A 70,602-nucleotide genomic window follows, 5' to 3' on the forward strand; every position below is an offset into this window, starting at 1 on the left:
AGCCTATCTGTATAAGGGCCTGCATTTTTACATATTTGATAAAGGCTTAGCTGATAAAACGAATGAAGCAGGGTGGGGCGGATGTTAGTCGCTACAATGATGGTAAGCCTGCTTTGACTAGCAGTGAAACTGTTCCCTAAACTTGCTGAGGCTAGTTTTGGCAACAAAATGCCCAATGGCTAACAATCCGCCATGTGACCTTTAACCAAAACCATTATTCAAAAATCACATAGTTCCCTACACTATATCTGCTGAATGCTTTTGTGTGGCCTGGGGCCAATAGACTGACTGACCTTTGATCCTAACAATGAGTTCCACTGAAGGTTCATGTCCTAGCCACTAGAAGGCGTGTAAGGTTTGTCAAGCCCTACCCTGAGTCACCTGCTAAGCACATGGGTCCACAAACTTCCTTCCTGGGGGAGTTTGTTCTCTACTTCAATGAGAGATTCATTCTTTGGGTGGAATCTTGTGTGTCACAAGGTTCCGATAACTATCATGAAATATGAATGCTTGCAAGTCAATTTTGTCACAAATTACAGTCAGTTATTTTTATCTTAAAAAAGATGATGATTATAGGAAATGATGTTGAAATTTTATGGAACTGACCTGCATATAACATTTGAACTTTTCTTCAGGATGTTAAAATTGAGTGACAAATTAGAGTTATTAAGTAGCATACTTAATTTGTGTAGTCTGATACAATGAGATTGGTGTTATTTCATTTGATTGGTCTAATGGACCTCTGGTGATCTGATAGAATTGATACAATTCTTCATAAGATTTTGATAGGATTTTAACTATCAGATGGCCAATTGAAACTTCTGTAAGGACTGGACAAACACTGGCAATCCATTAGGTACACTGGAACAGGTAAATATGATGATGGGTCAAAATGTACTTTTGTAAGAATTGGTTACACCACAAAAGGTTGAAAATGAAAACAGAAATTCAGACTTTTTAAAATGGAATTTATTAAGCATTCTAAATGACGTCATAACTGAAGGCCTTTGTAAAAACCTGGAGCTTCAAATGAAAAGCAATAGCATGAAGAATCACAAACGAACTTTCCATCCTTTTCTGAACACGGACGTGACAATTGCGATAAAATGGCAATGAAATGTTAAAAATGTTATCATTATGAAATCTACAAAAGTGTTTAACCAATAATGAACATCTGTACCCATGCGTTTAAGGATATTTTTCTTTAACTTCTATACTATCACTGGTTGACTACACTCTCATTTATACTCATAAATATAGCCTACACCATATTATAGAATTCGCGCATTTCCGATCATTAAAATGAAATATTACAAGTCCACAGGTGTAGGGAAGAACGTTTTTTCATGCATTCGTGACAATCCAGTGATCGAATACAACGATCCCGACAACAAAGAAAACAACGACACATCTACAGCAAAGAGCACAGTGCGTTTACATTTAAAAAATAAAATTTTCAAAGAAATTTCGATGCGTTTTTCCTTCTCGCTTATTGAAAGCTCACTCCTGTCCCCGCCCAGTCGTGTTGGTAAGCTGAACTCTACTTTCACAGGGGAGGGGTCAGACGCTTCACGGTGGGACGACGAGCGAAGAGAGGAGTGAACAAGGGGAGCGAGATAGATTGGTGGGTTTTTGAAAAGAGTGCTTAAATTTGTTCGTCTCAAACAAATTATTTGTTTTATTTCTTTCGAGGAGGCACGTTACAGGCCGCACGACAGACGACGGACTCATAAAATAGGGCAAATGCGTCTGGTGTAGCGTGGGGCTGAAACGCCCAAATATAGAGCAGCAAACGTTTGGAATTACAATCACTTCCTACAGCTTGGAAAATCTGAAACTGGCCATAGAGAAGCCCGTTTCGATAGGCCACGACCTAACATCGGGACTCTTAACAAATCCAAAACCAAAGGTAGACTATGGAAACTATTCTGTTTGTTCTGATCGATCTTGACTTTCTTTGTTGTTCTCCGGTTTTCCCTGTTTGGCCTCGTAACAAAGTTAGCCAGCTCTCCATGTTAGCAGGCTAGTGGAGTTAGCAGTCGTGCTAAGCGGCACGAGCGTGAGTTTCGTTTGGTGCCGATGATCACAGGGGACGAAGGAAGCCCCATTTTCCCTTAAACTAAAAAAGTTACGCTTAAATTTACAGCACAGTCTTTTTTTCTCGATCTCGTTATAAATTCTTGCTAAATTGTATTCTGGCGGTGCGTCGTGTTCCTTGTTTTCCCTGTGTGGTTGCGGTCCTGTGATTTTTTTTTTTCATTCTCTTCTTTAAGTTACACGGATGATAAAGTTATCTGTTTACTTGCGTGTGATGTGTTGGTGTATGCATGCATGTCAGTGTTGTTGTTTTGTATTCATGATGCTGGCGTTGAAGACAGGATTCTACAAATGAATTTAGTTTACGTAGAAGATCGGCTTTTTCCCCTCACACAAATGCGACGAATTCGTTATTTTGTTATTCTCGTTGGAAATCAATTTTTCACCTTCCAGACGGTTTAGTGATGAGATATTTGGTATGCGTGTTGTCACAGTGACTTTGTATGTGGAATTGAAAGGACAGAAATGTAATGCAAGGAGGGAGGAATTTTCACTGCAGTAAGGTAATGCAGGTCAGGGCCAGGAACACACCTGAGTTTGCGGAAGTTAACCGTTTAGAGAGAACGGTTTCGGAAAAATAACACGACGTTTTTTCTTTTATTCTAATTATGAATACAACTTTTTTCTGATCTTTTTTTAAACACGTGGGTGTGTCTAAAGAAATGAAGACGAAAACTCACTTTGTGGAGATGATGTCATTTGGTTCAATGTGTTGCATGTGATATTTTACACTAAGAATCAGACCTTTATTCGCATTTTTAAGCGTATCCGTTTTACTTCATTGGGGTTTCCTGAACTGATCTCCCCTTCGCAGGTGCGTCTCTCGTACGTGACTTTGACACTCAAACCGGCGGGGTTTTTTCCAGAAGAGGGCGAAATTTGTTTGGATATCTCCCTGTATAGGCAATTATCTTCACTTAAAAAGTTTAGGGACCTGTTGAGTGGGTATTTTATTGGGAGGGTGTGAGTGTGGGGGAAGGGAAAGGCGCGGTTCAGTACGATTCTCATTTACACACAACCCGTGTGAAACAGCAGGTTAACGTTACATACACAGTGTACGATCTACCCCACGACCCGCATTGAATCGCATGAGACACGGCGTGAGTCATTGTCATTCGGGATCCGATGCTTATCAGGAAAAAAAGCATCAAAGCGAGAATGTTTGCGGATTTACACACTCGTCTACCTTGACCTGAGAAGGGGACATGTGTGCACTCGCCCGGTTTAAACCGCCTTAAATGATTAAATTCCCAGTTGATAGATCGAACTAGTAAAGAGTGACTGTAAACTGTAAGTTCAAGTGTGCCTTTCAAGATGACTCCTCAGTGGCGAGTAACCAAATCGCTTGACCGCAGTAATGACCGGCTATGATGTTAACAGCAGGGTGTGTCTTTCAAAGGCGGAAGGACGCAGCGCTGTTATTTAAAAAGCGCACGACGAGGCCTTTCCTCAGCGGTTAGCTCGCTGTACTTTGGATTTTCAAATCCCAGCTAGAGAATAGGGATTCGGTCCCTCCTTCTTACCTTTTACCTGGAGTAACGGCCTCTCAGGTTGACGTTTGAAACGTGTTACGTCATCGGCGCTCCCACTTCCGGGTGTGTGGCGCCCGCGGCCTGAATGAGCAATAATGGCTTTAATGTTCAGTGGTTGAGTGATGCGTCCAGGCAGAAAGGTCAATAAACGCTTTCTCCGAGCTTGATAGCTTTAACGACTGCCTATACTCTCTCTTTATATACGTGTTAGAGCTGTAGCAGCATATATTGGGCTAAAACGCATCAGGGATCTGTTGGCTGTGTGTACCAAAGTTCACAGAGCATTAGTTTGGAGGCAGGCCAGTGCTGATCGTGTAGTGCTTTGCTTTCAGCATGAACTGAGTCAGCAGTAACTGAGAAATGCATGCATGCATGCATGGGGAGTGATACAATACAAACAATATGAAGCAAATATTTTTTGAATGATCTAAAGGTGTACCTGTAATGACTTTCTCAATATAAATGCACATTATGGCCCCCTAATGTTTTTCTACTCATAACCTACATATTTGGAGCAGAAATCAGCAGCTGTTGTCTGTATTGCCTCCCACGTGCATTTGATGGTCATATCGTATGGTGTTCGGCTGCCAGCTGCACTCGGTTATATGCAAGCTTTATTTACTTGTCCTCAATAATGTGTTTAAACTATGTTAAGGCATTGTAGCACTTTGGTGATCTTGTCAGGATCTAGATGTAATTGTTAGCACTTGGAGTTTGGATGCTTTGTAGCTAAGCTGTCTAATGCTTGGGCTATCCCATTAGAGGACACACATGATTAAGCACCTGACAAATTGAATTACTTGGGTCTAGCGTGTCTTATGCATAATACTCCTGGTCCAATCTCTGATTTGTCAGTCATAAGAGTTCTTTGACATTTATGATGTCAAATGGCCTCGGTGATGCATTCATGATGTCAAGTAGGACATTTTTCTCTGTAATCCCGCCAGTGCTCGGGGAGGCCCCAGTGGGGTTTGGATACATGATGAATCATAGATTCTTAATATGGACTGGCATTTGACCAGATGTTGTTTTGTGCCAGGGATGCTAAAGGCAAACTGAGTTATGTCTGGTGTGTCGCATAGATCAGCAAGGTACGCTATGGAGATATAGTGTACGTGTGGTGTTAAATGATGTTTTTCCCCAAGTTTCAAGTTGTTCTAGGTCAGGCCTATATAGAGTCGCCCCATGACAGTTTTCTCCTTGGGAGAAGAGAACTCCTGCAGCTAGTTGTGTCCTGTTGATGCTTTTTTGCAACACACATACTGTCCGAATTCTGGAAATTATGATTCAGTTTTAATAGTCATTAAATATTTGCTTATCTCAAAGAAGAAAAGTAGTGCCTGTCAGTCTGAAACCGTAGGGCATATGCAAACAAAAACACAGTCTATTATATAAGACATTAGGAGACTGTGCAGCTGCCTTCAGGTATTGTGTGAACTGTTGGTAAACAGAAAACGCAGCCAACTAGACATCAGACTTATAATGCAACACTACCTTTTTCGTGTCGTGTTTGATGGTGTCACCTTGTAGTGTCATAAGTGTCGACATTTTGTGACGCTTTGGATTTGAATTAACCTGACTTTATTCTGCATTTACGTCAAGTATGCTTGTTGTTATAATGTGAATTTTTAATGGGCTTTATTTTGTAATATAACTATCCATTAAGCCGCTTTTTAGTGGGCTGCTTACTAAACAAATGGTTTTCAAATATTGATGAGATACTGTACAATAATGTAAGAATATCGATGTAAGTTAATTTCATTATGGAATGTAAGACGACGCTACAGCACATGAATCTAGAACAGCTACACTGTAAAAACTTAATTTTACTTGTTTTTTAATATGGCCAAAAAACATACAATTACTGAAAAGGACAGCAAATTTTCAGGAAAAACATGGACATTCTTTCCTGGTGTATTGTTTGGCAAAGATCTTTATACATGCCCGATTGCCAAATTGCGTCATTGACCAATCAGAATCAAGCATTCCCGAGAGGCCCAACCCTGTTTGGTTTTGCTTTGTGGAATTACTCTGGATAATAAGGGATGTTACACGCTTTTATGTCAAATGCTAAGAAAGAATGAGGACATGGGTAAGAGGACAAAGGAGGACCATATGAGGAAGAACGGAAGTGTGTGTTCCAGTTATTTTCAAGCAGATTGACCAATCATGATCGAGCAGTCCGGACAGAACCCTCCCTCCTTTGTTCCAAGTTTTGTTACAGTGAAACTCTTATCAGTAGTCTTTGTTGTCCAGATGATGCATGAGTCTGTGTAAAACAGTCTGAAATTTGAGCGAGTCATCAGTTACTCATTCATCAATCAGATGCTGAGGGAAGGAAGGAGGACATATGCATGTCACAGGCAATACAGAGAAAGAGCGACATATAAGGTAAAGGGAATGGAAGTGTTTTCCCACTTATTTTCCAGCTGCCAGAGGAGTCGAGGCAGGATCTGACATGCCACAATACAGGCTGGAATGTGTGTGTGTGTGTGCGCGCGCACGCGGTCATTCCTGAATTTCTGCGATAGTCTGTTTGCTTTACGGGGAGGGAAGTCAAAGAGAGGTGGAAAGCGGTTTCAGTCGTAGATGAAACTGACTGCTGTGTGTGTGTGTGTTTTCAAGGACAATGCAATCATCACACCCACCCCCCTTTACCAAAGTCACTACCACATATGCACACCCTGCTGTCCCGGTCTCAAGCGATTCTCTGTAGTGGTGGACACACTCTTCCTATTGTTCTGTTAACCACTAGGCAGACAGCTGCGAATATTTTCTCCCTCCCTCCCTCATATGCTGCGTTGTGGAGCAGTCATGTGTGTATTTGCGGGTCGAGTTAGTGGCCTGAATCATCATAGGTTACCGTGTTCTTTTACTAAAGGGTGGTGCTTCCCCATGCTGCTGTTTTGTACATTTGGCCTTGGCTCCCGCTTGGTTCCATTTGAAGCATGTTTTCTTGATAGGGAGCAACTGTTTGTTTTGGAGATTTTCTTTTTCGCATTTGGATCGTGCGGTCTTCTTAAAATAGTTTCGACATAGACTGTAGTTGTGCTGCGCTTGCACTTTGGGAGCGGAGAGGTCTAGAAATTCTCGGTCCAGATTGAGCTTTTTTTTTTGCTTAGGCTGTGTTGCAGATTTATTTTGTGATCTTCATAGCCAAGATAAATATATACAGTGGCATGGAGTCAGATCCCACTGTTTGGGTGTTTAATTTCTAAACATACATGGCAAAATTAAAAGGGTTTAACAGTATTTTTCACCCAATTGATAACTGTGAATAGAATATAATAGACATTTCTTGTCAGCGTGCAGGCAAAATGTTGTGAATTCTAAAGTTTAAATTGATTTCTCATACATATGTACCGTATAAGAAGAGCACATGCAATACAAAATATAAACTGAATAACATTAATAAACAGTATAATATAATAATAGCATTTGCAAGGGTGTCAGCAGCATAGATCTTTTGCGAATAAATCATATTGTGATTCTTGCCTGGATTGTAACTGCTTTGTAACACAAAGTTTAACAACTTGCATTTACACAGGGATGAGTTAAGTGTTGATCGAGCTTTTGCTTGTTTGCCTTTAAACAGCTATGTAGCCGTAATTGCATGCAAGTGATGATGTCCCCAATTTGGTTGCCAAAACCTTAAGTGGCTGTAGTAAGTTGCAGGTTTGGAATTTTATCATCTCTTTTCGTGCATAATAGTTATTTTATATAAACACTTGACAATCATTCACCTTAATATATTATGAATCTCGGCTGGTACAATATGCTTAGTTTCTCTTTCACTTAAGATTGACCATAATACAGTATAACTTTGTTTTCTACTAAAGACTGATTTCTCAATTTGTGTGTCTTCTTAATATCATCATGTCCTCTCTCGCCTAGTAGTTCTTCCAAAGAACTTTCACCCTACAGCATTCGATTGACTCAGCCTCCCATGCATGACATCAGTCTCGCTCAGATCAGCCTTTCATGGCGTTCAGTTTTTTTCACCTGCTGTTCACACACTCCGTTTGCACCCCACCCAGATAGCTGGTGATAATGAGCAAATGCTGCACGAAGTGGCAGAAGTGGTTATTTATACACTACACCACTGATACCATAAGTTTCACCAAGTCGAACATGTGCAATAGAGTTCTTTTTAACTATAAATTATAAAATGCCGCCTGAGATTTTTGGTAGTAGCTTCTTCAGCTGTTTTACAATAGTTTGTTGAAGTTGAGGTGTAGTGAGATGCCAGATGGCACCTGCAAAAAAAGTTAGGATTTTTGTACATTTGGATTCTTATCAAAATATCATAACTTGAACATGACAGTCATTCAGTACTGTGGCATTTAGGGTTGGGCGATGGCATCAGACGATGGCTACAGTGCAACATCGCGATGGACGATGATGTCACCCTGTGTCGTTGTAAAGGGGCATCTGGCACGAGCTGCAAAAGACACAACTTTATACAGCACAAGCCGGGCAGTTATTAATTCAGGCGTGTCACCTGTACACCTCACAGTTATAAAGTGAGGCTTGATTGTATTGTTATTCTAATGTTATATTCAATAAAAGTTATAAAGTGAGGAGCGCCTTTATACAACTAGAGCTGCGCAAACTGCGTGTCCTAATCAATCAATGCCTAAGGACACAATGACAAAAATCATAATCCCGATAACTTTGATCAATATTGAGATCATGATCATTTAATAAAGTATATTTATAATGTTCATGTTTGACGTGTTTTTTAAATGCAACTTGTAAGCGAAAAACTCACACTGCAACGTTTGTTGGAGTCACGGTGCCAACGTCATGTCTGTTTGGGGTCCAACCCGAGTGGCGTTTATATCGAAGTACCATAGTATGACTCAATACCATCATCGTACATCCTGCTATGGCACTTGGTATCCGTTTTCAAGCACAAAAACAATTGATCCTTTTTTTCGTGGTTGTCAGACAGTAAAATGGCTTTCAAATAGTCTATCACGGAGGAAAGGACAGGTTGTGGTTATTCTTAAGCTGCGATACGGTTGTGTGGAGCCTCTCGTTGAATAGACCATGGCTCATTCCTTGTTGTGTCTGCACTCGTTATTCCTGCCTCTACACGATCTTTTGACACACACACACACACACACACACACACACACACACACACACACACAGAATCTCTCTGTACGCTTGAAACCGGTCTGGTTTCCTCCGTGTGCTTCCACTCAGCAGTGACAGTGTGATCACGCCTGCGTCTGAAGAGCTTTGTTAGCACCTGTCTCACCGTCTCTTCACAGCTCAGGAGCCCTGGTTTTATTTTCTTTCTGTCATGTTCTCTCTCTCTCGTTTTCCCTTTTTTGTGTGTCTGATGCTTGATTTAGCATGGGTCATGTGGTGCCCACCGTCTTTAGCAGGGCTCAACAAGATGGTTTTTAGATTTTTACTCCGTTGACATTTAATTGGTTTTTAATTGTTGCCTTTCTAAAGAAAAGACTGAATTAAATTTAACATGGATAAAGTAATTTCTTGGCAGCTACTGGAAAACAATCGCACATGGTTCACAATAGTATTGATTTGTTTATACCGTTGTTTTTATGCCAACGGATGCTCCCAGACGTATTGCGCTATCAACAAAACCGTTCGCCTACTAGATAACATTACCATGGTGACATTCAACACTTCCAGAATTCCCAAAATGGCAATTTACATTGAAAAACAGTACAATTGCATTCAAACCCCCTCTTTCATCATCACTTTTGTTGAGCCCTGTTAGATTTATAATTCTCTATGTAAATTTCTACAGGATTGCCTTGAGCAAATCTTTCTGTTTTCAGGACACGTGTGCAGGCACTAGATCTCCTGAGGTGTGTGTGTGTGTGTGTGTGTGAGTGTAACCCTGTCCTCTTTCTCTCAGTGTGTATGGAGCAGTGTGAGAATGCCGCATCACTCCTGGCCTCCGTGCGAGAGCAGGAGATGCAGTTCGAGCGTCTGACTCGAGCTCTGGAGGAGGAGAGGAGGAGTGTGGGGCCCTCTGGTACCCTACCCCGCCCCCTCCCTACCCTGCAGGTAACGCCTTTCAAGCCAATCACCAAGCAGCAGGGTACCCCGCATCATCACCCTGCAATATCTCACTCATGTTCTACATCATCTCGCCCTTCTTTCCCAACCGCGTCATTCTGCGCCCTTCAAGGAGCATGCAGATTTACTCATACTTCAACGTTGCGTTCATTGTTGCCAAAAACCACCATTATGTTTCTTATGTTTCCATTTGCATCCTTTCCTCTGTCATTTTGATTATAATGTGTGACATCACAGTCCTGCAGTGTGCATTTTCCTTGCATGGTTCTCCGTTCCCCCAGTTCATGCTGCATTTGTTCTCTCTTAAATTCTAACGTTTATTTGTCTTGTAATTTTTCTGTCATCCGTTACAAACGCATGTCTGTATACGATACGAGTGTTTCTAACCCTCTGTTCATCGGAATGAAAGTGTTCAACGAAGAGGAATTTTGTTTATTTGTCGTTCCATCGCTGGCCTCATGGTCAATGTCTCACTTCTCACAGAAACTTTCTCAACACCCAAACCTCCTTCCGCTGATGTCTGTGACTAGAGATAACAAACCGGTTAAGCGAGTTGAGTCTCCCTTGGGTTTAGAAGCGGATTTCGGAAGGCACTGTCTTTTTGCTGGATGTTGCTCGAGATGAACGCATTAAGTCTTAATCTGAGTTTTCTCAACTTACTTCAATGTTCCCAATTTTGTGTCCCACATTCAGAAAGAGTTGACATTTGATTGGATATATGATCAACTCGGACATCCCAACCCTAAATCCCCCCCATTGACTGTGTGTGCATGTTTTTCTCTGGTCTCAAATGGATTAGATAAACCCTCATCTCCCAAACTTGAAGACAAACTGGAAGAACATTTCAGCCAGTTATAAAACTCATCCTTCCTTTACTCATGTATGACCTACTTACATGGACCTTACGAGGAAGTTCAGCTAAATGCTCTGTAGAATTCCTTTCGACAATATTAAGTAAAATCAACACTTGTCTTTTATAGGAAAGGTTCACCCAAATGTAAACCTTTTTAGTTTTAAACGAATGTCTTGTTATTTTTTGTATTTCTTTGCAGTCTAAATATCTTGTATCTTAAACATTTTATTCAGAGAAAACTAGGATTTACAATTATGAAAAAATCTAAATTAAGTGAGATTATGCCTAAATAGAGCAAAAAACTTGCCAATAGGGTAAGAAAAGTAAACCTCTTTATCAAGAATTTAATTGAAGGTTATTTTTCCTACCTTATAGACTGTTTCAACGTGACTACATAAACGAACTTAACTGCACATGTACACACGCCTGAAATTATTTCTGACGACAAGCAAAAGAAACCGAGAAAAACCGTAGGATGTCTAAACTTGTCTCTCCAATATTTTGAACCTAGACGCGTTACCAAGTTCGACCACTAGATGTACACACACAGTCTCTTTAAATGAATCAAAACTAAGTTGTTTACTTAATAAAATTAACATTCAACAAATCGCTTATTTATTAACAATTATACTGTAAAATAGTATATAAATTAATATGAACATAAATTTAATAAAATATTAAGTAATATTATAAGACACTAGCCAAATACAGACCGGAAGTTAACTGGTTTAAACTTATTAAATGTATTACATTAAATGAGCATAAACATGCTTGTTTTAAAAAAAAAACACTGAAGTCATCATGGTTCATCTTGATGTAAGCAAAGAGAAGAGTAGTAAGAAATTATGTGAGGATGAGTAAATGATGAAAGATTGTTTTAGGTAAATTAAGCCTTCAAGTAATACAATCTTTGTGTGTTGAAGGCAAAAATTGTAAGTAGTCTGCTGTTAAGCTGTCCCTACAAAATAGCTGTCAATGTTAAATACGTGCTTCTGTACGTTGTGAAGTCTGGTGAAGGAATACTACAGGGAGCCAAAAATGAAAATTATGCCACCATTTACTATCCCTTTGTTGTTTAATACCTGTATAAATGTCTTTGTTCTGCAGAACACAAAAGAAGATATTTGGAAGAGTGACAGTATTTATGGGGGATGAGATCTGTTTGGTTACTGACATTCTTGCAAATTTCAACCTGACGTTGAGCAAATGATGACAGAATGAAAATCTTTGGGTGAACTATCCCTTTAAAGCAATTCAATCCTTCACAGAACCTTTTGAACTCCCCAGTTGTCTCCAATCTCATCTTTTGTCTCTTTCTGGCACGAACCCACTTGCGCACGTAAAGATAAGAGTCCTGGTGTTGTTTGGTATGCCACGACCAATCGTATCTCCTCTCTGTTGACATAGTTGTGTGGATATTAACATGCAGAGCAGGCTCAGATCCTACCTGCTGACAGGTTCCCACATGCCTGCCTGTCAACTGAGATTACGGTCAACCGTCGCAGCTCTCTCTGTGGACCAGGAATAGTACAGCAGCCCTCGTTCTGTATGGTTTGCGTGAAGAGAATATGTGTTATAGGTTGTAAGTGCTGCTGCATGCCATTGTCATGTAGATGCATGAGTAAATTTCTCTGTTGCAGTCAACCCCCTTCTCTCATTCCTGGCGTTCATTCATTCGTTCGTCATTCTTTTTAAACGCAGTCATGTTCCTCTTTTGTGACTGTGTCATTAACTTCATTCACATTTTAAGTCAAGTCACCCTTTGCATGGACATTGTTTTATTTGATTTTGCACGTTATGGTGTTTACTTTGTGTCCTGCTGTAGCTGCTGATCGGTCTGAATTTGTGGCATGATCGCTGGCTTCTTGAACACAATCCGTGTCTGTTGTGTGTGTGTGGTTGTATTGTAACCATTCTCTCTCTCTCTCTCTGTCTCTCTCTCTCTGTCTAGAACGGGCGTGTCACTGGTGATGCAGAGTTAGAACGGCTCAAATTAATTGAGGGATATATAAACGGGACACAGGTAGTGCGTTTCTCACAATGTTTTGATTGAGACTTAGGGATTCACCCAAAAATGAAAATTCTGTCATCCTTTACTCACCCGCCAGTTGTTCCAAACGTGTTTCAATTTAATTGTTCTGCTGAGCTCAAAGAAAGTTATTCAGAAGAATGTTTGTAACTGGGACTATTGACTTCCACAGTAAGGTAAAAAAAATCTGTTTCAGTTAATGTTGCCTCAGAACGGTTTAGTTTCCCACATTCTTCAAAATATTTTTGTTAAACGGAACAAATATTTTAATACGCTTTTGGAACCTTACCTTACTTGGGGCTAAGAAAACGATGACAGAAATTTCATTTTGGGGAACTGTCCGGTTTTATAGTGTTTTTGGGTGCGTCTGTCAACCTTTTTATATCAGAAAAACATTAAATGAATGACATTTAAATAAGATTAATATTTGATGTTAAACTAGACTTATAAAATTATATATAAAATTATGTGTTAAAAATAATGTTAACATTAAAAACAAAACTTTTGCTTTGTATACAAAGGCACGTATAGCTGTCAAATATCGCCATAATCTAAATTGTAATAATTAAGGAGTGGTTTCTTTTATTTAAGTCTAGGACTAGTCTAATCCCTAATCAATGTAATTTAAACAGACATATCTTTGAATACATCAGTGCCTTTGTGTTGTCTCAAAATTTAGTAAGGCATGTTTGTTACATTTTCTTATTAAACTAAGGCCTAGTCCTGGTTTAAATTAAGCCCTGTCCTGGAAACCGGCCCTTGTGTATTAATTTATTTTTATATATGGCCCATTGTTATTGATCGTTTTCAAGACAGATTGACGCATCCTCAGCTTTTTGGTTAACTAATTTAACATACAACACTGTCACATATGTTTGTTGTGTTATGTTTTTTCAACAATGAAACACTCTCAACTAGTCATTCTCTAAAGCTGACTTCAGGCCATCCTAATTGTTGATTCACGCGTTTCCACATGTGAGACACTCTTCGCATACTTCTACACTTATCTATATAGCTCTATTTCTGCACTTGTTAGTGTCGTCATCGTACACCTGCGAATGCTCTGCAACCAGATGGTGTGTTTGTGTACGTGGTCGCACTTCCTGTTCTTGGCTGCTGTTCACTATTGTTCTTTGTTTGTGTGTCCACGCTACAGTACAGGATGTTGGACCCTGGTCATATTGTTGAGTCTGTTATGGTGGAGGAGGACCCTCATGAGTTGATGCCAGTTATTTCACTGGAAACGAGTGACGATGGAACCACGCGCCGCACTGAGACAACAGTAAGTTTGTGAACAATTAATTTTTGCAAACTTTCTTCACTTACTGTCTGCTTTTCCTGAGAAGCTGGATGGAGAATAAGAGCACTTCTTTCTCACATCAGGTTAAAAAGGTCACAAAAACAACCACCACACGAACCGTTATGCCTTCTGTCTCGGACACGCTCTCTCTGGACGGCACTGGTTCAGTTACCGGGATGAGTTATAACAGCCCGATGGATCGTGTGTATAGGCCACCGGCCGGCCCTATGGATTACCCTACTGCTACTGTACCACGGAACTACCACTACGGACCACCAGGTGGCTATGATGATTACCGCAGTGGCCCACCTTCAGAAGTCTATGCCAGCCTGAGCCGAGGAACTCGTATGGACGACCGCTACAGGTGTGTTTCTGCTTTAAAAATATGAAGGCTGAAATGTCAGTGTGACTGCTTGTCAGTATAAAACATTTTTGGCCATTGTCCTTTAGGCCGGTGGATGGCTACCGCACGCTAGACTCTGCCTACCGCACTCACAGCCGGCCGCAGTTGGACCCCTACGCAGCCCAGCCTCAGGTGGGCCGTTTGGGCAGCGCTCTAGAGATCTCTGGAGTTCTTCCACGGTTTGTTCCGGAGCCCTACGGCCTTGAAGATGACCAGAGGAGCCAGGGATACGACGAGCCTGATTACAACATGGGGTTGCACAACCATTACGGCACATTGCCCCTGTTAGTGCGTGGGCACCATGCCCCACCACCACGTAGGACAGGGTAAGTGTAATTATGCGTTATCAAGAAATGTTTTCTTTTTTGAGCAACGTCACTGAGCAGTTTTTTTTTTCAACTTTTGGGTTTTCTCCTCAGGTCATATGAGGGCACTCTGGATGGCGATATCTCTGCGGCTGGTGAAATGTTTTGGGGAGGAGGAGCCCCATTAGCTCAGGGAGAAAGAGGCAGCATGGCGTCATTGGACAGCACTCTGCGCAAGGGCCCCGCCCCTACCACATGGAGGCAGCCAGAACTTCCTGAAGTCATCGCTATGCTCAACTATCGTTTGGACCCTGTCAAAAGTAATGCTGCAGCTTACCTGCAGCATCTCACCTTTAAGAATGATAAGGTTGGCTGAATACAATTCCTTGCAGCTTATTGGATCCACTTAGAACATTTTGTCAAACTTAAATTGTCTTTGTTCAGGTAAAGTCAGATGTTAGACGGATGAAGGGAATCCCGGCTCTGGTATCGATGCTTGATAACCCAAAGAGGGAGGTGCATTACGCAGCATGCGGAGCTCTCAAGAACATCTCGTATGGACGAGATCCAGATAACAAGATCGCCATCAAGAACTGTGACGGAATCCCTGCTCTGGTGCGGCTACTGAGGAAGACGAGAGATCAGGACCTTACTGATACTATAACAGGTACACACTCCTTAAAGGAACAGTTCACCCAAAAATGAAAATTCATTTATTCACGCGCAAGTTGTTTCAAATCTGTTTGAATTTCTTTGTTCTAATGAACACAGAGAAAAATAGTTGGGAGAATACTTGTAACCACACCCATTGACTACCATTGTAGGAAACATTTCGTTGTTGAATATAGCAAAGAAAAATTTCTGGGGAACTTTTGACTACTATTGTCATTTCCCTGCTATGGTAGTCAATGAGTGGGTTTACATGCACAGTCTTACTCAGATTATGCTTAATAAACTGATTATGTGAACGGTCAGGCAACTGCGTAAAACTGTTTTCTTTTATTGGGGAAAGCTCATAAACGGCATAAGCAAAACCCGCTCGGCAAAGGTACTTTTTTGCCAATTACCTGATTTTGCGTTGTATGTAAACGCCTTTACTGGTTTTCTCTCCGTTTTGTTTATGTGCGTATGTCTGACAGCGCTATAGTAAAAGTCCCTAACGGAAGTAACATTAAAATAACGCTTAAAAGTCTCTCTAATCATGCAGTTGATGTAGAAAAATCTAAATAAATTTTTTTTTTTTGCATATGCTGGTTCTGCGGACATAAGAAGAGATATAAAAACCGTGCAAACACGATTTTCCGCTTAGCCGTTTTATTACCATGTGTGGAAACAGGTTAATTTTATAAGCTGATTTATTTTTATAGATATCCATTTATTTTGTGCATGTAAACGCACTCAATTGTTTATTATTAAGTAAATGGGGTCTGATCTAAGTTGCAATTATCACAACTGCCATGCTCATCTCCAGGCACACTATGGAACCTTTCCTCTCACGACTCTGTAAAAATGGAAATCGTTGACCACGCAATGCATGCTCTGTCCGATGAGGTCATGGTACCGCACTCGGGCTGGGAGAGGGGGAACCAGGGGGGCGAGGAGAGCTGCAAACCCAGACACCTGGAGTGGGAGACTGCACTCACCAACACCACCGGCTGCTTAAGGTACATTACATTCATGCTTTTTATCCGTATGTGTTTCCTGGGAATTCAAACCCACGGCGTTGCGAGTGGTTTGCTGTTCCAGGAGATGGACGGGCGGAAAGGATACATTTTTTAAATCATGGTTCAGATGGTGAAAGGCATTTAACGCTGGAGGGGTGTTGTTCCTTAGTACTGCTAAAGAATTCCTGTCAAGAAGTTTGTGTGTGCGTGTGGGTAAGGAAGCTGCGTTTTTATGTGGAAGAAAGGAGGGAAGTGCGAAGGAAATGCTTTTGTGTGTGTGACTGACCAAGAACCTTTCAGCCTGTGAAAGAAGCAGGACAAAGTTTGGACAAAAGAGAGAAATGTGATCTTTGAATCCACTTATTTCCCTTGAGTGCTTCTCTTTTAAAACCGTCCTTCTCATCTCTCTCTCACCAGTTAGGCTTGTCGAAAGCACTGCACTCAGAGGACTGATTTTACACTGTGATTAGATTTAAATGGAGCTAGTGCTGTCCTTCCTTCCTTCTAACCCTCACTTTCTCACTGAGCTCCCTTTACTGTTTTCCAGATGTCATTTAGTCACCTGTAGAAGCTCGGTTATGTGTTTTGGTTGTTGACCCAAGGCTAAAACTTTCTCTGCCCGTTTAATGTTTAGCGACCGTCGGCATGCGGCATACTAAATAGTTGCATGTCGTTTCTTTCTCAGGAATGTGAGCTCGGAGCGGAGCGAGGCCAGGAGGAAGCTGAGGGAGTGCTCCGGATTGGTCGATTCGCTCATGTACATCGTCCAATCGCAGATCAACTGTAAAGATGTGGACAACAAGGTAACCTAGCTAGCTTTTGAGCACAAAACCTGAACCTTTTTTTCCAGTTTCGTGAAACTGCAGTTTGAGGAACAGATGTGTTCCGTACAAACTCAATAAAAGAGAATTTACAATGAGAGCGAAGTGGGAAGAAAGTATTGTCTCAACATGCATTATGCATTGATAAAAATTGTTATTAAGACCCAGTTCCTTTTTTTTAACCAAGTAAATTATGTATTCCGCTCATATATGCTGACGTGGAAATTGTATTTTGATGAACTCATCAGTGTTAGTTGACCCGTTTCTGAAAAATGTTTATAGTTATGTTAAAGTTTATATTCTCTGTCTTTGCAGCTGATCGAGAACAGTGTGTGTCTGCTTAGAAATCTGTCCTACCAAGTGCATCGAGAGATACCGGGCTGCGAACGCTACCAGGAAAGCATGCCGGTCAATCAAGGCCCCGCCCCTCCTGCCCAAAAGGGGGGCTGCTTCAGCTCCCGAAAGGGCAAAGGTGCGTGTCCGATAAAGCTTAAGGAAAAATGCTTTGACTAATTAAAATGAGGAACTCTCAAATCCAGCGTTATCTCTGTTTTGTGTAAACAAAGCCAAGAGGCCACATGTGTTTTGTGTCTTTAACACTCACAAGTATGTTAGACCTGTGAGTTTGTGCCAGATTAAGTTTGTTTACTCAAAATGAACAAGCATGCATGTATTTCGTTTGCTGTGGATTTGATCATTTTATGGTGGCTGGGGCACTGTTGCATTCATTTTTATATACCTAAAATTGGTCCTGTCCTCTTATTCTTTTGTATTTTCTCATCTGACTTTATCTGCTCTTTTCTTGCTTTTCGTATGGTCACAGAAGAGTGGTTTTCCAAAGGTAAGCTCCTTTCTCTCTTTTTTTTTTTTACTTTGCTTGCTTTCATAGAAATCATTTCATTGCAATCCATTAACAATTTCATGGGTTCAAGTTTAGAAAATGGATCTGAAATGGGCAAATTGTAATACGTTTTAGGGGAAGATAACTTATTTCAATCTCATTTCTCATTCATTTTATGAGCTGCACTACTTGTGTAAAGTGAGGCGGCAGATGAGGGTCGCAGTCACACAAACAAGGTTTTTATTGATCTGAGGGAAATTGAAGTTGAACCAGTATTAAGTATCACTGACAACTGAAATCTGCCTACATGGACAGCATTTGAAGGCATCAAGAAGCTTCAAATAGTTTATATGCTGCACTCAAAATAATCTTTTAAATAGTCAATCCCAAAATGCATTGTGACAACTGAAAACAATGATAGAGACTCTGTAACATTCTAAGAACATTTTAAAATAAAACTGTCACTGTGGCCCTTAAAGCGATAGTTCACCCAAAAATGTAACTTAGTTTTCTTACTCGTGCTATGAGGAAATCGTATGAAAACTAGTCATCATGAGACACGCAAGAACCCAAAGATATGTGCTTTTACGAGCTTAAGCTTTTTCAAAAAGCCACGTATAATAAAATAAAATGTCAGCATCAATACACATTTGTTTGTTGCTTGTTTTGTTAAATTTAAGAAATCATTTTGGGGTGAGCTATAGCTGCAAGGGGACATTTTAACCCAAAATTGAAGAATCTCTCGTTATTTACTCTCTTATGTCCAGCCAAACCTGTATGACGACTTCAGATCATTTGAAGAATGTTGATAACCAAGCCACAGAGACACTTCTCAAAATATCTTCCTTTGTGTTCCACAGAGAAAGTGTCACATATACAGGTTTCGAGCAATACAGAGGGCGAATAAATGATGGCAGAATTGTTTTTGGGGTGAACTGTCGCTTTAAAAAGCTGTCAGCATTTACATGTTTTTCTAGTCGTAACCAGCAGAGTGCACCAGAGCACCTCACTTCAGATAAATCCATACACATCCACTTTCACGTTTTTAACCTAACAGACCTATTTAAAGGCATTTGTAGCCATGCTTGCACTTTGTTCGTATTCTATGATGTCATACGTCTGTACAAATTGGCATTAGTTCATTGGTCTAATCATCACCCGCTGCAGGGGATTTTCTCGTGGGGAATAAATGTGGCCTCTGTCTTAACTGTGTGTGAAGAAAACCTCTTTTGTCTGAAGAAAATCCATTTCTCTTATCTTGTAATGGTTTCCACGCACTTATTTGGTTGCCTGTGGAATTTAATAGCAATTTCTGCTCTGAAGTCAAGCAAATAAAGGACGTTTTCTTCAGACTACTGTTTCTAAACTGTATCACAACTTCACTCCCATTAAGTCACAAGAGTTTTATCCCTTACTGGTCCCTGTATCACTTTATTTCCCATGGCTCACCATTCCACTCGCTTATTCCTTCTGATGTGTTCAGGCAAGAAAGATGAGGATGGAACCTCAGACATGATTGACATTCCAAAGAGAACCACACCAGCCAAAGGTACATTAGACTTCCTGTTGTATTTTAATTCTTAGGGCAATAGTTGTCATGATTATGCATGACGATTATGCATTTTTTAAGGTTTTGAGTTGCTGTTCCAACCAGAAGTGGTGCGAGTATACACTTCTCTCCTTAAAGAAAGCAAGAACCCATCGGTTCTAGAAGCTGCTGCAGGAGCTGTGCAGAATCTTTGCGCAGGCCGTTGGAGTGTAAGTATACAGACGCAATATTTTGTATATTAAGTTAGCAGTAGATCAAGAGATCAGTATTTAATGTCAACTTTTCTACATCAGTATGGGCGGTACATCAGAGCAATGATGAGACAGGAGCACGGCCTGCCAATGATGACGGAGCTGTTGTCTCATGGAAATGACCGCGTGGTCAGAGCCATGTCTGGATCCCTGAGGAACCTGGCCATCGACGCTCGCAACCGTGAACTGTTAGGTTTGTATGTGAGAGAAATCTCTGCTTGTGAAAGACTTTAACCTGTTATCAATCGGCTGTGCCGTCGGCGGTACACTGCGTGTTTTGCTTGATAACATCGGGAAATACAACAACTTAGAAAAACAAAACCTAAACATATCACATATCTTTACAAAGCTGAGATTCTTGTGATTCGAACGTTTTAAACCATTTTAATATACAATCAACACAGCCAATGCAATCAGAGTCTTTGTCAGACAACCAACCACCAAATAAGCAGCAACAAAACTGAAGAAACTCTCCTATAAAGCCTCCTGGTAGTCCACTGATCCATAACATTCCAACAAAAATGGTATAGGTATACTCTAAATGATCCAGTAAATCTAACACATATATGTCTATAAACTTCAAGGAACACGGTAGTATAATTTTCAAGAAGCCGACAGAGCCATCAAATCTCCGACGCGTTTTGTGGTGTAGCGTCTCTTCACTTGTAAACATTGCAGATGTTTTTATGTCAATATGGCCACTGAACTCTGCCCTTTTGATTGACACCTCATTTGAGCGAATAGGTGCATCTAAGAGGTGACAACAGGCAGCAATAGCCAAGGAGCGCCCAGGATGAAGGATGAGACCCTCCTGTACTTGATTGACAATAGATCGATCCTGTCGCGTCAGAGTTTGCTAATTATGGGCGTATCTGATAGCCAATAGAATTCCGAAAAGATAAATATGCAGCTTCACGGGAAACATTCAAAGTGTAAGTAGAGAGGTCCGTGCGCAAACACGTGTGCGGCTGTGCGTAAATTCTAACAGGGATTCATGACCGTGCGCAAAAGCTGCTAGGAAAGAGTTTGAGCGTGTAAAGAGTTTTACATTTGGAAAAACTTCTCACTTGAAGAAGTTGTTGAACAATGTACCAGAAGGCATTCAGGGAGACACTCATTGAAGAGCTGGCAGCGGCTGCTGACATACCCGCTCCATCCCCCACTCCACACAGAGCACACCACAAGCCTGTGCATATCAGTGGAGACAGCACCACAGGCCGTCTGAGGCACTGTCATGCAAAGACTCCTGTAAAATGTTCTTCATGTGAGGTGCCTTCGTGCTTTTTGCCAAGCCGTGATTGTTATAACGAGTGGCATGTTGCCAATAACCTGTAATGTAATTATAACATTTGTAAATAGTTTGGGTTTTTATACATTTATTTAGAGTGTGTTTGTTCTAATATTACAAATGATTTTATTACACTAGCACTTAGTCTATAGTCTCTTTATTTGCACAAAGTATAGTTTCAGTTACTATGTGTCATCCAAATTCACTGTCAATAATTGCTAAGGAATAGAGTAGCCTTTCATTAGAGCCCAGAATTATGACTGTACATTAAAAGCATTCAAGAATAACAGCATTTTATGTGTCAATGGCAAAGGGCCATTTGGAGTCTCCAAGTGGCCATTCTAGAAGGCCACCTAGACATAAACTTAGATAAACATGTGAAAAACACACATTTTCTAAGGTATTGTAATCAAAGTAGCTTGGTAAGGCTTCATGCTGTGATCCCAATGTGTTTTCCAACTAATAGCTCCCAACTATAGTCATATGCAGGCAACTGTTTAAAATTAAAAAGTAGCCAGAATATTTTTTCCCCTCTTTCAGTGTGTTTAAAATTCTATTACTCAATAACAGTAAGATTTGCAGTGATTCTGACTCTTTAGAAACAAACTTCAGAGTCTCACCTTTCAAAAGATACCAAAACCATGCATATACTCAAAATGTTTCAAGTACAGTATGCACTTAACTTTGGGCATGTCTTTTTTAAGCATTTTTGCTAAATTTAACAGGATTGCTAAAGGGTTAATAGGACATCTGTTTTAGAATTTGTGTTTTTAATACCATGTTTGTTTTTATGTAGGGAAACACGCAGTGCCTAACCTAGTGGCTAATCTGCCTGGTGGTGGTCAGAGTCAACCAGCACGTGGGCTCTCGGAAGAAACCGTGGTGTCCGTTCTCAGCACTATGGCGGAGGTTATTGGGTCCAGCGTAGATTCTGCCAAAACCCTGCGAAACTCCCAGGGCATCGAGAGGCTGGTGCTCATTAACAAAGACAGGTGGGTTTATCTTTTTCAGTGAAGTAACTGACTGCTTGCACTGGTTTCTGTTATTTTTATGTATCTTATGTATTTGGAGTAAGTAGGTGTTTAAGCATATAAGATGGTATCCAAAAGTTTAAAGGGTGAAATGCCAGAGGGGTGTAATGCATTTATTAATTGTGCCTTTATATTGTCTGATACATAACTCATTTCATTTTCCTAAAGATTTTCAATTTAAGAAGCTGTTGTTTCATTACTGTCCTTGTCTTCAACATTTAGCAACCGCTCAGATCGGGAGGTACGTGGTGCCGGGCAGGTGCTGCAGATCGTGTGGGGCTTCAAGGAGCTCCGCCGCACACTGGAGAAAGACGGCTGGAAGAAAACTGACTTCATGGTCAACCTCAATCCACCTAACAACCCCCGCAGCAATGGGGGATACGAGGACAGCACCCTTCCGTTAATAGACAGGGGTGAGGACACACCCTAATTCCTTTAATGTGTTTACACAACAAATAGATAGCTGTTTAGAATATTTTCTTCAACTGTTGCTTGACATACAAATTGCACCTCAAAAACTGAATTTGTTTGGGTTTCTTTGTTAGGAGGTAAACAGGACAGAGATCGAGATATGATACCTATGAATGACATGGGACCAGGTAAAACATAATGTGTACACTTTGTCACACCTGCTATTGGCGAATAAAAAGATTTTTCTTTACTGACCATGAAATGAAGTGGTCTTTACAGAAGCTTGCATTCCTCTATATATTTATTTTGTAATATTATGGTCATTGTGCGTGACTCGGCAACACATGCTAGCCAGGGCACATATACTAAGAAAAAGTGCTGTTACGTAAAGATCTGATGATGTTATATTAAAAGAAAAATGCCTTTGCCTTTATGTATACTTGCAAGTTTTTGGGTGATTCACTTGAGAACAGCACAAAAATTTAAACTTTTTGGTAACACTTTGCAATGTTGTGTTAAGGTTGTGTTATTGTTGCATTTGCATTAGTTAATGCATTAACATGAACTAATGATGGGAAGAATAGTTTTCCTGCATTTATTGCATCTTTGTTAGTGCACAGTGAGCTAACATAAACAATTGTATTGGCGTTAACTAACATAAATCTTCAGTACAACTTTTGATTTGACAAAATATACGTCAATTCTAAAATGAATTAATAAATGCTATGTTTAAAGTATTAGATAACACGACCAATGTAAATAAATCCAACCTTATTGTAAAGTTTCACCCAATTTTCTTCATGCAAATTATAATTTTGGGTCGAAAAAGGATTCGCAAACAAGTTTGCACTTATAAAGACATGTCTAACGAAGTGTTTAGTTTTAGACCCAGTTCACACCCTGTGCTATTTCAGACATAAACCACTGTGCTAATGTAAAATGTGCGATCTGTATGAAGATGAATTGCCCTTTATTATGGTTATCTGTGGTACCAGATGCTTACTCGACGATAGACCAGAGAGGACGGAGGAACACTTTAGACGACACTTTGGATCGTTCGGACAGAGACGCACCTCAGGTGAATTTCCACCCTTCCTCACTAACACACAACAAACAACTTGTGTTCTCACTAAACTTCCTTAAAGCAGCCCAGCACAAATAAACCAATACCGACATCACATCCTGTTTTATTTCACTAATTGCACTTCAGAGGTGTTCGACTCCACTAACATTCTCAAACACTTTTCTTTTATTACTCACTTATTCTTCGATGGCCTTTCTCTTATTCTCTGCCAATCTTTCTCTTTCACTCTCAGGGAGGAATGTATGGGGAGAGGCGGGGCTCTATGCCTCTGTTGGACACTTATGATGGTTAGGCCACTCCCCCTCCCCCACTCAGTGCATGAGCACGCATGGTATGTGTGTCCACCTTCTGCATGGCCTTCATGTGTATATTTAAGTGTATGTGCACTGGTCTTTGTGGTTCTAACCTTCATTAATGGTATTATTTGTTGTTTTGCATTTTTGTGTATATAGATGCTGGGCTTTGTATTGCGTATAGTGTTGGAGAACCTACTTGTAATTTCTAGTATTTAAATGCAGTTAACTACAGGACAGTTGTTAAAGTTGAATGAAATAACTGAAGCCAAAACCCGTCTTTATAATATATTATGTATTTTTGATTAAATAAGATTTGCCACCATACTTAAGGGAGCACTAGCATTAAAAGGATATATTTACACTAGAGCTGCTCGATAAATCGGAAATAAAGCGTACGTGATTTGTTTTGTTGTTGCATGGTTTGTCAGTGAAGTACAGTTAAATGCTTCTGCATCTGAAAGCCAGAGGGCGGTCTCGTGCAGAACATACAAATGTCGTTCCAGGACCTATTTCACAGCGTGACCTGTACAAATCGGAAGTAGGGTAAACGCTTGTCTGGTCAATGCGCTAGCTCTGTTCACGTCAGAAGTGAGGCATGTAACGCTCCCTTTATACGGATATGTCTAACATATATCAGACCTTGATAATAAACAAATCGCTCAAAAACAATGTTTTCGTAATGTTTGTTTTCCCCTTTTTCTTTTACATCTCCCAGTATACCATGAACTAGTCGGACAACATATGCTACTCTTGCTTTTGGTAAATAAAATTAATGCCTGCGAGAAGCCTGAATGATTGAATGACTATGGCAGGAGTGCGACAGGAACCGTTTCCCTACTTCCGGTCACTGTCGCCATACTGTGAAATTGGCGAATGCCTATTGGTATCTTTGTATACTTATAATAATTATGTTTGATGAGTGTTACCTTTTTAAATGCACATTATAAGTTACTCAAACCCGTACTACTTTTAAATTAAGCAGCATTTCCTACCTATCACAGACACACTGCACATGAAACCTAATCACTCTATACAGGTCAATTTACGTGGCATTGTTTTAATCACGATTTATTGCTCAGTCCTAATTTACAGTTAATTAAAGCGTAAAAACTGAAAAGTTGCACAGACCAACTAGTAGCCCCACCCCAAACTCATGCCATTGGTTGAGGTAGTGTTATATCCTGCCCTGACAGATCGCATAAAAAATGATAGAGAAATGAAAATTTGTAAAAAGCTTCAAAAGGAAAGAAAATTTAGTATTGCTTCATTTTGCCCCATTTTAAAGCTATTGCGTTGAATTTATTTGTTCACAAAATGTCATTTTGTCAAAATATACCGCTGGGAATTAACATGGTTTACTAACAGCATTACTAATAAAAACTAATTTTTGTAATATTTCACTTAGTTACTCCCCAACACTGATTTCCTCCCCATGTGTCCGATTTGGTCACATGACCGATGTTTAATGGTTATATTAGTCATTGAAACAAGCATTTTGCGTTATGCACAAATGCTCATTGCAATGCCTTGATGACACGTCACGAAAAAACAATTTGTAATAAATTATGCAAGAAAACACGTAATACTTGACCTTAACGTTTCTCTCTTTCTCTCCGCAGAAAATCTGATAGTGTGCATCACCCGTCGTGAGTTTCCTACTCCTGCCTACTGTCCCTGCTGAGCCTCTGATCTCATCACTTCCGGGACCATAGCCACTAACTGCATTGACCCTTCTGTAGTTTCCAACCTTCTGTTGCCACTCTTACTCTTCAGATCAATGTGATTGAGAACAGCCACTAAAAATATGGACACTACAGAATGAAAAACCTTTCTTGATTTTGGTCCATACTACTATTTTGTGTGAAATGACGGACTAAGAAACACTAGAGACTTAAAGATCTATTAAGCTTCTCAAGCTTCTAACCGCTGTCCTTTTTTCTTGGATTGCATTTATCAGAACACTAGTGTAGAGTGACGTCTGTAGTCTTTTCGCTTCATCTTGCTTTACAAAATTACGTCACCCGCAGAAATTATTGTAAATAGAATGTCTAAGTTTATGCCTCGTTGATGCATTGTGACGGGCATAAGGCCTCATTTTTTGGTCGCTGTTTTCCAAAAGCATTAGATGACCACTCGACGGTCATTTTTCATTTAGGTTGTCTATCTGTGGATGGTCTTGTGAAGTGTCCTGTCTCTAGGGAGGGGTTGTTGTTTAAACTGTTGATGCAAGCATTACAATAGAGGCAGAGGGATCAAATGATTGGGAGATTTATATTAAACCGGTAGCATTCACGTGTTTAGCTGAGGACAGTTGTGATTTTAGGACAGCTGTGTGGTTCCGGATCTTCAAATTTTGTATCTGTTGTTCCCTAAAGTTAGTTGATAGATCGGTGGGATTATTCGCAAAGCATTCCAGAGTGGGAGAGCTTTTTAGCGTATAAATATATTTTCCATTGGGTTCGGTCTTTGTAACTGGCACTGACTATAATTAGTGTATAAAAACCAAGGACTATATGCATCAAGAGTAAAGTAATTTATGTAACTCTCTCCCTCTCCATAAAACAGCTGGTCTGAGGACAGCCTTTTACACCCAAGACGAATTCTAGCCCTGATCTTTGATCAGTTCTCGTACTTTTCCAAACGTTGTGATTCGAGGCCCCACTGGTGCACCCAGTGCTTTTCTTGCTTTGTCCGAATAATAATGAATGTGTAAATATGACTCTGCGTACATGGAGTGCCTCGCTTGCTGAATGGTCATACGAGTTGCACACGCGGTTGCGTTGAGCGGCTTTCAAGAACGCGTGTATGGGAATGTTCAGCCAACCTTCTGCCTCTTGGTTCTAGTGCCTGTCCATGTAAAGTGAATGAGTGTACATTTAATGATGTATATGCATTGTTTTTTTGTTTCTGCGATCCATAAGTACAGTGCTCGTTCCATAGACTGCATATTCAAAATGCACAGCAAGTCTGCTGTAGATATTTACTGAATGGAAACTCTAGCACTAGTGAATTTTTTAAAATGTTTTTCCCCAAGGCATTTTAATCCCCATCTGCCTATTTTCAATCTTTCGCAACACTACAATGAATACAGGAGAAGGTCGGCTGTTGAATAAGTGGATGCGAGACAAAAGTCAGAGCCCTGTTTGCTCAAAGGTTTGAGGAACCGATCAAATGTTCAGTGTTGAGGGCGGCGTCCTTTTAATTACAAACAAAAATGGATCTCTTTCAGGCAAGATTTAACCGGAGTTCAGATTTTGATTCTAGCTTGATAAGAAAATAAGATGAAAGCACATTTAACTATATATACCAGAGAATATTTGTTAATTTTAATTATTTTTTTTCTTGGTTGTCTTTTTGCTCTTCCTTTTCTATATTTTATGATTGGGGCTGATTTTGTCTGTTTTTCTGGGGTTGTTGTGGGTGAATGCATATGCAATCAGTTTTATTTTTTAAATAAATGCATTTACGGTTTATATCTTTTAATTAAAGACAAAAAGAAAAAATCTGTCGTGCTGTCAGTTGTCATGCTGTTTTTCTGCAACACTAACAAGTGGATCTTGATTTATTGTTCTATATTTCAACACTATACCTTTGGTCTTAAACATTGCACCTTTCTCTCATAGATTGAACATGTAACTTAGCAATACATTTTTTAATAAAACAATGATTTTTTTCAAGGTTCTGATAATGAATGTTTGTGTGATTTTTACATAAAAATTTCACTTAGTTTGTATTTGTAGCTCTGCTTTGAAAAGTAAAATCAATAAGTCATTCTATAATTTACTTTAGCAGCTTACACCAGCCAAGCTGTTTGCTGAGAAAAGTTGATACTCATTGTGTATTAAATAATATAGTGTTTACTTAAGTCCTTGTTATAGCCCTGGTGTCCAAAGACAAATCTTCCAGGTCATATGTGGATAATATGAGTTTGTTATAAACTATGTAATGCTCTTAACACATATTTGAATGGACTTTTAGCGTTTTTCAAGCTATGCAGAAAATCTTGTTTTTTGCATTAAAAGAAATTGTGTATGTTATTCTATTCTAACAGAAAACAATGATAGATTAAAGGTAAATGCATTTGAATGTTGCTTCGAAGTTTATAATGCTACTTCATGGCTGTTTCCTTTTGAGGCTATAGTGGTTTTTGCAGTGCCTGAATTCATGAAGAAAAGTTTCTAAATAACATACAATTAAACTGTATGTGAAAAGCATTTTATATTGCCACGTGGTAAATATTCCTAGATTGAAGGGGTGACACGTTTTTATCTGGTCCAACAGTTTTTCATCACAAAAGCAAATGTTTTGTGACCAACCATGAAGGCCAATGTTTTTTAGTTAGCACGTTCTTTAAAATATCTTCTTTTGTAAAGAAAGAAGAAAATCATCCAGTTTTGGAATTATAAGGGTGAGTAGAAGATAAAAGATTTGCATTGTTCCAAAGCAGCTTTACATAAAAAATTAAAATTGAAAAAAACAAAAAAGGTAAAGCACAGTACATGGTTTTTAAAGAACAAGCTAAATTATTCTAATAAATAAAGTCTCCTTGTGTTTTATTTTGCATTAAGTGAATTATTTGTTGAAAAGATGTGTATTTAATCTAGATTTAAATTGAGAGAGCTTGTCTGACACTCAAAAAGGTTCGGGAAGACTATTCCAGAGTTTAGGTGCTACGTATGAGAAAGCTCGACCCCCTTTGGTGGATTAAGTTATTCTAGGTGTTATCAAAAGTCTGCAGTTTTGAGATCTTAGAGAGCTTGGTGGGTTGTAGCGTGATAGATGTAGGTGGGGCTTAACCATTTAAGGCCTTATGAGTGATTAAAAGAACATTAAAGTCAATACGATACTTAATGGGTAGCCAGTGAAGGGTTGATAACATTGGGGTTTTGTGATTGTATTTTCTGGACCTGGTTAGAAGTCTGGCAGCTGCGTTCTAAACTAACTGTAGTTTGTTTATTAATGATGCAGGACAACCACTAAGTAGTGCATTACAATAGTCAAGTCTTGAGGTCACAAATGCATGAATAAGCTTCTCTGCGTCAGCAACACATAATTTCGTAATTTGGCGAAAGGTGGCATTTCTAAGGTGGAAGAAAGCTGTTTTTGTGACATTTGAGATGTGATTTCGAAATGACAGGTTGCTGTCTAAAATAATGTCTAGATCTTTTACTGTATTTATTGGAGTAACAGTACATCCTTCAACTTGCAGTTTATAATCTGAAATATTTGGTTTACGTGACTTTTGTCTTATAAGTAATATTTCTGTTTCATTAGAATTTAAAAGAAGGAAATTACAAGTCATCCTATGTTTAATATCTTTGATTCACTCTGCCAATTTGGATAGCTGGGAGGAATCATCTGGTCTTGATGAGATATATAGCTGAGTATCATCTGCATAACAGTGGAGGCTAATTCCATGTTTTCTAATAATGTTTACAAGGGCCAGCATGTAAATGGAGAACAGCAAGGGTCTTAAAACCGATCCCTGAGGTAATCCATAATTTACTTGCGTTAGATTTGATGATTCCCCATTTAAATGGACAAATTGATATCTGTCTGGTAAGTAAGATCTTAACCATTGTCGTGCCTGTCCCTCAATACCAGTATAATCGTGTAAGCGATCTAGAAGTATGTTATGGTCTACAGTATCGCAGCACTAAGGTCAAGCAGGACTAGGAGTGAGATGTTACCTTTATCTGATTCTATAAGCAGGTCGTTTGTAATTTTAACCAGCGCAGTTTCATTAGGCCTACTATGATGTGGTCTAAAGCCTGACTTAAATTTTTTGTTATGTCATTATTTTGTAAGAAAGAGCATAACTAAGAGGTCGCTACTTTTTCTCGTATTTTTGACAGGTAAGGGAGATTTGAAATTTGTCTATAGTTTCCTAGTTCATTGGGGTCTAAATTTGGTAATCTAAATTTGGTAATCTTGATAAGAGGCTTATTGAGGGCCATTTTAAAGGGTCCCGGGACATGGCCTAAAGTAATTGACGAATTGATAATGTTATAAATGGGCTCAATTGCAATGGTTAGTAACTCTCTTTTAATCATTTAGTTGCTATGGGGTCTAATAAGCAAGTTGTAGGTTTAGATGTTGCAATAGAGTTTCATTTACGAAGCAATGATATATATAGCGAAACAATAAATTCCTGTAATTGATGTAATTTGTAAACAAATAATCTATGATGTCTCCAGTTTCCGTTAATGTTGTTATTAAATTACTTCTATTCCTGCCGCTACGGCATTTCTGCGCTGTCTTGGATATGTTATGTGTCTAGAATCGGTCACAAACATGAACCCTGCACGATCTAGTGTGTTTGTGTCTTCTTAACTCTCTGTCGTTTAATTTTATTAATATCGCTTTAACAAATTGCATTGAACCAAAGCAGCTGTACAAGAAAACAAAACCAAGTTGAACACACAAAAAATGATAAAAAATCAGATTAACCTTAAAAGTAATATAGAAATTGTTTTGCATCGCAACACGTTTCTTTTCACTTTTCGTGTTTCGTTCATTTTCTCTGCTGGTAAAGAAACCCCCAAGCCCATTAAAGACCTCCACGCAACTCCTTTAACAATTTTGGACCTTGAGAGCTCTTGAACATTTAGCAGACGCTTTTATCCAAGGTGTCTTACAGAGAGTTCAGGGAGCAATAAAGCGATACGTCATACAGAAGCAATACTCGGGTAAATATGCTTTATGAATTACTTTTTCTTATGGGATCTTTTCTGTAACTTTAAGGGTAAACTCCCACATTTCTAAGAAGTTTCTTATAATTTTAGGAGCAACTCTTTGCACTAAGATTTTTCATGAATACGGGCCCAGTTCATCAACACGTAAAATATTGCTGCGTACGTGCGTGTAACGACAGCGCATGAATGGCTACGCTTGCACTACGTTTCGTACGTTGAACCTGCACGGGGGGTGTCAACATCTCAATCAGTATGACCAAAGTTGATGTGGATTGAATCTGTTAAATCTTTTGGACGCTTGGAAGTCACAGTAAAGTAAGTAGCATTTTGTATTATGAAAGAATATAGACTACGAATTGACTTTTATGATTTGATGTCTCTATAATTGGTTGAAACTGCTCATGAGATGCGGGCCTCGCGTGTCCTGCAGTCTTCGTTGTTGGCGTATTGTACAATTCTTTATTTTCACTGGATTTTAGAGTAACGTTATAATATGAACGATTTGAACGATGCACTTGTTGGATTAAAACGCCAATTTAAAAGTCATAATCTTCGTGATGTCAGGCTCTGTTTACAGACATCACATTTGGCATCGCTGGTGGTCTGTCTACTTACTTACCCACCCTAGATCGATCGACAGTAGGGATGAACCACTACATTTAGCCATTCAATTATAACTGAACTATCAGTCACAGTCTTCCTGTGTTTTCGTGTGTCTATCTGACATATTTTAAACAAAATAATCTGATTTGTGACCGTGTTTTAGTTTCAGCCTTAATTTTGCAGCATGTGGAAATATCAGCAGCCTGATTTTGCATTATTCCTGCTTGGTGAACTGCAGAAGCAGCAGCAGGGAAGCATTTTCTGTGACACGCTTCTACAAACAGAGGGTAAGAACTAAGATTTATAAAGACCCTACTTATAATAGTGGACATGACAGCCTTTGAGTATGTGTCGTTTTATAAAAAGAGAGTTTTGAAGAATAACTGCAGGCCAATTTTTTAAAGGGACATTTAACATGAAAATGTTGTCATCCTTTATTCACCATCACGTTATTCAAAAACCTGTATATGATTCCTTCTTTCAACCACAACAATTTTTGTTAAAGAAATGTCTTAGCGGTTCTGTATCCATACAATGGGTGTCAATGGAGGCCAGTGTTGTTTTGTCTTGCATGTTTGTAATGACACGAGGATGTGTGAAGGATGAAAAAAAAATTGTTTTGTAAACTATATCTTCAGTGTTTTTATTTTTTTAAAATAACAGACAAATGTTTGTTGTGCAACTGAACTAGTTGCTTTACATACACCTTTTATTTGACATGTTTTTCCTTACACACAGTTTTTAGATGCTTGAAAACCCTTTAATTTTCAATTCACATCTTCAGGTGTCTGTGTTCCAGCTCACAGCTGTGTGTTAGCCGCTTTAAGTCCCATCTTCTCGAGAATCCTGTCCACATCCCCTGCTCCACCTGCGGGGAAGAACAGGCTTCTAAGCCTTGAGGCTGTAGGATCCTATGCCTTACTGAAGCTGGTTGGGTTCCTATACACCGGGGAGATGGAAATAGAAAGTCAGAGAGAACACGAGGACGTAATGGCTGCTGCCCACAATCTTGGCCTTAAAAACCTCATTGAGAAAAAGCGAGTGTGGGTGGAACGAGGAGTTGAAGATCTTGGGAGATGCTTGAAGGAGGCTGCTGTACAGACCAATGAGAGCATGAAGGCCAAGGAAAGTGTGAGCGTACCTCTGCCTTCGGAGAGACAGAGTACTTTTTATAATGCAAATAATAGTGATACTCCAGGGACTTCTGTGTTGGAGGCTGATTTGTCATTTGATGAATCAAGTTCATCTAGAGGTTTTAACTGGATCAGTGATGTCACCGTTCCACCCCTCGCTTTCGTGACAGAAGCGTCAAACCAGAGTAAAGCAAATGCAAAGAAAAGGTGGAAAATGAGAGATGGACAAACTCAAAATTCAACTTGGCAGCAAAGCCAGGTAAAGCTCCTGAATGTTGAAAAAGCCAAATTGAACCAACCTGAAGTGATGGAAAGAAGTAAAAATGTTTCAGGCAAAGATTTCCGTAAACTTTTACAGGCTGTGAGTTTGCCCCAAAATCCCACAAGTGAACAAAAATTAGACGAGTTGAAAGTAAAAATCAAACTGAGAAGGAGAGGAGCCTGCTGGGAGAGCAACCTCATCATGTCCGTCCAGGAAGAGAGAGAATCGGATGAAGTAAAAGAATGTGGACCTCCAACTCCGGTAAGGACCTCATCAAAATTCTAAGTTTGAGTTGCCACATAAGAAGTATGATTTTTGTAATCACACCATAGTTTGGGTTTTCACAGGCAGGGTTACATATGTTTTCTGATATTCCTTCTCTAATCTTCTTTTCTCTTGATTTTTAATTAAAGACCTGCCCGTCCGGAGTACTTCATGCTCAAAGTCTTGGAACTCTCACCCCACCGACTGATCTGCCCATTTCACCGTCTGACTGTTCCACACACATGTCTTCAAAGAAACCCTGTCCTCATCTTCCAAATCGCAGTTCCATGCCTTCTGTTCTGGATCTCCCAGCGTTGTCTTCGAGCCCTCCCCATGCAGATGAATCCGATGAACAAATCGCAATGCTATTGGAGGATATGTTCATGATGGGATTAAACTTTCTGCCCTTGATGCCGTTAGACAAAAATTTTGAAGAACATGAGCTCAACCAGCTTGATCCTCTTCAGGAAGATAAAGGTGTGGCCTCCGCTCAAGGTTTTTGCCCTTATGTGCGTGGCTGTGAGGATGAGGTCAGGGAATCTGGTTTTACAGAGACGGTAACACCAATCAGGTCTCCACAACAGAGTTTTGAAGGTAAAACATTTTTCATTATGACTGCTTGCTACAACAGTATACAGTATTAGCCTATATTTTGGCTTAACTTGTCAGGCAAAATTTGTTATAGACATGATTGATACTTTTGTAAAAAAAATTATCTTGTGATATAGAGTGTGTTTGGATTTACACGAGGATGATAAATGATGAAAGAATTGTCATTTTGGGCAAAAAAAATGTTCCCTTGTCCTATTTATTTGAAATGCCCTGGCAACCACCACATCGTTCTGGTATCTTGCCAGTCTGTTTTGCACCACTCACATTTGTTTAGAGAATGAAAATATCAGATGTTCATTCTCACAATATCTCTTTCATTGTCACTGTTTGAGAGCTTTCATAATGCTCTGCACATGCTTGCTTCAAACAAACAGATCATGATAGGTTTGTCTTGGTTCTTTTCTCTGACTACAGTTGTGTTTTTCAGAGCTCGAGAACTCAAGGTTTCACAATCAGTTGAGACCTGAAACAGCTAATTCTTCGGCTAAGTCAGCCAGACAATCACTTCATGCTTCACGTTCCAACATGAACAAAGATACAAATCTGGATACAATGGAAATGGACTCTGTCGCCCCACTTGTAAAAGACCTTTTGTTAGCCACAAAAACAACAGTGGGTCCAGACGGCCCCATCTCTGAAACAGGTGAAATGTCAGACTTGAATATGTCCCCCATACCTGAAGACAGGCTGGATTTCAGACTGCGGAAATGTCTTTCCCCGCTTAAAACAGATGACGATGTTCCTACACAAGTGCCATCAGAACCCTCACAAAAAGAGCTCTCTGAGACACACAAGCAGGACCCAAAATCAAAAAACCTTCCTCTGTCTTCGAAATTAGACTTTTCTCTTGGTTCATTGATCGATTGCTCTTGTCCACATCCATGGCTTGACCCTTATGGTTCCCAAGATCAGTCAAACCCTGACAAACAGGAACTGAAGACACGCCATGATATATCAACCGAAAAGGGCTCAAGTGTGGATCAGGCAAATATTATTGGTGAGCTCCCAAAGCAGAGAATGACCAGAAGACATCTAGCATCTCAAAGGCTGAAAGAATCTCAGGATTTTTGGGCTCATGTGAGGCAATCCAAGTCTAAATCTGATGATAATATCAAAGATCCCAAGTGCGGAAATATTCAATTGAACACCGCCAACTCATGTGGAGTCGGCAAACAAATGTCCACACCTTTAAATACAAACAGTAAAACAGTTTCAGGAGGAAAGAGAAAACAAGATAATTGTTTACCTCACACTAAGAAAATGTGTCTGAACACAACTAGTAAACAACATGAACAAGAAGCCGATTTACCTAAAGTGCAGGTCTCTGTAGAAACCGTAAAAAGAGGTTGTGGCAGACCTCCCAAATCCAAAAAACATGCTGCAATAATCCAGCAAAAATGTAACAATGCAAAGAAAATGCGCCGAACTGTGCTCAAACAAGATGAATATTCTGGTCAAGCAAAGAGACCTAGTATTATTGATAAAAATGTTCATAAGACCGGTAATGCTTGTAGAAGTTCACTCAGTCGGCAGCTAAAAGCAAACCCGCAAGACACAACCTGTTCGCCTCAGAGGCTCCAAGGACCCTTGGAGAAAAGTGGAGAGTGTGGTAACTTAGTGAACGACAGTGAATATATCAGTGGTGGTGGTGTTTGTGGAGAGAACAAAATGGGGATGTCAGTGGTGGAAAATAGGGAAGAACTGGATGCATTGGATAACCAGATGAGGTTACAGATGTCACACAGCAACACGTCACAAATTGTGCATCGTACAGTTGAAAAGGGAGGAATACCTGCTGTTGAGGAGAACTCGGGTAGAAGAGCTACTGTTTTTCAGTGTGATTTCCAAAATGTGATGGAAATGTATTTCACCCCTTTGACATCTAAGGACTTAGCAAAGGATGTTACAGATGTTGATCATGTCATGTCGCCCACAGAGACAGGCAGCAACACTAATAAAAATAAACCAGAAGTGATGGAGAGAATTGACATGACAAGGGATATGCAAGAGATGCACACCAGTGTCTGTATAAATCCTGAAGCTGACAATATTGAGAACAAACCAGAAGCTGCGGTTTCTTATAAGCAAGATTTTCTTGAGAATAATGAGGAGGATTTAGTGAGATGCAAAGTGGTCCAACCAATAAAAGAAACTATTGAGAATGGTCATCTGAATTTCAGTTTCTTCGATGATAAAGCAGTTGAGGAAATTGCTCGATGTGCTTATGATGTAAAAAATAAGAAAAGTGGTGATACTGATTTGGACGGGGGCCAGTACAGTTCTGACACCCTTTTGGAAGAAGACGAGTTGAGTACAGGACACACTGCAGGTGGAAGGATGACAGATAATTTGTCAAATGCAGGTAAAATCCCTAAATTTACAATGATAAATTTACTTTTTTTGGCATTATTTAATAAAACAATCAATGTAGCCTCTGTTGAGCAATGTCTGTTTTGTCTTTATAGCCATGACACTGAGAGGCACACAAGTAATAGTAAGAAATGGCCCATCTAACCAGTCACATGTCACTGAAGACCATTCAACATTGCAGATCGCTGTGTCCAGCTCAGATGAAGAAGTGATTGAAGTTGATGTTCTTGAGCACTCTCTGTTCAATAACTCTCCATTATTGCTGTTGGCAGCTGCACAGACCATCACTCTGCCCATTGAGGATCTACAGGATCAAGATGTTGAGATGGATATTACGGAAGAGGAAGAGGTAGATGTCACAGGAGAGGACACTGACAAAGAGGATCTTTAACATGTAGATATTTAACCACTTTGAGGTTCCAACAATGAAGCAATAAGAATTGGTTTTGTCAGTCAGATATTTGTTTTGCTTGAATAGAAATGTTGAATATTTCTGTATATATGGAATCTATTATTATTAAAATAATGTAAATAATAAAGTTTGTGTATGTCTACACAAGTTCATACTGTACATGCATGTGTGCTTATTTTGGGTCGGACTATTATTCAATTTTGTTACATTATTGTAATTTATAATTGTAATACATTTTCAATTAAGTGTTAATTAAGCAATACTTATTTTGTGTTGCCTTTCGGAAAAAGACGTTATTTATAAATAAATAATGAAAAATACGGCAACAACTAAATCTTTAAAATGATTAATATATATTGAAATAATTTTGAAATAATTTAAAAATACGCAATTTTAGTTTAAAATTGTTGATTGTTGGGGTTGAATGTAATTTCATTTGTTTATAGTTGCATATGGGCGACTCGGTGTATTTGAATAGAAAACTTTATTGTCAGCGGAAGTGACAATTACAACACTGGATGGAAAGGATCCACGTGGGTTCTTCCTCCGGTCGGGACAGGCAGGCACAGACGCTGAAGGTTAAGCAAGGCTGTCAAGGGGTTTGTGTTGAACAGGACCCAAAGACTGATCGGCGGGAATCGAGTGTGGGTGAACGGAAAGGTCATTTAAAGATATGGACCCCATGAAAGCGCAGCAGCTCGCCGCCGAGCTTGAGGTTGAAATGATGGCTGATATGTATAACCGGTATGCAGAATATGATTATTTACCTTGTCGTATGTACGCATGCACCAGATCCATGGCATATGACGTAGAAAATGTTTATTTGGACATAGTCAAATATACTACGTTCATCATCATAGTGAAAGATTTGACTACAGTCAGTTTATAAAAGGAAGCTAGGCGTCTTAGCATCTCGTTGTATTCTTGAATAATCTGCATAGGCCTTGGTCAAACAAAATGTATTACGTCGTATTATAATGGAAATATATATTATTTGCTAGGTTGTTATCTTCGTGAGAGAAGCCATTTATTGTCAGTTGATCTTGTTTGACATATCAATGAAAATCCAGAAGGTAATAATATGTACTACAGCTACTGTACGTTTGCTTCCCTCAATTTTAGTGCATTTCTTTTAAAACGTCCTGTATATGGGCAAACAGTGTTCATATATAATTAATAATAATTCTGTCATGGCTACTGTCAGAGTAGGTAACTGAATAAAATAATTATTCAGAAGCAGCAACATTGTTTATTTCAAGTCCCATACATTTTACCGTAGTGCTGCCATAGTACTTTTTTAAAAGATTATATCTTAATCTAAAATGTTACTTTATGACAATCTCACATTAAAATAATTATAACAACTTTTACAACATTGCCCTAATCATGTAACTTGTTTTAAAGGGATGCTTAATGTGTCTTGCAATTATGAAAGTGCATGGTATTGTACAAAGTTATTTTGCTCTTATATAGTTTTATAAGTTATTTATTATTAAATACTTGAAAGAACAACATTGCAGCCTAAAAGCTATAAAAGCCCTGCATGTGTATTAAACCTTGTTGTATGTAGTGTTTAAAATTATACACTAACAAACTATCAAACTAATCTGTCACAATCTGTTTTTAAAGAAGAAATTAATATTTGACTTTTTTATTTTAAAATATAATGAAGATCATGAAATATAGATTTTAAATGTAAGGGGTATTTGTATATTTTTAGTTATAGGAAAGTAATTACACATTTATCATGTAACCTGTTTGCTTTTGCACCCCACAGGATGACCAATGCATGTCACAGAAAATGCGTTCCTCCTCACTACAAGGAAGCAGAACTCTCAAAGGGAGAGGCTGTATGTTTGGACCGCTGCGTCGCCAAGTACTTGGACTTGCATGAGAGACTTGGCCGGAAGCTTACCGAGCTCTCAGTGCAGGATGAGGAGGTGATGAGAAAGGCTGCCTCCAGCACCAGTTAGGCCCGGTATGGACTCCACCAGTGAATCTCGAAAACTGTGGATGGTTTGGGGGGAGGGACAATAATATTACAACAAATAATATTCTGTCAGGTGATTCACCAAGAGATACTGGTGAAAGGTTCAGACTTTCAGAGTCTGCAGTGGAATCTGCAGCATTGGCATAAACATTATTGACATCACAGGAAAAAAACCTTATCTGCGTGGGGCGATTTATGAAGTGTTGTTATATTGTGTATCCCTGTTATTATTGTAATTGTGGATGTTTTTTGTGTTGACATTGTATTTCTGATATCATTTTGCAAAAACATACCCATGTGTTCTACAATATTAAAACACGTATTGTGCTGTTTAATTACTGATTTGTATTGGTTTAATGTCTTATTCTAGAAAACAATCCTGCACAGGGATTAGTTTAAAACAGGGCTAGGCCTTAGCGAAATGAAGACATTTAAGTAGTTTTTAATGCCTTACAAAACAACATTACTTGTGTGCATTTTGAGTGGCACTGATGTATTTGAAGATGTTTCAGTGCAAGGTTAGCAGTTTTCAATTTAGACGGATCTAACATTTACTTTAGTCTAGGACTCGTCTTAAACCCTGTGCGGGAAACCACCCCATAGTAGATTAGAGAATAGGTTAGCCAAGTCAACAGTTCAGTCATTTGTTACCATTGCGTCCATTCTTGATGTTTTGCCTGTTTTGCAGTACTTGGTTCTATAAGATCCCATTAGTCACTGGAGTTATTTACGCTTTAAAATGCTCTGCTTAGAAATGCTTTTACTGAATTAGTGCAGAAAGTACATCAGAAGCGAAACAAAACTCAAAGGGTTGTCAAGATAAAAAATAGTTTGTTCTATTCTTTTGTGTTTTGTCCAGTTGCTTTTGAATACAGGAACATGTTAAGGAAACACACGGAAATGTGTCTGATTATTTCATGTCTGGTGGACACTAAACCCACCAGGCCCTCTTATTGTCCAACTTTCAAATTCTGTAGCTTGTCTGAATAAATGGTTTAAAGGGATAGATCCCCAAAAATTCTTTCATTATTTATTCACCCTTTTGTCATTTCAAAGCTGTGTTACCTACTTTCTTCTGCACTGCACAACATAGAAGAGGTATCTTGAAGACTATTCAGAACGATGGCAGTACCCATTGACTTTAATTCTATAGACACAAAACCAATGCATGTCACAGTTAGATTATCAACATTCTTCAAGATATCTTCTTTTGTGTTCTGCAGAAGAAAGTCACACAGCTTTGAAATGACAAGAGGGCGTTTTTTTGTTGATGGTGAACAACTCAAAACTCCTTTGACACTGGTGTCTTATAGTGTCCCACAAAAAATAAAGCAGTAACACTTCTGGGTGAACTATTCCTTTAAGGATATGCATGGTTACACGCCCCATTTTTTTCCATAGACTTTCGAGAGTCTCTCAAGAATACGAGGCATAAGTTCAAGAAGTCTTAGGATGTTTCATTTTTGCTTAGGATGTCAAAGGATGTTACACTTAATGTCACAAACACATTATGCATTCCAAGGCTTTTGTCATACAGTATGTAAATTAACCGCATTTCAATGCGATACACCTTTAAGAAAAACGGGAACTAGGAAATTTTCATTTCCTTCTCTGTGTTCTTAATAAAAACTACACGCGGCATTAGAAGAGGATATTTCTGTATTTGCACGAACTCGGATTAAGTTTTTCTACCTTGAGTTTTAACTTCAAACGTTATTTGCAGCGTTTGCGACGTTCGTCGTGTTCTCATCTGATCGGTGAGTTATATTTGTTCTTAGTAAATGTTTCATGTTGGCTTCATTCGTCACACGTTTCATTTCACGCACAACTTCAGTTAACGTTACGTCTATGTGTATTACAACGCTGACATTAAACCAATCTCAACAAATGCTGTAAATTAACCTTATCGACGAAACTTTTCTTGAGCAACATTATTATAATTCAATTGTTGTAACATTCATATTGCATGGACGTTACAGCCCCAACATCACCCCACGGCTAACTCTCTCTCTCTCTACTTTGCTGTCACTCGTGTTTCATGTAAGATATTTTTATTTTGTGTTAAATATTGACATTCATTTTGTAGGTAGTAAGTATCGCGGCCACCAGATGGCAGCTGTGATCGCCGACGATAACGTTTACAGGGAGGCCGAAATGAACGGCGCCCCCCTTGCTGGTAGAGAGAATGAGCTGCGGTTACCCGGACATGAAGGAAACATACAGGGACAGGTAGCAAAAAAACTTTTGTGACGTGTATTTATTTAGCTGAAATGTCATGTGTGATAGTTCAATGTTTTGTTACAACAAAAATCCCGTAGTTACTTTAGTTTATTATTCGTTTTCTAAAACATATTCTAATACATGTAATACGTTTACACGTTTCATGACAAATTATATATTGAGCGCAGCCATTTGGATTAGAAGGTTGCCACAAAAATATATTTCACAACTTTTAAATGTTTCACATTTATTTTAAGCCTTAAAGAAAAAATCTAAAATCCCAGATGTCAATGTGGTTTGAGATATTTGGATTAAACTACACTTTCTTCCTCTGGCAGGTGGAGGAGTTTCTCGGCCCACATCCTGACTATGATGAGGAGGAGGAGGAACGCAAGTACTACAGACGGAAGAGGCTGGGTGTAGTGAAGAATGTGGTGGGGGCCAGTTGCGGAGGAATGATAATTTACAGTGTTTACATGGGTCAGTGGCACTATTACGCATTACACGTCACAGGCTCCTCATATGATTCAGTCCCTCGATGACCTCATACTTAATCTGCGTGCTCTTTTCTAAAAAGATCCGCTGAATATGTGACATCTTATAAGAGTGTGACTACTTATGACGTACTGTCGTGATGAATGATTTCAATAGGTTTCAGTAACGTGATGTCTGCGTCTGTGCCGCGCCAAACAGCATGACATGTTTTTTGAATGGCATTCTTGACTGGTGCTGGTAATTTTAGCAAGTTCATTGGCAGACACAAACATGTCTCATCTGCCAATACCAAACAGATGACAAATGTGGGACATCTCGCAACTTGCCAGAAACAAAAGGAGGTTTGTATAGTGTTGTGTCTGTTTCTTCATGGAGTGTTATGTTCTGCAGGTCTGTTGCAGATGCAGTTGATTCTGCATTATGATGAGACCTACAGAGAGGTGAAGTATGGTACGTTGGGGCTGGAGGATATCGATAATAAAATGCTTATGGGAATCAACGTCACACCTATCATCGGCCTGCTTTACACACCTGTACTTATCAGGTAACATTGATGATTTCTGTTTTTCAATCCGACAGATTGTCAGAAATTTCATGATTTCCTTTTGCTTATTTAACATGTCTATTTATTTATTTGAAAGCAATATCAGCACGCTTCACTTTTGTCAACTTTATGCTAGATTAGAGTAGTAGAGTAGTTGTGGCATCAGAGGTCATTTCACACTAATGGTGTTAAATACTGGAGATAGATGTTTAAAAAAAGCTCTTTTGTATTTCTTGACTTCCTGCTCAGATTTCTGGGTACCAAATGGATGATGTTCCTTGCATCCGGAATCTACGCACTCTTTGTTTCAACTAATTACTGGGAGAGATACTACACTTTGGTACCATCCGCTGTGGCCATTGGTGTCGTCATAGTTCCGCTGTGGGCATCCTTAGGAAACTACATCACTAGGTGAGGATGTTTCAGTGTACAACAAATTAAATGTTTCATTCAATAAAACATAGATTTACTATTTATAATTAAAGTCCCAGTGAAATGAAAATAACGATGCCTATTTTTTCATAAAATAATATTGCAGCGTTTATTGTAAATAGTTTATCAATGTGAGTCATTCTCTTTTTAAAATTTTGCCTGCCATAATAATCTTCAGTTAAAATCTGAAAATGCATTTCCGTCCTGTAGTGACTCTCTCTCTTGAATGACGTATGTTAGACGGCTTTGGCGGATTATGCTTAAACTCCTCCCCTTCAAGTGTCAGCCTGCTGCTGGTTACATTTCTAAGTGCAAGGGCTGTTTTTATACATCCAATCAAATCGCAAAAAAAAGATGCACAATTTCTTTATTTGAACTTCCGTTTATGTCAAAATATGGAAGTAAAAACTATCGCAACTTCCAGTTCACAGGGACTTTAACACTCCTTAACTTAAAAAAGACACAAACAATGTTTAAGGATATTTAGCGAGTGATTCATATGTTTTTATTGTTGGTTTCAACATCCTATATAAACATGTTAACATTGCTGTATTAAAACACAAATTTTAGCTGTGGCTGCATAGCTGAGACATATTTCTAATTAGCATAATTTGTCATCTGTACAACAAGTCTTGACAATAAACAAATATATTATGAGTTTGCAAAACAGCATGAGGCGGAGCTCCAAACAGGCTGATTTGTTTTTGGCAATACGCAGAAGAGTCAGTAGCAAAATTCTACCAAATAGCAACAAGAACATTTTTACAAAACATTTCACAATTACAAACTGTTCCGGTTGTCTCCAAAAGCAGGAATACACCAGAAACACACCAAATGCTCTTTTATGGCCAATACTTAAAATAATTATAAAAATGTAATAACCAAAAGTGTTTTTCTGTACAATCTGATGAATTTTGCTCATGCCTTTAAACATTTGAGGTAACTAACTCCAACTGATTTGCAAATACTGCTGTACATATTCACGGTTGCATTGCAAAATGGCATCTGTGGCATCTCAGGTCCTCCAGAGGGTTTTCAATTTTGTGCACTGACGAACTGTGCAATATCCTGCATTTTGAGGAAAACTAGCTGTTCTGAAAGAAGAGGGTCATTCTGTGACATTTTAGTTCCTTGGTGTCATTATGCTCAATTTGAATCATCATGTAGCAGCACGTGTTGTGTAAATATATTGCTGTGTTGTTTGGGAATATTTTATTCTGCTGCCGGCAACCTTTTCGTCCAAAATAAAATAAGTGGAAAGTTTGGTGAAACCTCACTTATCACTTATACAGCTGTTAACACTAACGTTTTGACTGATTCTGCTTAACTATGCCCACCTCCTTCTATGTGTGTCAGAATGGCCCAGCAGTACTATGAGTATTCGAACTATAAGGAGGAACATGTCCAGGAGCAGAAGAAGCCCCCCAAAGGAGCCTTCCATACTTACATTATCGTTTTCCATTCTGTCTTCTACATCTTCTTTCATGTGAGTTGACAAGTTCAGGCCTTTTCTTAAGGGTGACAATGTAACAGCATCGATAAATAAATTACTAATTTAATCAAATTATAGTTTGATTAAATGTGTGATTTGGTTGTTTTTGTTGTTGTCATCAGATCTGGATAATTTATATGGATTCAAAGCCTCGTATGTGTTTGTGTCAAATGCAGCCTGCATATGTGGGTTTGTACATTGACACAGTTATTTATAGAATTTTCACAATTCTCTCTCTTTGCTCTTCTCTCTCTCTCTCTCTCTCTCTCTCTCTCTCTCTCTCTCTCTCTCTCTCTCTCTCTCCGCAGCTGAGTTTCGTGTTTGCCGAGTTCCCCATGATTCTGTTTCTCAATAACTATCTGAGTGAATACCAACACACACTGTCCAAAGTCACAGAGTGTGGTAAAAGACTTTCTCATTCTCATTTTAACTTTCTACTCTTGATATTTTATTGGTTTATGAGTAGGGGGCCAGGTGACAGGTGCACAGTATAATATTTCCATAGTGTCGGTTTTCATATCCCCTTTCTTTCCGATTTGGTACGTGTAAAATCAGTAACAAAGTAAAAACAGTCAATTTTTTTTCAACATCTTTCAATACAGATGTGATGCACATTTGTTTCAATCTCCTTATAGTTTAGAGAAATGTATGCATAACTCAATTCATCCATAATATATGCAGTACCAGGTAATGTTTAACAAAAATATTACATTTTATATTTATTATATTTATTTTTATAAATATATATATATTTTTCAATGGATAAAAATATTTCAAAACTTCATTTTTGTGAGTGGATGCAACAAGATCACCAACAAAAATGGCCGGATACGCACCTACAAACTTCACTCGCTGCTGCTCTTTGGGAATTACCTACTCAAATTTGGTATCTATGTATAACTAGGTAAGCCAATATAGAGCGTTTAAACAAACCTGTTTCTTGTTAGGCATAGAAAGCCATAGATATCAAAACCAGATGCCGCATTCAAGCTCTCCACGCACGTAGATGCTTCCCCCATCTTGGAACGGTCCACTGATGTCACTCACAGTTTTCTAGAATGCCACAACAATACGTATCCTGAAAATGTGATACCGTTACGTTGTTGTCATGTGTTAGTGTAGGAGATATAATGTTTGAGGTTACACAACAACAACAACTATGTTTTCATAATTATTAGGGCTGGGTATGGAAAACTGGAATCGTTTGAGAATCGGAATCGAAAGACTATGAATCGGATCAGAATCTATAGGAATAGGAATCGGATACTTGAAACTAAAGTTTCAATTCCTCTTGTTAATTCCTATGTGCATTTTCAGAAATGTGCATATGTTAACTTGTAAAAGCACAGGAGCCAAAAATTAACCATAGTTTCATTATATTAACTACAATTTAACCAGGATGTGTAGTTAAGCTATGGTAATGACTTACATATAGCGGCCCATAGAAACAGATGCTAATGAATTGATATCTATGACCAACAGCCTACTTTCTCAAGGCAATTTTTTTGCACGTTCAGATTCCAGATCAAATATTTATTTCCACCATTGTATATATATATATATATCAACACAGATAGAGCGAGAGAGACTGTGAATGAACAATATAACACCTCAAGAGCTGTTCCTATGTTAGGCGAACTTGTAATCCCACCACCCCCCCAATAAATAAGTATAGACAATAACAAAAATAGATAATATTGACACATTGGACAGGCATAGAAAAACAATCCCATCCAAATGTCTGCACAAAGAATTCCTCAGCTAGACTTTTCAGTATGTTCAATGCATTCGATAACAAAATCTCAAAACGGTCATGTTTATTTACAACAAGTTACCTTTCAATAGCAAAAGTATCAAGACGATTTACAGTCAGTTGGATTGGAGGCAAGAATCACACCTCTGACTTCCTGCAGATCGAAGCAGCAGTACATCTGCTCGTCAGTATTTGGCTGCGTCTGGCGCTTCCTGCCACTCAGCAGAGATGACGGGAATGTTATTAAACCAGGATCTGGAATTGCAAATCAAGTCAATTACGCCAGATCAACAGCAGCACTGCTAAATGTGGACGGCCGCCCACTTGCCATATTGAATGGTGGAAAAGTAAACTCACAGAAAAAAGTCCATAACTTCATGTCAGGGCTGTAGTAGGAATGAAGACATATACTTATTCCAAGTTTTACAGTGGATTACTTTTTTATGTAGAAATCCCTCAAAAAAACTATGTGCTTTTGAAATAGAAAATTTCATAAAAAATTATCTAATATGGACATGGCATGCTAAAGGAAACTGAACAAATATACACTATGTTTCACCCCGTAGTCATTTGTCATTTTGTTTGGGTCACCAAATAATCTTGAATTCAAAGTGTCTTCAAAAAGCCCCTTGATCCCTCTGCCCAAATATTGAATGATGGCTTACGTACTTGCTTTATGCGTTAATTATGGATTTTGGTAAAAACAGTTCTTTTTAGAACTGAAGTAAACATTGATTTTTCTCTCCCTCTGGTCTATCCAGGAGCCGAAGGGAAGGGAGTGATACAGAATTTTAATAAGACTGTATTGCACAGTCTGCCTCGCTCTCTGCTGCTCATCGAGGTGGAGAGCGTTCTCATGGGAGCAGCCTTCCTCGCCATGATCATCGTAAGACCAGCATCATCATCCACATCCTTTTCAGTATCAAACCTGAAAAGGAATATAGTTCCTTCGTTTGATTCTATTCGGACATTTTACCTTGATTATCACCATAATTTACAGTACCTTTATTCACTCGTTTCATTTAAACCAAAAGCAGTAGGAAACCATGATTGTTTATCGAATTAAGATTTTATTGTTTGTTTTTAAATCTCTTCATGGTCAAGCCCCAGCTTACATAGATGATCTACTGAAGACGCATACTCCCCTGAGGTCATTAAGGTCTGCTGACCAACTATTCTAATTTGTCCCTAGAACAGGACTTAAAAATAGGGGAGATCGAGCATTCTCAATCATGGCCCCTAGGTTGAGTAGCTCCCAGCCTTGACATTTTTAAATCACGACTCAAAACTCGCTTTTAAACCAGCCTGAGAGTTTATATTCTGCATTTTAATCCTCCAGTTGTCACTTGTTTAACTTGTGTTTTGTACTCATGTCATGTGTTTATAATTTGTTTGAAATTATTAGTGTCCAGCACTTTGGCTAACCTTGGTTGTTTTAAATGTGCTTTACAAATAAAATTGTATTGTATCGTATCGATAGTGAAGAATTAGTAAAGATGTGAACTATCTGTTCCTCACGCAGTTCCTTGCGTTGTGCGGAGCTGCGTACCGGCCCACGGAGGAGATCGACCTGCGTAGCATCGGCTGGGGAAACATCTTTCAGTTGCCCTTCAAGCACTTACGAGACTACCGCATCCGTCTGCTCTGCCCATTCTTCGTCTACTCCGGCTTCGAGGTGCTCTTCGCCGTCAAGGGTCTCATTCTGGTGAGAGAAAAAGGACTCTAACAGCTCTGTGCGATATTGCTGTGTTCTGTTAAAAGCGCGATTATTTAAGTCATCTTTCACTGTCAAACATTTAGCCTTGTTGCAATTTAACCACCTACAAGTCAGCAAGATGCTGCAAATAGACCAGCTTGTCTCTTATTGAGGTTAATTAAGGAATTAATGTGACATCTGACAATTACTCATTTTCTAAACCAATTTTCTGTCTTGTTTTTCTTGTTTCCATCTCTATATTCTCCCACATTATCATATCTGCAGTCATATGGCGTGTGTGTTGTGGGGATGGAGAAGCTGTGGTTGTTAGTTATGGTGTATGGTTTGTCATCCTCCATCTGTTCGGCCCTGGCCCTGACCATGCTGCGCTTGCCCAGGCCGTTTATTCTCCTTGCAGGGGCCTTCGTGCACTTCGTCCTTCTAATAGCCCTTATGTGCTGGTCGCCCCAGCCTAAACACCCTGAATATCTTCCATACCTGCTGGTCCTCATTGCCCTCTGGGGTCTGGGCACGGCTCTTAACAAGACAGGAGTGAGCAGTGAGTACAAATGCTATTTACAGTATGCATACTAGATCTGTACTAAAACCTAGCAAGCCGTTAAATATCGAGGCAGCTGCATCCTGAGGCACCGTCAGGAAACCTATCAGCAGACCAAGAATGAATCTGGATGAAAAGATGGTTAAATAGTGCAGTAAAACTGCAGTGGCAGGAAGCAAAAACACACAAGGAGTTAAATTCTTTGGAAATCTGCAGAGTATGATGCACTCAGATTTCTGTGTGGGCCTGCTCATAGAGTACATTTGAAAAGTTATGTGCCAGACAAATTCAGTTGCACCTGTGTATCACAGAGGAATCAACTTTCCAAACACATCATGCGTCACAGAAAATATTATAATAGGAAAAAACATCACTCCCTGATATTGGGTAAAATAATAGTTACAATGAACTAACTGTTTGTAATGATATTTTTTATTAAATACTATATTTTGTTTTCATTTCATTTTTTGTGTGTTCGTTGAAATACATTTATATATTTTTTTATTGTGCGTTCCAATATCAATCAAACTGTAGTTGGCTTATCTTGGTTTAAGCCATAATAACTAAATAAATACAGCTAACTAACACAATAAAACAATAAAAACATGATAACATAATAAAAAACATGATTTTTTAAAAACTTGAATAACTGAGTTATATCATTTTGGATATATATACAGAGTTTTATATTTATATATATATATATATATATATATATATATATATATGTGTGTGTGTGTGTGTGTGTGTACTGTATGTGTATATATATATATATATATATATATATATATATATAAATGTATTTTAATATTGTTAAATTAAACACTATATATTTTAACAACAAATATGTTTTTCTTTTAGTTACAGTGTTAGTTTAGTTTTTATATATTTTCAGTAAATAATTATAGTGCGTCAAACTTATTTTGGTTTATTGCACAAGCAACTTTTTCCCATTTCGTTTAGTTCAAGTTTATAAATATTTAACATTTTATTATTTAGGCCTATATTTAATTAGTTTCCATTGAACAGAAATTCTAAGTTTTCGTTAACGGCAATGTCCTTGTCTTGGATAATTCTTTCAACTAAATTTGTTGCAATGCATTGTTTTAATTTAAAAATATATTTTTAAACTATAACTCAAATATTTTTTAAGTGTAGTTATAGTCCTAGTAGAGTTTAATTTATTTCCAGTAAAAAAATTATTTCCTGTGCCTGATACTTATTTAGTTTATTGCAAAGGCAACATGGCAACAAAAAGCCTCTGATGTTGGGTAGGCAGACTATTACACTAGGTATTTGAAAAGAGCAGCTGGGCCCAATTCACAGAGAGTACCTCTGAAGAACAGAAATGATCCCTTAAGACATATTCTGTGTGAGCTAGATAACAATCACATTACTCATATAACGTAAACAGTGTGTTTCTGTTTGTAGTTCTGCTGGGGATGCTCTATGAGGATAAAGAGCGACTAGACTTCATTTATACGATCTATCACTGGTGGCAGGCCGTTGCCATTTTCATCGTCTACCTGTGGTCTGCGATGCCCATGAGGGTAAAGCCCTAATACTCTATATAATCGGATTGAAGTCATTGTGTTGGAGTTTGCGAATATTGGAGAAAATAAATTGTGAAGTTATATATTACAATCAAGGCTATACTTTCTCTTTGGTATCCTTTTTAAAGGCCAAACTTGGAATCCTGCTGTTGGCTCTCATGGTGGCGTCTTTCTGCTACGTGCAGATGGAGCGTCGCTTAACGTCGAAAATTCCATTCAGGTTGCCAAAGATTCCTCGGCCACGACATAAGGTACTTCATTGTGCTTGCTAAAGAAAAAAGCCAACCTTTGAGTCTTTCAACATAACACATGCGTTTGTGCAATCTTTTAACACTTTCTTTACCAACGTCCTGTTTCACAAAGGTCAAAGGTTACAGATACCTTGAGGAAGAAAACTCAGACGAATCCGACACAGATCTGAGCGATGCCGAGGATGACGAGAGAGAAGAGGAGGAGAGAAATTTGGTTGAGGAGGACAGGAACACAGATGCAGACTCCCAGGGTTCACCAGGACCGGAGAGGACCGGGATTAGAGATCGCAGGAGGAGAAACATCAACGCTGCCTACGAGCAGGCGGGGGAGGAAGAGGATTACGTCCAGCACATGAGGGAATAGAAAAAGGGAGGTGAAAAGATTCGAGGAGAGCTGAAGGAGTCTGGAAAATAGTCAAATACTATGAATAGGCAGATTTGAAAGTGTAGCGATGGCATTTAAAAAAATAATATTTAAATGTGTTCTCTTTACTTTGGAAAGGGTCCCCTATGAAAACGAAGGTCAGAAAATAGTTCAAGGTACAAAAATGAAGAAGTGATACAAGCATTTCATTGAATGGGAATTGAAAGAGGAAATTGCAGTACCTTGGAAGGTCAGGTGGTTTGTTGCCATAGAAATGTAATACTGTCTGTTTTGAACTATTGTTCAACGTAATGCTTGAGTTTCTATATTACTGTAACTCATTCTTTTACTCTAAAATTGACAACGTAATAACTTGTTTAAAAAATCTAACAAAAAAGATTTGTTTCAGTCTTATTATTTTAAATAGTTATTACATTTTTGTTCATTCATCTATTCTCCAAGGAGAGCTGCAATGAAGGGTACACCCTGGATAGATGGTCAGTCCATCACAGGGATTTAATATTTGTCTTTGTTTATGAAACTGATTTTGTAAGAAACTTGACAGAGAGATATTTTATAAATCAAAATGTTGTTTTACAGGTGTTTTATGTTAAAGCTATGGCGTAATGGCTTTGTTTGTCACAATGAGCTGCCTTGAGTGCCTTATTGCTTTTATAATAGTTATTTTTAATAAAAAACATTTGAAGAAAAAAGTATTTGTTTAAATATTTTTATTAGACTAATAGCCGAATACTTTATCTTGTAGTTGTAATATCTGACCGGGCGTTCCGTACACGTCTTGAAAGGTGAAGCGGAAATTATTTGGTGGCCAGCTGCAGTATAGGTCATAAACCCTGCCCAGTCCATTTAAACATACACTTCAAATATATTTTTCGGCAAAGCTGGCTTCTATCAGTTTTTTAGTAATGCTGTTCAAGTGTTAGTTTTTAAATAGGTTTGATATAAGATGATATCAAAAGTGGCGTGGTAAATTTTTTTCTTTGTTTACTATTGAGTCACCTGGGAATGGGCTAGTTGCACAAGATGGCGCCAGTGAATTTTTGTGACGCCAGGATCGGCAGACTAATAAGTTGTTTTGTATGTAAAGAGGATCTGCCATATCGCTTTCTTCTTTTAAAAAAAAGGCAGAAAAGGCGAAAGTTGAATGACGTCATCTTGAAAAGGGCCTACTGGTGGGCGGAGCTACTGTAAATAGTCTCTGCCAACAAGGCGGCCTATTTGTACTCAGTGTGAATAGACACAGAGAATGTGCTGCATGAAACTGGCAGTCCTTTTTTTTTCTCTTTGTACAGGGTATGAAAATATATAAAGTACATTAATGTATATTATACTCACAGACATAAGAAGGATTCTAGTTCGAGGTTTGAGTGTATTAGTCAACCATCGTCCTACTCTCCAAATGGTTTAACACACTCTCCCATCTGTCACTTATGACACTCAAATGTCACAGAGCATGACATGTTTGCATATACAAATAAACATCATGCCTTGATCCTGTGTGATCTGGGATGCATGATGCAGATATAAATACATCTGCCCGAGCCTTAGATTATATATGGTGATGTGCAGTTTGCTTGCAAAACCACTGATTTATTACAAATATTTTATGTGCCGTAAGGAAAACCAGGTGTAAAGATGTCACACTGCACCTCATAAAATAGTTTTTCTCTTTTAGCACACATGCTCTCTACACTTTGTATTTCCTCTTTCCCTAAGGGTTTAATGTTGAGTCCTGTGGATGGATCAGATCTGAGGGATCTGGCAATGGGAGCCCCAGTTCTTCCAGTGCTGGTTTCATTTTGTTTGTCATACTCCATGACGTACTGCTGTCTTCGATAGCCAGGTTACTTGTAACATACGAAGATGTGGGGAGAGACGGAATGATGGCGTGTGAGACGGAGAGGTCAGGTGAAGATATATGGACTGAATATAACAAGACAAGCTGTTTGGGGGATGAAAAACTTAATTTTGAGAATGTTCAAGTGCATTTTACATATTTTGCATCGGATGCTGTGTCCTCCTAGTGCTTTATCTTAAAGTACATTCAAGCTATGAAGTTTCTGGGAAACATTTTCTGGAAAACAAACCCTTTGGTTTAGTCAATGTTATGCTCTATTAGTTTAGCAACTTTTATATTTTTTGTATTTGGCAGATCCAATCTGAAAATATTTCCAAACACTGTACAGTGCATTTAAACTGTACAATTTATAATGTTGTGTTTTTCTTGGCATCTGAACCCATGACTTTTGCATTACTAAGACAATGCTTTATCAGTGGAGCTACAGAAACTCAAGGAAAGCTCATTAAAGGTGTTAAATTTATAGTTCACACAAAAATAATTGAATCATCCTCATGTAGTTCTAAACATGATGACATTGTCTTCTGCTGAACATAAAATAAGATATTTTGAAGAATGTTGGTAACCAGAAAACATTGGCCTCTATTGACTTCCGTTGTATGGACACAAAACCACTGGGGCATTTCTCGAAATATCTTCTTTTCTGTTTTTACAGAAAAAAGTGTCATAGGTTTAGAACAACATGTGAGTGAATAAACAATGATAGAATTTGATGGTTGGGTAAACTATCCCATTAAACCTTGATGCAGAATTTAAACAGCCCATAGAATCAAATTTGGCGATGGAAGGGGATATAAAGTGAATCCAGGTAAAATAGTGCACTTAAATACTTATATTACTATGCTAATATTATATTATGTACTAATAATTTTGAACTCTATATACAAATTGCCTTTAGAACTTTTTAAGATAAACTTAAGAAGATCTAAGTGTATTCAACTGTGCTATTTTGAGACACCCTGAACAGTACTATACTGTGATTGTGTTTACAGTATATTAATAGAGCACTTTAAGTACACTTATCGAAGACAACTAAGTGCACTGATATTAAATAAGTGCTCTATTTTTTACCTGAACCTTAAAGGTTCAGTGTGTAAAAATGTAGGGGCATCTAGTGGTGAGATTGCGAATTGCAACCAACGGCTCACTCTTCTCCACACCATTTTGAAGCACTTCGAGGTGTGGCACAGGCATAGACCGCGGAACTGGGGGGGCCAGGGGGGCCACGGCCCGGGCAACTTTTGTACTCTGACAAACTATCTTATATGAATAAAAGCCTAAGTTGTATCTGTGTTTTTACGAGTCAAACAAAAAGTCACCACACAGCTTCACTCACTCTCACCAACTGCTGCCGATAAAAACACTCCCACTGACTGCTGCAGTTTGATTTGAAATTAGTGTGCATCGTTTATCAACTACGACATTACGTTGACGTAGTTACTAGGTCTGTCATGTGAGAGCGTCGTCGTGAGCTAACGGCGGGCACCTGTTTAACCGCTGGCGGCATTACCAGACAATAAAGGGACAGAAGTCAATGTCAGATTCTTTACAAATAAACTGGCAAAACAAAATGATCAAACTACTCCAGCTTCCACTGTGGCCTCAACAACAGACCCGGAGCTCCATCACGGACTCCGACGAGCCCTGGCTAGCTGCTCTCCTCCGGCTTCAAGCCAAGCTACCGACAGCCACAAGTGAGTGCTGCGGGGGGATCTCACGAAACCCAATCAACCTCAAGACCCTGCTGTGCTTATGAAGACCAAAAAGGTACAGGGGACTGGGTCTTCACAACGAGCAAGATCAGTTCAATATCAGTGGTTCAAAGATTTTAACTGGCTGACATTGTGTGACACGAGCGGAAAACTTGACTTGTTGGGTGTGTGTGTGTGTGTGTGCTGCTCTGCACATCAATCTGATATGAGTGTTGACTTGTGATGATAATGACTATGATGTTGATTTAGATACAAGGCAGCAAGATGAGTTGTGGTTGTGGACTGGACTGGATATACTTTATGTGTAAATAGGCTTGGCCTGTTGTGTGTGAATGTTAGAGTGGGATCATAGGGGTTAATCTGATGAAGCATGTGTGCGTGTTCATCATGTGTGTACTGTAGATGTTACTGTGTGGTGTCGGAATAAAACAAAGTGCTCCGCAACGTTATTTAATATATCATTATTATTGTCTGTTTTAATGCATATGCGCTCCACCCCCTCCACGTGACTTGAAATTATGGCCCCCCCTTGTTCAGATGCGTTCCGCGGTCCATGGGCACAGGACAAAGGTGTCGTCACGTCACATTTTCGCTTCTTTGCCTAACATTTAAAAAGCATTCAAGTATTCAAATCTAAATTTTTTACTGAGATCCTTCTTTTCTCTATAGAAACCCATGATAAAAAATATATATCAGTAAGCTTAATATATATAAAATCATAATTTATTGTGTACTCTCATTTGGGAGATGGCTGTCCCGAACCCAAACCCCTAAATTTCAACTTATGTAAATAATATTTAACACATTTTTGTTTTCGAAAATATTTTGTTGATGTTTTAAAAACGAAATTTTATAAAAATTTATAAAAGATTTTTTGCTTAAAACAATGTGTCCCGGATTGTCATGTCACTGTTTTAGTTCATTGGCTGAGACTGATTTTAGCCACACTCCTACATTTTGATCAAGAATAATTTCTGTGTCCCTCTCTCTAATAGCTACATGGTGAGTAGATCGGTCTTATTGATATGAAGTATGTGTTCAGTATGAAGTATGTGTAACTTTAAGGAACGTCACTACCAAACATCTTATTTCTGCAACTAAGCAAACTTTTTTGGCTGTTGTTCCATAAAATGTAGTTTTTATGTGTGTACATCTGCTCAGAACTATGTTTGCTAACCATGTGCAGATTATTGAACTAGGGTCAAAGGTATAAAAAATTGACACAACCGAAATCTATCCCTGGGTATCATTGTTTCGGTAGTGACAAGAATAATTGCGATAGTGACCAAAAATAAGAAGTGGAAGATGGCAGTGACAGTGAAGTTCAGAGTCTGTTCTGTCAACTTCCAAAAAAAGAAAGAGACCAGAGTCTCCTGATTTTATACAGAGGTATACCTGGCAGCTTAAGAAGTTAGAGAGGATAAATAAGGCGAAATAAACGAGAACACCAGGTGAGGGAATAAACATTCATTACGGGAGTGACTGAAGAGGCGAGAGGGGTGGGTCGCATACACACACTGACAGTGAGCTCGTGGCAGCAATCAAAATAAAGTCACACGCTCGACAGCAAGCACACACAAGAGAAGAGAGAAAGACAGACAGGTGGTTACACCCAAGACCTGACAGCTCTGCGGAGCTGTTTGTCATTTTAGGGCTACAGTAGAAACAACATGGCGAATTCCATGAAAGGGGACCCGCGGTGTATGTAGATAGAAAAACATATACACCTCTGAAGACATAGTTATGGATATTATATTGCAGTTTTGTCAATAGATCCTCCACAAAATTACATACAGCACCTTTAAAACCAGTGCATAATACAGTGTGCTTTACAGAGGTAATAAAATTCAGCTATTATGTAAGTACCAGCTGTACACATAGGTGCATATACGTATGAATTTTGCACTGTTTTAAATTAACAGCTACAAGTGCTGACATCTATTGAAATGTTGATCTACTGTACGTAACATCACCACTTACCAGATGCCACATTAACAGATACTGTATTTGTGTAATGTGACACGTGACTATAGAGACATAGTGTGAATGGCATCAAGGAATGTGAAGTCAGATGTTAAATCCGTCAACACACCTCAATGGAATGTTATTAACATTACCAACACTGATACTTCACAGCATTGGACGGTATTGAATACAAACTAATCATGGCAATCTGATCTGCTTCTGTGCAGATTGTCAGCACAGCTGTTGAGCATGAGAAACGCAGTCCTGGAGAACAGTGGTCTGGCACTGATGACGCCACACTGCACACGCATGGAGCCCACTTGTGTGTCGCCACAGCCCATGGCCTACAGGGAGGGGTAATCGTCATACAGCATGACACTGCGTCCTAAAGTTCTCCTTGTAACAAATTATCATCCAACTGCTCTGATGTGCCTGCAGATAAAGAGAGAGATATAGTCAAGGACGGCAGATAAAACATGACATTTACAATAATTATACATTCCCTTTATTGCAATACTAGTCTAGTCTTGCGTAATTCAAAATCTGTATGACATTCTTTTTTAAGTGGCACAAATAGAATGTCATACAAAAGCAGATATTCTGAGAAATGTCTCACACCAAATGATGTGCACGTGCAGATAACAAACACGGCTTGCTTGCTATGACCAATCTCACACATCAGATAACTAACCCCTTCAAATAGACAAGACTCCTTACCCTCATTCTCTCTAAATATCCGCAGCATCCCTCCTCCACGCCAACTCCTCACCATCAGGCCAATTTTGCCGCATTATAACGGGGGGGGGGGGGGAAAGACCCGGGGCCCTCTCCCCGGACAAAAGGTGGGCGCTCCAAGTTTGGAGGACCTTCCAAGCTTGGGGCGTCCTCTCCCCGGGAAAGCACGGCAAATACGTATCCACACTTACTATCTGTGAGGCGAACTCCTGAAAAGGGCACCACATCCTGAGAAACACAGAGCTTCACCCAATACAATGAGTTTGCACCTCCATCTCAGACAGCATACAACAATGAACGATGATTGCAAACCATACCTTTACATCTGTTCTCTTCTTCCCCTCTCCTCTTTCTCTCCAAGTCAAGTAAAGCACTTCGAAGCTCACCCATGAACCTGATAAAAACAAAGAATCTTCATGTGCATGTTTGGTATCATTTGAAATGTCTGCCATGGGTACAATGGTCTCATTTCCACAGCAGTCGAGCAGATCATAACATAGGTTTGAGGGTTTAAAGATATTCTTCTCACTGTTGAGGCTGTGTCTTCATGTAAATGTCCAATTGGGGTCTAATCAGATCCGGGACATAGTCTGTTCCAATGCAAATTGTTGTTGTGTGGAGGAAGAGTATTTTGGTCTGGGAATTTATGGGAAGCTGGCAAAATGTTCAGGGGGATTCGACTTAGATGAACCCCATAGTGCTGTGTGTTCCATTGCAAAATTTTTCTACTGTCAGAGATGCATCATAAGTAAATTAATCTTTGAGTTTTTGTTTTTGAATTCTCTGGATTGATTCTATAGTTGGCTGCCCTGTCCTTTTTATAAAAAAAAATATATGTATATACATATATATATACTAACCTCACTATTCTTAGCTTTGTATACTGTGCTAGGCTTTAATGGACTAGTTTGATGCACTTATGTATTTTGTTGCCTATGTTGTTATAATTGCTTCCAAAGTTTCCTCATCTGTAAGTCGCTTTGGATAAAAGCGTCTGCTAAATGACTAAATGTAAATGTATGAAATACTGTATATTCCTGATTAATAAATTGTCATGTTTGAATTGTTCTGCATTATTTTATGTCAGGTTACTGGAGGAAAATTGGCTTTGTTTAGTAAAAAATTTTACGGACCTTTTAGAGATTTTAGAAAGCCTCTTATTTATTATTATTAAAAAACTCTTTGCAAATCATTGTTGGTTTTCTTTCATGGAAAGGGTAACATTTTCAAAAACATTTAAGAGCTTCGTTTGCTCACTAACTCGCATGATTTCGCAATCATTAACACAGAGTGGGCATCTCACGCGACGCTCTCCATTTGGATGGAGCAGATGTTGTCAAACCCACGCTCCTGGATGTTGCAGCAGGTAAGTTCCTGACATCTCCCTTGGAAATGGTCCTGCTCAAACGCAGTCACCTGACAATCACACGTTTACATGCCACAGAATATCCTTTTCATTAGGTCATCGATCTGCAGGCGCCTTATTATTCCGCACAGCTCAATTCAAGAAGAGCACGCCTTTGTCCAATTATCAATAGTCTTTCTCTTTGAAAACGAATCCATAGTTGGGCCTTCTGTTTCTAATTCTCTTATCCACGCTTTTCATTTAAAGACAGAACAGAATAGCCACGTGCATCCCAGACGTTGCTGGGTTTGTCTGTATTGTTATGTTATTCTGTACGAGAGAATAACAACAAACATACAAATTGAGACTCATGCTTACTGAAGCTTTTATTTGAAATGCATCATCGGCTATGATTAAGCAAGGAAAATAAACATTTTATTTCATTTTAGATCTTTAGAATGTGATCTGATCCAGTCTGGATTGGATTCACATATGATTCACACATGATACAAATGCAATTTTATATCCATCCATCCATCCATCCATTTTCTACTGCTTATCCGGGGCCGGGTCGCGGGGGCAGCAGTCTAAGCAGAGATGCCCAGACATCCCTCACCCTAGACACTTCCTCCTGCTCTTCCGGGGGGACACCGAGGCGTTCCCAGGCCAGCCTGAAGACATAGTCCCACCAGCGTGTCCTAGGTCTTCCCCGGGGTCTCCTCCCGGTCGGACGGGCCCGGAGCACCTTCCGGGGAAGGCGTCCAGTAGGCATCCGTAACAGATGCCCAAGCCACCTCAGCTGACCCCTCTCGATGTGGAGGAGCAGCGGCTCTACTCCGAGCTCCTCCCGGGTGACCGAGCTTCTCACCCTATCTCTAAGGGATCGCCCAGCCACCCTGCGGAGGAAGCTCATTTCAGCCGCCTGTATCCGGGATCTTGTCCTTTCGGTCATGACCCAAAGCTCATGACCATAGGTGAGAGTAGGAACGTAGATTGACCGGTAAACTGAGAGCTTCGCCTTGCGGCTCAGCTCTTTCTCCACCACGACGGACCGGTACATCGACCGCATTACTGCAGAAGCTGCACCGATCCGTCTGTCAATCTCCCCTTCCATCCTTCCCGTGAACAAGACCCCGAGATACTTAAACTCCTCCACTTGAGGAAGGAACTCTCCACCAACCTGAAGTGGGCAAGTCACCCTTTTCCGACTGAGGACCATGGCCTCGGATTTGGAGGTGCTGATTTTCATTCCAGCCGCTTCACACTCTGCTGTAAACCGTCCCAGTGCATGCTGAAGGTCCTGGTTTGAAGGGGCCAACACGACAACATCATCCGCAAATAGCAGAGACGAGATCGTGTGGTCCCCAAACCTGACACCCTCCGGCCCCTGGCTGCGCCTAGAAATTCTGTCCATAAAAATTACGAACAGAACCGGTGACAAAGGGCAGCCCTGCCGGAGTCCGACATGCACTGGGAACAAGTCCGACTTACTGCCGGCAATGCGAACCAAGCTCCTGCTTCGGCCATACAGGGACCTGACAGCCCTTAGTAAAGGACCAAAGACCCCAAACTCCCGAAGCACCCTCCACAGGATGCCACGAGGGGCAATTTTATATATTTATATTATTTTGTTTTGAAGTTACATTGCAACAAGAATTGTACAAAAGGTTTAACAACAGCTGACATATCCAGCAGCACAAACTATAAATAAAATAATTTATAGCCAAAATGCAATTGTCTGGTCAAGGCTATTTAACTTGCCACAAAATCAATCGACTGTATTAACATATCCATTTGGTAGACTTACATTATAGTATACATTTGCTTTTGAATATGTACAATCCCTTGGGATCAAACCAATGACCTTGACGTAGCTAGCGTCATGCTCAAACCACTGAACCACATGAATTCACATTTTTTTATATATCTTATAAATTTTATAAGATAGTGCATCAGTCCCGTTTCGCGAAGTTTTATTAGCCTATTCTTTTGTTACAGTCTCTTTTTTATATTGACCGCCACGTGCACGCACATCGCAGTTACAACTGTACTTGCCTGCATGTGTATGTGTGTTTGGTCGTGTTTGTGAGATCACTAAGTAAGATAGATCACTCTCCAGTGAATCCAGTGTAGTGGGACAATCATGCGCAGTCAGCGCTTTGGACTTTATGAAGCCGCGAGCGCGCGTGAAACGAACACAATGGAGCGCGAGCTGTTGTATTCCTATCGGTCAGCATTGTGCGTGTATGGTAGCCTACACAAAGAGTGCCTATAGGGCAGAATGCAGGGATGTGACCCAATGCATACAGAAACGTCCACTCAAATTTCTCAAAATGACGTTTGTAATTTGTGTCTTACTTTTTTTTAGGTTTAACTTCATAACACCACGTAACAGATGTGGAGTGGCTACAGGTTCAAGCGTTATCCAAAATGATAATTTATGTGTTTATAAAATATAATTGCTGTCACATCATTGCTGTTTCTCATTGTGTTCACCTTTTATGACCCATGATCTGTGACCCAGTGTTACTCTGGTGGGAACTGGAATATGAATATTCACATCTTCCATAAAAAACTACATGTTTTATAATATTTGTTCTACATGGGTGACAAAGGTAACTTGTTTTTGTACTCATTAGACTAACAGTTCCACTCAACCATAAAACTTTGATCCCACTTTAATTTAAATGTTTAATTGACGCATCCATTTGCTGGCATACTGCTCCAAAAAGCGTTTACAGATGGCAGCACGGTTGTCAGAGTTTTAACACAATATACACAATATACAGTTCCATTATATTAACAGATGTCTATCTTTGATATACTTTCATAATATTTAATCAAATCAATGTCTGAAAAAACGTGTATGCAAAGTATGTTTCCTCTGTCTCTCTCTCTCTCTCTCTCTCTCTCTCTCTCTCTCTCTCTCTCTCTCTCTCTCTCTCTCTCTCTCGCTCTCTCTCTCTCGCTCCTCTCTCTCTCTCTCTCCCTCTCTCTCTCTCTCTCTCTCTCCCTCTCTCTCTCTCTCTCTCTCTCTCTCTCTCTCTCTCTCTCTCTCTGTTTGATGATGGGGTGATTTCTTTTCTGTGTGTGGGGAGGTGAGCTCAGCGAGTTTGTTTCTTTGAGCCTAATCCCCCCATGCTGGACGCCAGGCTATATAAAGGACACATGTTTGCTTTCAATACACACACTGAGTGAAACAGACAGCGGCCGCTGACTAACACAGGTAAGAGATTGAAAAGCAAACTGAAAAACATGTACCACATTTATTCAACAGATCTACAAAAAAGTGCAAATCCCATCATGGGCTTGTATAACAAGAATCTCTCGGAGTGAAAGAAAGCTTTGACACATCGGGCAGCGGCGAAGAAGCAATTCAAATGTGACTCTTTTGTGAGTGCAGAACTTAATCATTGTCAGGGCAAACTGCAGACTTTTGCGTCATAACAGGGTCTACTGTGGTTAAGCGAGTGAGAAACAGGAGAAAAGGGAAAACACAGGGACTTAAAATCTTACGCTCAGTTTATTCTTTACGTATGCAATTGTATTATTGAATAACCTTCACTAATTTTGCAGAACGTTTTTATGGCAGTTTATTTTAAATACAAATTTGTAATAAAGAACTAAAACGGAATGATCTTTCATATATTTGTCAATTAGTCATACGTAAGACACATTACGTTACTTATGAGCGATGCATTTCTATAGCGCTATTGTGTAAGAGTTTCAGAGCGAGTGGGTGTCCAACTGCTCAACATTTAGAAAATCACCCAAGGGCTAAAAATGCTCTCAGACGTCCATGAGAATGAAACTCATTAATTATTTCGCGATATTTAGCACTTGACATCACCACATGTCCAATAATAGATACTTCAGTGAAGTAGATCACCAATTATTCATGTTTCCCCACTCATGCATATGCTGCCGTTCCTCTCTCTCTCTTTCTCTCGCTCTCACTGTCTCATTGCAGTCGTCATGTCCTCTGGTGGAGAAAAGTCCAAGCCTGTCTCCCAGCCTGATGGGAAGACTGCTCAGCCAAAGAGAACTGAGATGGGCATGGGAAACTATAAGGTAACACACTTGCTTATTGAACATTGTGCTATGTGAACAATTATAATGTATTCTGATTGGTCAACTGCAGATATTATAGAATAATAACAAACTTCCAATACCAAAGCTTTAAAACGGACTCATCCGGTGGAACACATACATAAGTTTCCTCATAGTTACCATAGAAATAGCTGTGGGTGTTGGATGTACTGTATGCAGTATTTTAAGCTAAGCCAAAGTGAAAACTGTCAACGAAGGGTTGGCAATAAAAATAACCTTTTCGCTTTATATTCACCTCTCTCCTTCAGATGTATGTGTTTGACCAGGAAAACTTTCAGGGTCGTATGATCGAGATCAGCAACGAGTGCATGAACGTGTGTGAAATGGGCATGGACAAAGTGCGTTCCCTCCGCGTGGAGTGTGGCCCGTGAGTGATGCGATGCAATGCACGAGATTCAATGGAGCGAACTTGTTTTGTTTTGTAATCCTTATGTTCTCGTTCTCTCTCACCTCTTGTAGTTGGGTGGGCTGGGAGCAGATGAACTTCTGTGGAGAGATGTACATCCTGGAGAAAGGTGAGTATCCCCGCTGGGACTGCTGGAGCAACTGCCACAGGAACGACTACCTGCTCTCCTTCAGACCTGTCAGAATGGTATTGACACCTTTTTATTCATTATTCATATTTCCTTCTAGAATATTGGTATGTTTGGTGTGACAGCTAATTTAAATCAGACAGTTCCTTGTTCTGTTCTGATCTCAGAGTTTCAAGATTTCAAACACCTGTTTTACCTATTCAAAAATAGACTTTACCTCAAGCTTTTTTCATTTCATCTCCATTTCTTACAGGACCCAGAGAAGCAGAAGATCTGCCTATATGAGGTTGGTGAGTTCAAGGGCCGTAAAATGGAGATTATCGATGATGATGTGCCCAGTCTCTACACCTATGGATTTACTGACCGCGTTGGTAGCATCATGGTCAGCTGTGGAACGTAAGTGTTTTACTTAATTTGGTTTCCTTTGCAAAACATCAAAGAAGATATTTAGAAAAATGCTGATAACCAAAAGCTGTTGGTCCCCATCGACTTCTAATGTATGGACACAAAAGCAATGCAAGTCAATGGGGACCAACGGTTTTCTGTTACCAACATTTAAAAAATATCTTCTTTTGTGTTCTGCAGAAGAAAGAAAGTCATACAGGTTTGAAATGACAAGATGGTGTGTAAATAATGACAGAATTTTATTTTTTAAGGACCAAACCTTTAAGAGTGACAAGTAATGTGTAATCACATCTACATGGCACACATTGAACTTGTAAATCCATCGAGTTTAAAGCTGTAATTTGTCATTTTTTTGTGACATTAAAAAGCTTTCTATTCTAACAAAAACATGCAGAGATAATGGGAAGTAAGCCATTTGTAGACTGACTTTCCCTGGAGTATTAAAAAATAAAGTCTCTGTGGTGGAGAAAATTATACATCTGATCATTTATCGATCATTCTAGTTTCTTTTTTCAGATAAACTAGCTGAATTTCTTACAATTAAATGATGAATACTTTAATATTAACAATCCTCTTATTTAAACATAAACATATGTAAACACATTTATTTATTTAATTATTATATATATTTGATCAATTATGGTATTTTCGTGATTGTTTATTTATTAGCCTACAGAACCGAACAAAACATCAATGACAAACACCAGTGTTTGTATATATAAAATAAATAACCAAATAAATCATATAAAAAATGTGAAAAATATAATGTATTGGTAAAAAAACTAATAACATTAAAGATTGATTTGGTAGTTTTACGACTACAGTCTCTTCTTCTCTATTTATAAACTTCTTTGTCTCAATGCTTTATTGTTTATGTAAACGTTCATCTTTACCTCTCTTCTCATTCCTAGTTGGGTGGGATACCAGTACCCTGGTTACCGTGGCAGCCAGTACCTGTTGGAGAAGGGTGACTATCGTCACTTTAACGAGTATGGTGCTCGCCATCCCCAGATGCAGTCGGTCAGGCGCATCCGTGACATGCAATGGCACCCAGATGGCTGCTACACTATGGCCACCAAGTGAGGGCTTGGGAGGACGAGAAAGAGAGGGAACAGGGGCGAGAGAAAGAGAGAGGGAGCAGAAGGTGAAGGAGGGGAAGGGGGGAGGGCAAAGAAGGAGAGAAGGAGCGGACGACCTGTGTGAAACATCCTGGGAAGGAAAAACTGACAGAAGAAGAGGTCAATCAGATACAGGTGACAGCTTAATAGAGAAAGTATAAAGACACAAACGCATTGATGCCAAATGACTCCAGTTGTATAGATTGACAAAGCATTTTCTTTCTCAACCCTCTTACTTTTCTTCGATTTACCTCATCTTCTTCTTTTATCCCTCTTCCTCGTCTTCCTCATCCTCCGTACATTTTTCCGCTGAGGAAATCAGTCCATCACAATGAGGCTAAACTGACCCCTGACGTAGTGGAGTCAGGGATGATGATAGACAGAGGGTGGGTAGGGTGGGGCAACGGGTGATTGTAAACCATGTAAAACCTCCACATACTTTTGAAAGAGAAATAAAACAACACTTTTGACCCCTGGTCTCTGTTTTCACTGCTGATTCTCTCTTTCCTTCAGCATTTACTCTAATACATCAGACCTTTCAACTCAGCGGATTTAATTATTTATTCAAACTAATAAGAAATCATGTACATTTTTATGTAAATATTAAAATCAAATACACGAACACAGAATTACCTTTATATTTCTGCGTTGAGCATACAGATAGGCATGTTGTTAAAGTCACTATGCAATCAAAACGGAAAACATAGTTTTTATGGAATATTGAAGTGTTTGTCCTGAATGATTTATTCCTACGCATGGTACTTCCTTAATATTCATGTACAGTCTTAATTTAATATCAAAAACATTTAATTCCCCTATTCCTGGCTAAAACATATTTTTTCTTCATGACCTATACATATCTAATGACTGTCTAGTCCAAACTCTGTTGTTGCCCATTAGGCAAAAATGTACCTTACGCACCTCCAATAAAACAATAAAATAAATGTTTTTTTAGCAAAATTCTTATTTTCTTAATACATGAATTGTGAATAACATAAATAGCAAGTAAATAAATAAAATAATATTTGCAATAAAAAAATGTCAAATTCCCTTCTCATTGTCTGTTTTGAACTTTTTATTAAAACTGATTTTTTCTTAATAATACTGTATTTGAATATCAGAGCTCAATGTTACCAATGGCTCTAAATAATATAATAATATTTTAATATAGCCTACTGCATGTGACTTACAGGAGCTTATAATTCGTACCTTTATATTGCTATTAGAATTAATTTGGGTGTTAGAATCGGCAATTAGTCCAGCATGGGAAACGGGTGCTCTAACAACGAGGCCACGGACACTATGAGCTTGATAAGCCCGATGTCACACACCACTATATGAAAGGTCATATACTGTTTCCGGGTCCAAACGCTCAATAAGATGCTATAGAGAATGTGAAGCTACGTGACGCCGTGTTGATTGTTGCGCCATCTTGGTCTGCTACTGCGTTCAAGGAAGTGTTTTGTTTTTCCTTGTTTGATAAGGAAATATAACTATGGTAGGTCGGTCTTGCTGTGTTCAGGAAAAGCCGCTGGCGCTTTCACTCTCAATTTTTCCATTTATCACACAAAACAAGTAATGGTATGATCCTCCCAAGATGGTGGCAGCACTGCAACATTCAAGGGTGTGATTCTCTATTGGCAAACAGAAAAGTGCTAATATACGCTCATGGCAAGCTGTAAAACTATCGGAAGACAGTGACCCTAACCTTTATCTTCATAACAAATTCCCACATGGCCAGTCGGAGGTTTATTTTTTTTTTATTTATTCAAATATTGATGTCGGAGATTACGTGAGCCTAGTGACTGTAGTATATACTTTGAGTTAATACATGGTTTGCTTAAATATGGGATATGAGAAAACAGTGCTCATAAACAGCTGTTTAAGCTGTAGCCTCGCTTGAAATGAATAGATGCTTGGACCCGAAAACAGTATTTCTCACGTCACCACTTAACAAGCGAATAGTAGAAGTTGCTAAAGCACCTCTGGGAGAGAGGTTTGCCTGCACAGCTCACACTAGCTGGTCTCCGTTACACATGAATACGCGTTAAGATAATGAATTATAATTACATCATGAGGCAAAAAGCTGTTCACATGTCGCTTTATTTTGCCCTCTCATCTGACGCCCCATGGTCATTTTACACATGATATTAAGATGCATTTTGGTCAGTCGGATCACAAGTGGACTACAAAAACAGGTGTAAATGGGGTGTAAAAAGTTTTGAGCTCGTACACTTTTGAAAACCAAAGGTTGTCGAAAAGAGCCTTTGAGCAGCTACAAAAGCCCGTCTATTCAGACACAGACATGCATAAACCTTATAAAAAACACACAAGCCGGACAGGATTTATACTTTGTCGGCTAATGACTTCGTAGTTTGGTTTGAAGATGAAAAACATACCAAGCACAATCTCTCACCATTCTGGATTTCTAACACACACTTAGGGCCCTATCGCAATGCGGCGCAAGTGTTTTTGTTCATGCAATCTGCTTATTAGACACCCAGAAGCACACAATAATGGCAATTTTTAATAAAAATGCATTACAATGTATAATATTTTTAATGTGGAAAAATCCGGCTTGACCTGTAGATGGTCTGCTTGCGCGCTTTAATCTCTCGCACGAGCAGACGCGTTTCCTTTCTTCCAAATTCCACCGTGTAAATAGCGAATCCGCCTTGGTGCAAGTGCAACTGGCTCTTAAAGGGAATGGACGATGACACTCTGATTGGTTTATTGCACGTTACGCCCAAAAAACACCCATTACCCATTAAGAGAATCGGGACAACCCCAATCAGGACAAGACCATGCGCCAAACCGTTTTCCCGTCGTTAAACTACCAAAAATGGATTTGAACACGTCCTGAGTTCACCTGCACCGTTTAAAACACGCGCTTAGATCGTGAAAATTGAACCCTACAGTGTTGTCAGAGCAGAAATGAAAACCACAATTCTCTGTATATTTTTTGTCATCCTTAAGCTGTAAATTTGACAAAGCATTTTCTTTCTCAACCCTTTTCTTGTGTTAACCTCATCTTCTTTCATCCATTCTTCATTCATATAACGTGAATTTCGGTGAGATTAAGCTGTGTGTTTCATGTTCATCACCATATCGCTATCAACTTTCACAATTTGTGCGGCACATAATACATTTTAGTGCAGAACACTAAACACTTTGTTTTGTGAAGCTGTAATGCAGGCTTTGCAGATAAACTGTTATTGATGTAGGCTATGAGGCAGCACGAGTTATATTGAAAAGCAAACAATCAGCCCCAAAAACTGTTTCAATACAGCAGAAGGCTACCACAGGATTATTCATTTAAAATGTGTTTACTGATAAAGCAAGCATTAACTAAGTTTGTGAACAAACTTCATGTTGGCTTGAGAAAGTCTAGTCTAAAAGTTTAAAATTGTGTCGAGTGGAAGAAATAAAAGTTTAAAATATTGTAGAGTGGACGAAATGTATAGCCTACTGTGTGTGTTTATGTTTGAGAGTTGACATAATTAAACAGCTGAACATTCTATCAATGTAAATCTATGGGATTTTTGGAAAGTTTGATCAGCTTTTTTATGAAACCCATAAGTCTGATCCCTTAGAAAAGATAAAGTAACTCAAGCGAGACAAGTCTGTGAGAAGTTTGGTGGCTGTAGCTTGAAAGCTCTTGGAGGAGTTAGAGACAGAAAATGGTGTCTCAGAAGAAGAGGACGTTTAAGTGAAACATCAGGATGTTGGCTTTCTCAAGCCAAAATAATTAACTTAATCATTGTCATTATTATGAATAACTAGTCTCTACAAAATGGAATTCATAGACATATTTCTAAATGCACTTTGATATGAATGAATAAAAAAGGGGCTACTGCGAATGAACTTCCTGAATTAATTATAAGCATATTTTAAACAGATGTTGTGCTTCCCAAGTGTGAAACAAGCACACGCAAATCCCCACGTCCACACAAAAACCAGCTCTTGCACTGACGTCAGTCGCCCCTATGCCTCGCGCTCGTAAACAACTACACAGCACAGACACCTAGGGAAATCTAGTAGGCCTAACTTCGCATCTTAAATGTGTGATCAGTCTATCTCGCTCTCCATTCATTCTCACACTCCAAGAGGTAATGAAGAGGAAGTAGATAATGATTTGGGCCAGACACTAGACTGATTTGAAGCAAGAAAGTTATCAAGGCGTCTCAGTGGGATTCTGAGTAATTGAATCTCAGCATGTTGCAGTACCGCACTGTCACCGCTAGAAGGTGTTTGTAACAATTGGTCCCACAGTGGACGAAGTCTAGTTTTTTAAGGCTGCTTTTACAATTTTCTTTGCACTTGTTTACTTACATTAGCATGCACTTTTATGTTAAACAACCTGAACACTCTACTATTGAAAAAATACAGAATAAATTTTAATTTAATAACATACTTCTCACTATAGCTATATCCATCACACAATTACATTCCTTACATCCGTAAAGAGCCATTTCTACCTGTTTTTAGATTTTACTTTGTGTAAACAAGTATAATCTAATGATATTTTTGATTAATTAAACTAGCCTCGTTTGATTTGACCACATAAAGCATTTTTTCTCCTTTACTAGTGGATTTTAAGCATCCCATAAAAGCAATCAGAAAACCTATAGCATGCCTTTTTATCCCTCTCATTTTGTGGCACAAGCTCACACAGAGGCTGCAAAAGCTGTGTGTTTGTTTGCGTGAGTGTGTGTGTATGTGTGGCAGGTCTCTTTTGCGTCACTGCTGTGTTGTGAGTTAGCCGGGGGAGAATCAGTTCTTTTTCTGGAACTTCCTAAAAAGTCTTTCCGTCGAGTGATGTAAGCCATTTGTCTCAGCATTTAACAAATGAGTGGGAGTGAACCTATCGGCCAGATAGAGACAGTTAGAGAGAAAGTGACACAAAAACGAGACAGAATAAAAGAATGAAGCTAAAATGTATATATATATTGTACATATATGAAATATAAAGGTGTTGCTTTAAGGGTATCATTTCCAATGAATCAAATCAAACCAAAACATGTTTTGTTTATTTTTGGTTTGAGTAAGTTGCAATAAATATTTAAAATAAAATATTTTAAGTTCGTTTAAACACTCCTCCATATTTTTACTAAGGTTGGTTAATTGAAAAGCATTTAGATATTTGTGCATTTTTGTTAGTCACATGCATTCAGGTTTTCATTGTTATTTAGCACTTGTTCAGCTGTATTTTTTGTCATGCCACGTTGTTCTCAGAAGTACCCTGGAGTGCCATGTACCAACACTGTACTGTGGGTACCATGGTATCACCATCTGATATATCAGAGGTTCATTGCACACAACATTACATTTCGGTTGGGGGGGGGGTTGTCTCATCATCAAGCACTTTGTTCTCTCCTCATATCCTTTTCTTGCCACAGCTCGTCCCTGTTTCATCAACCTCTCCCTCTCTGGCTGATGGTGTCGGTGCTGCATGTGGATCTGCGTCATCGGTGAGCAGCATCTGATTGACTAGGTTAAAAATAAAGAGAAGAGAGGGGTGAGTGTGTGTGAGTGAGTGAATGCATGAAGCTTGGAGGCCAGAGATTGTGTTGGGATGCTGGGGCACGTCTGAGAAATCTGAGGGAAGAGCCGTATGCGAGTTTATTTTAAGCAGTATCAAATGAGTTAGTCTTAGGAAACTGTAAAGTTGAAACAGGAAATATATGATATATAAAAAAAATAATACACGGGAGAGCAATATAATTTTGATACGTTTTTGGTTCAGTGGTGTCTGGAGATTAAAAAACAGACACATAACAGCAGACATTTTTTGTTATTGTTGTGTCAATGCTTTTCTCATTAAAACAGGAAGCCCTTTGATATCCCCTTCCTTTTATAAAAGCCAATATTCTGTAGTTTGCGTCATAGCCATGCATAGTTGCTAGGTTTCTTTGGTATAGCCTACTGTGAGAAAGAAAATCACAGATGAGATTTTTAATATCTCAATGATTTATTCTTTACTGCAATGACATCAAATTGAGGGCAAATGGAAACTTTCGCTTAAGTCTATGTTGTCCCAGAAATGTCACCACTCACCTATAAATCTTAATGTTTCAGAATATAAATTAACAGTGTCCGCAAACTGAGCTCAGATTTGTGAAGACTGAAATCAAAAGGTATTATAGAAGATTTCTAAATCAACTCAAATATTTCTCATCAGATGTACCCAAACCTGAATGCTCCATCATATTCCATGAGCTATGAACGAGCAACATCTGAGCAATACAATTTTTCAGCAGCTGGGGGTGTCAGTAAAACACAGTAAAATAAAATATGTCCACTCTAAATGTACATAAAACAACTGTAATTTTCTAGCAGGTGCGTCACCAAAAATACTATTAAATATTGTTTTTTCACATGACACTTTTTTCAATGTTTCTTTTTCAATTGCTGCCTTTTTCTTTAATTTGATGTTTTTTACAATAGAAAAGGAAAAATGGAAAACAGTAAAATTCTGCTTGGCGGTACATTGGTTGCACAATATAGTTGAAAAACATTGTAAACAAATGATTGTGCATTCAAATTCTAATCTTCAGAAAATGTGTTAAATACTTTTTGAATGTTTAACACGACTTTTTCAATAAACACTTGACTAAGAGTTTTCAATAAAAAGCCAATAAACAATTTTGTGGAAAATGTTGCAGTAAAATGTTATAAATGTAAATGTATTATATTAGTAAAAACATTATTAATGCAAATGAAATAGCATATTTGGCAGTGGATTTTAAAAACATTCATACTTTCCCTTACTTAATCTTAATTTGTCATTGACTTTTATTTATCTGTTATGCTGAAAGAAATGCCAGGATAATGTTTTTAAGCTGGTACATATACAGTAAGTTTATGCCAATCTGTTCTGGTTATTGGAAAAATGGAAACAGTGCAGTCTTGTGGTAGAGCTGTTAGATCAAGAAAAACGGCTGGTTCCGTTGGTTAAAGGAGCCATTCCCCCTGATGCCAATTTTCAAACTTTAGTTAGTGTGTTAGGTTGCTGTTAGAGCATAAATCATGTCTACAAAATGATAAAGCTCAAAGTTCAATGCCAAGCGAGATATTGTCTTTAACAGAATTCCTTTTCAAGGACTAAAGAGAACGCCTGTAATTGCACTACAGCCCTTTACTTCCCGGGTACATGATGTCACTATTCTGAGTTTTTGGATAACCTGGGTGAGGCTGGAGTAGTGTTTGGTTATCAGAGATTGTAAACATTTAACTGAGCCACGCGCTTAATGACTTTCACTTTCATTACAGTCCGTAATAATAC

The 70,602-nt window shown here is 39.0% G+C and overlaps 5 protein-coding genes across 27 annotated transcripts; all 5 read left to right on the plus strand.

The window, feature by feature from the left end:
* Window positions 1–1,518: 1,518 nt before the first annotated feature.
* On the plus strand, window positions 1,519–27,497 carry ctnnd1 (catenin (cadherin-associated protein), delta 1). 20 transcript variants are annotated; one of them, XM_079462483.1, is made up of 21 exons: window positions 1,554–1,624; window positions 9,526–9,677; window positions 12,494–12,565; window positions 13,728–13,853; window positions 13,955–14,235; window positions 14,322–14,600; window positions 14,694–14,946; window positions 15,024–15,246; window positions 16,051–16,243; window positions 16,929–17,046; window positions 17,380–17,536; window positions 17,888–17,905; window positions 19,389–19,454; window positions 19,536–19,663; window positions 19,748–19,898; window positions 21,790–21,985; window positions 22,247–22,437; window positions 22,570–22,623; window positions 23,431–23,513; window positions 23,752–23,850; window positions 25,435–25,576. In XM_079462483.1, exons 2-20 carry the CDS (start codon window positions 9,531–9,533, stop codon window positions 23,809–23,811), a joined length of 2,796 nt encoding a protein of 931 aa, XP_079318609.1. In that variant the 5' UTR covers window positions 1,554–1,624; window positions 9,526–9,530; the 3' UTR covers window positions 23,812–23,850; window positions 25,435–25,576. The 20 variants fall into 20 exon arrangements, with proteins under 20 accessions (XP_079318621.1, XP_079318616.1, XP_079318611.1 ...); XM_079462494.1 differs by having other exon boundaries at window positions 1,601–1,909; XM_079462497.1 differs by lacking the exon at window positions 23,752–23,850 and having other exon boundaries at window positions 25,435–27,497.
* Window positions 27,498–30,675: 3,178 nt separating this feature from the next.
* LOC306897332 (uncharacterized protein) lies at window positions 30,676–36,324 on the plus strand. Its single transcript, XM_079461957.1, has 6 exons — window positions 30,676–30,825; window positions 31,277–31,400; window positions 31,898–32,769; window positions 32,922–33,366; window positions 33,812–35,746; window positions 35,850–36,324. The coding sequence occupies exons 2-6, from the start codon at window positions 31,298–31,300 to the stop codon at window positions 36,143–36,145; spliced, it is 3,651 nt and encodes a 1,216-aa protein (XP_079318083.1). The 5' UTR covers window positions 30,676–30,825; window positions 31,277–31,297; the 3' UTR covers window positions 36,146–36,324.
* A 392-nt stretch (window positions 36,325–36,716) lies between these two features.
* Window positions 36,717–39,153, plus strand: timm10 (translocase of inner mitochondrial membrane 10 homolog (yeast)). The gene is made up of 2 exons (XM_079462402.1): window positions 36,717–36,910; window positions 37,944–39,153. The coding sequence occupies exons 1-2, from the start codon at window positions 36,840–36,842 to the stop codon at window positions 38,137–38,139; spliced, it is 267 nt and encodes an 88-aa protein (XP_079318528.1). The 5' UTR covers window positions 36,717–36,839; the 3' UTR covers window positions 38,140–39,153.
* A 402-nt stretch (window positions 39,154–39,555) lies between these two features.
* Window positions 39,556–50,216, plus strand: unc93b1 (unc-93 homolog B1, TLR signaling regulator). The gene is made up of 13 exons (XM_079462438.1): window positions 39,556–39,913; window positions 40,243–40,385; window positions 40,715–40,856; window positions 41,262–41,415; window positions 41,665–41,826; window positions 43,204–43,333; window positions 43,648–43,741; window positions 45,854–45,978; window positions 46,615–46,797; window positions 47,074–47,347; window positions 48,779–48,897; window positions 49,029–49,151; window positions 49,264–50,216. The coding sequence occupies exons 2-13, from the start codon at window positions 40,266–40,268 to the stop codon at window positions 49,513–49,515; spliced, it is 1,878 nt and encodes a 625-aa protein (XP_079318564.1). The 5' UTR covers window positions 39,556–39,913; window positions 40,243–40,265; the 3' UTR covers window positions 49,516–50,216.
* A 10,118-nt stretch (window positions 50,217–60,334) lies between these two features.
* Window positions 60,335–64,367, plus strand: crybb1l2 (crystallin, beta B1, like 2). 4 transcript variants are annotated; one of them, XR_013787075.1, is made up of 8 exons: window positions 60,335–60,377; window positions 61,122–61,222; window positions 61,510–61,628; window positions 61,721–61,853; window positions 62,048–62,190; window positions 63,111–63,316; window positions 63,366–63,452; window positions 63,640–63,789. XR_013787075.1 is itself a non-coding variant. In XM_079463243.1 (7 exons), exons 2-6 carry the CDS (start codon window positions 61,127–61,129, stop codon window positions 63,280–63,282), a joined length of 663 nt encoding a protein of 220 aa, XP_079319369.1. In that variant the 5' UTR covers window positions 60,335–60,377; window positions 61,122–61,126; the 3' UTR covers window positions 63,283–63,316; window positions 63,366–63,793. The 4 variants fall into 4 exon arrangements, 2 of the variants coding, with proteins under 2 accessions (XP_079319369.1, XP_079319368.1); XR_013787074.1 differs by having other exon boundaries at window positions 63,111–63,452; window positions 63,640–63,804; XM_079463243.1 differs by having other exon boundaries at window positions 63,366–63,793.
* The last annotated feature ends 6,235 nt before the right edge of the window (window positions 64,368–70,602 follow it).

This window comes from Barbatula barbatula (assembly GCF_947034865.1).
Source record: "Barbatula barbatula genome assembly, chromosome: 8".
Lineage (NCBI taxonomy): Eukaryota > Metazoa > Chordata > Actinopteri > Cypriniformes > Nemacheilidae > Barbatula > Barbatula barbatula.

Excerpts from the sequence above, each read along its gene's own strand:
- LOC306897332 (XM_079461957.1), top strand. The coding sequence starts at position 31,298 with ATGTGGAAATATCAGCAGCCTGATTTTGCATTATTCCTGCTTGGTGAA. Across the intron at positions 32,770-32,921 it reads AATGTGGACCTCCAACTCCG|ACCTGCCCGTCCGGAGTACT; the intron begins GTAAGGACCTCA and ends TTTTAATTAAAG. Across the intron at positions 35,747-35,849 it reads AGATAATTTGTCAAATGCAG|CCATGACACTGAGAGGCACA; the intron begins GTAAAATCCCTA and ends TTGTCTTTATAG.
- timm10 (XM_079462402.1), top strand. The coding sequence starts at position 36,840 with ATGGACCCCATGAAAGCGCAGCAGCTCGCCGCCGAGCTTGAGGTTGAA. Across the intron at positions 36,911-37,943 it reads ATGGCTGATATGTATAACCG|GATGACCAATGCATGTCACA; the intron begins GTATGCAGAATA and ends TGCACCCCACAG.
- unc93b1 (XM_079462438.1), top strand. The coding sequence starts at position 40,266 with ATGGCAGCTGTGATCGCCGACGATAACGTTTACAGGGAGGCCGAAATG. Across the intron at positions 40,386-40,714 it reads AAGGAAACATACAGGGACAG|GTGGAGGAGTTTCTCGGCCC; the intron begins GTAGCAAAAAAA and ends TTCCTCTGGCAG. Across the intron at positions 49,152-49,263 it reads TTCCTCGGCCACGACATAAG|GTCAAAGGTTACAGATACCT; the intron begins GTACTTCATTGT and ends TGTTTCACAAAG.
- crybb1l2 (XM_079463242.1), top strand. The coding sequence starts at position 61,127 with ATGTCCTCTGGTGGAGAAAAGTCCAAGCCTGTCTCCCAGCCTGATGGG. Across the intron at positions 61,629-61,720 it reads CTCCGCGTGGAGTGTGGCCC|TTGGGTGGGCTGGGAGCAGA; the intron begins GTGAGTGATGCG and ends CACCTCTTGTAG. Across the intron at positions 62,191-63,110 it reads ATCATGGTCAGCTGTGGAAC|TTGGGTGGGATACCAGTACC; the intron begins GTAAGTGTTTTA and ends TCTCATTCCTAG.
- ctnnd1 (XM_079462483.1), top strand. The coding sequence starts at position 9,531 with ATGGAGCAGTGTGAGAATGCCGCATCACTCCTGGCCTCCGTGCGAGAG. Across the intron at positions 19,455-19,535 it reads GAGAACCACACCAGCCAAAG|GTTTTGAGTTGCTGTTCCAA; the intron begins GTACATTAGACT and ends GCATTTTTTAAG. Across the intron at positions 23,514-23,751 it reads CGGACAGAGACGCACCTCAG|GGAGGAATGTATGGGGAGAG; the intron begins GTGAATTTCCAC and ends TTTCACTCTCAG.